This window comes from Oncorhynchus masou, chromosome 21, assembly GCF_036934945.1.
Source record: "Oncorhynchus masou masou isolate Uvic2021 chromosome 21, UVic_Omas_1.1, whole genome shotgun sequence".
Classification (NCBI taxonomy): domain Eukaryota; kingdom Metazoa; phylum Chordata; class Actinopteri; order Salmoniformes; family Salmonidae; genus Oncorhynchus; species Oncorhynchus masou.
Window position 1 is genome coordinate 3,451,919 of NC_088232.1, and position 72,089 is coordinate 3,524,007.

Here is a 72,089-nt window from a genome sequence, read left to right on the forward strand (position 1 = left end):
GCTATGTGCACAACGATTCTGGAGCTATTATAACTCATTGCAGAGAAGTCTGTTGGTGGCTGTTGCCGGTGGTGACCCTGTTGCTAAGGCATTCATCACCTTAAAACCACAAAATGACCTATGACCTTTCTGCTCCCTTCCCTACACATAGCAGAGGCATACACTCGGATACCCCACACCACCGACTTTAATGGAGGCTTCTCTTTCTATCAGTAAAATAATACATGCCATAAAATTATTTTCTTAGTAATATATTAGCCAATCAAAATAGTTTGACAGCCGATATGAAAGTAAGATATGACAGGCCAAATGTGTCAGAATGTGCGTCATATATTTTGACGCTGCAATGCCTTGATACAACTGTTTTTATTTTGAGTAGTGGTTCTGTAAAAAGACATGCAATATACCGGGTGATCGAATATATTTATCATGTACCAGTGACTCATTCCCAGTCAAAGTCACGTTGTCCAACGTCAGCTAAATAAATCACAGCGTTAACTACGACAGTGGATCTGTTTCATGTTAGCATGTAAATCAACGATATACCCGACGTTATAATCTGGTTATAACAACGTTATCAAACCCTTCTCTCCATCTCCATGTCCACTTCCAAGAGCAACCATACACACACACACACACACACACACACACACACACACACACACACACACACACACACACACACACACACACACACACACACACGTGCATTAGGCATCAATTACACATCGCCCAAATCCAGTTAACCCTATGGTAATAAACCCAAACCCTTGCCCAGGGGCGAGTCAGGTCCCAGAACCACATAGGGGACAGGGTTAAGTGAATTAAAGCAGGGCCAGCAAGGTATCTGGTGAGTGTCAGAGGGCCAGGGGGCCGTCTGGTCCGGCAGCGCTGATTTCACTACACAGTGATTTGGCCCCCCTCTAGTGTTGTTGATAGTGATGGTGATAGCCACTGATATCTCTGATAGCCACTGATATCACTGATATCCTGTCCCGTTCCTGTGTTCCCCCGCCGTTGGCTGGTTGGGGTCAGTTCCATATCAATTCAGTCAGTTCAGAGAATATACTGAACTTCCGATTCTAATTTCAATTTTCCTCAATGTGTCTCTATTAGAAAAATGTGGAATTTGAATTAAAAAGGAACTGACCCCAACACTGCTGGACACAGACGACAGACAGACATACGGACAATGGTCAAATGAGGGTCTGTGTGTTTTTGGCCGGGGTGGAAATGGAAATGGGGTTTGAGAGTCGACTGCACCGAGCAGCACTCTGATTCAATTAGCAGTACACAGCAATCAGTCGTTGGCTCTTTTCTGATTTATAGTTTCCTGTTTCCCCCCTCCCTCTCTCTCTCTCTCTCTCTCTCTCTGTGCCGTCTCTTTCTGTCCTTCACTCTCTCTCTGTGCCCTCTCTCTCTCTCTGTGCCCTTTCTGCATCTCTCACTTTCTCTGCCCTGCCCACTGCCCTCTCTGATACTGTGTAAAGAGGTTTCAGAGTCCAACTGACCAAAACAGTCCTAACCCTCCTTATCAGTCAGCAGCCCAGGGCATCTAGGCTGCTAACCGGCAGGTCATTACTAACTGTATTTATTTAAACATGAGAAACACTTCCTTCAGGGCAATTAGGGAAATCCTCAATGGCTCGTTGAAGAGGACTAAGGCTTTGGAGCTCTTTGCAGGAAAAAGAAAAGGGGATATTTTGCATTTGAAGATGATGAGGGTATATGATACCGTACACTCTGGGCGGACAAGAAAATCATTTATAACTGAGCAGGCGGGAGACGGGGCAGCATAATGGGGGCCTTTGAGCGGCGGCAGTGCCACCCGCAGTCACAGAGGGTTGCCGTGGCCGCCTACATGAAAGCTGGCACGCGGGTAACCTCTGGGTTGCAGAGAGATGCTTCCTCTAATGGCTAATGACTGGTGTATGACCCATATAGAAAAACACAAAGGGGATTCAGAAATAAGTATGGCTATACATGGTGCCGTTTCAATTTCTCTACTGTAGGGACATTCTCTCACACACACACACACACACACACACACACACACACACACACACACACACACACACACACACACACACACACACACACACACACAGACACGCAGACACACACACACACACACATACGCACACACACACACACACATACACACACACACACACACACACACGCACGCACACACGCACTGTAATGGTTCACCAGTCGAATGAAACCTAGAAAGGAGACACAAAGACGACGAGATGGCAAATAAATTTGGAGTTATTAGTGTGTTTCAGTGGGAGTCTGTATTCGATGGAGTGTGCGTGTGTTGTTTTTGTGGGAGTCTGCGCTCGTTGGAGTGTGTATATGTGTTGTTTTTGTGGTAATGTGTGAGTCCACCAAACTACCCACGACCAGGATATCCAGCAAGCATCCTCTTGCAGTGTTCTGGCAAACCTCACTTTACCCTAAGCGCTTTACATGAGCCCTTTAAAACAGCTGATGGTAAATTACTTTGTTGTGCTTTCATTAACAGCACATGGGAATATTCAGAATGTAATACCACTGTGGCAACTAGATTATTTGCAACATAATATATATATATTATTTTTAATTCCCTGCTTTGGATATATGCAGATGATTTAGCAGAAACGTGTTTCATTTCCATAACCTTTCCAGAAAAATAAATGGAATGCAGTAGAAATGTTTTAATCGTAAGTAATGCATACGCAATAAACCATGTGATACTTTCATATGCATTTAACTGGATATTTTCTAGCTGATTATCTTGTGCTTTAGTGAAATCTGAGTCTAACCCTTCTCAAGTTACCTTTGAAAAAGCTCTTCGTGCATTTGCAGCAACATTTACAGTATGTTCATTGCATGAATCCAATTATGAAACGACAAGGGGCCTGTTAGGAAACAGTCATTTCAGACCTCCCTATCAGGAACAGGAACAAGTGCCGGCCAGTCGGTGGTCCAGCTGTGACCCCCTGGGGGCCAGGTCATCCTGACAGTCTTGTTAATGTCCCCCCATCAGGCTGGTCAGGTGTCTAGCAGCTGGTCTATACAGCCACCGGCCCCAACCTGGACTAGTCCACTAAAGCAGCTGATTTAAGGCCGTTTGTGACATCAAGGCTACTGCAGTTACCATTCAGGCTCCTAATCATGTTAGCCCCCCTCGACGACCAGACGCCCCTCCATCCTCCTTTCTCTCTGATGACTAATCAAAGGCCAAGGGGGTGACTGGGACCGCGGTCTGCGCATGGTTGGCCTGGTCCACGTACTGTCGACTCAGGGATGACCGACCGACCGTCTGGTGTGATCACAGTGATCAGATAAGGGAGCATAGCTTCTGATAGCAGCAGGCTCAACGAGCCACAACCTCACAGAACCCAGCCAGCCCAACAGTCACTAAATAGGGCCTGGGTTCAATCAATCAGTCACAAGTGGTGGCTCTTAGTTTTCTGTTATCTTGATATTATCTAGAAATCTCCCCTGTGCGTAATGGTGAAACGATTGGACACTTCACTAATGCTGTAAAATGACTGAGTGAAAGCGAAACCCCGAGTATATCTTGAGACCAAAACTCAGAGGACTTTTATTGTATTCTAAAACACCTGTAAATCATCTTTTTGTAGGCTAATCCTGTAAATATAGTTTGTAGCCTTGTATAACCATCCTGGTAAACGATGTGCATAATTCTAATGAAATGTAACCTTGGAAGATATGCTCCATAATTATCACATTTACACATGTGTAACAGACTTATGTCCCAATAATAACACCCGAGTATAATAAGGCAATTTATGCTGAACATTTCACAATGTTATATAAGACACAACCAGCTGTAGCCTTTACATCCTGTATGTATAAAACCCCTGACAGTAAATATATTGGGTTATTAAGGAGTTATCCCATGACGTAAAATTACAATACAATCAACAGAATGGATCTGTGTACACCCGAACCATGGCAACGCAGTCATATTATAAACCTCTGAGAGCATGATAAATGACAAATGACAAAAACTCTTTAACACACCTCACTCTGAGAGAGACAGGGTCGGAGAAGGTGAAAGGCCTTCCCTCCCATCTCCCCATGGGGAAATACGCCACTGCAGATTCGAGCGTCACACACACACACACACACACACACACACACACTGACCTTTGATATTATTAGAATAATAATCATTGAATTCCGTCGTAGATCACTTTAAACATCAACGTTAGGATACTGTGGGAGTAATGGGGGATCGGACAACACTTTGATATTTAAATATATGAAAAGAATCTCAGGTGAGATGTCTGTTCCCCTGTAAGCTGCTCTGTTCTAGGTTGAATTAAAAGCCTGTCAGACAGACATGGCTGCTTCCTCTCCTTTGGTAGAGAGGATGTCCTACATACAAATAAAATGACTAGAATGGATATTCTCATTCAAATCAAACTGTATTTGCCCCACGTGCCGAATACAACAAGTGTCGACCTTACTGTGAAATGCAAGTCAATATTCCTGTGATGAGGGCCTTTTCTCCTGTTCTAGTAGTTCTATTTCTATAGTGGGCTCAGCTTCGACCCCTCTGCCTGCCTAGTCTGCCTGCCTGTCTGTCTGACTGTCTGTCTCCCTGTCGGTTGGTCTGTCGGCCTGTCTGTCTGCATGTCTGCCTGGCTGCCTATAGCAGGGGTCTGCAACAGGTCTATCGCTAGATACCAGTAGCTCGTAGCCCACCTATGAGTAGCTCTCCAAACAATTTCCGAAAGTATGTGCAATTTTTCACGTGTTCCATCGCAAACTGTCATAAACAAATTTCACAAGTATCAGACACAAGCTCCCAGCTACAATCTAATGAACGCAACCTTGATATTATCCCACCCCTGGTTGGCCCCCATTGGCTTAAAAAAGCCAAACCTAACACGATATCTGCCAATTAATTTCCAGCAATATTATCTGTCTGTGTGGTGTAGGCATTTGTCTATTACTCCACGTGTAGCCAGTTGATGTGATAGCCATCTTGTAGGTTGACAGGAATACTTCTCAATGAAATGTTAACTACAAAGTAGGATTACCTGGCAGAAGTATACCTTGAGTGAGTATATCATTTGTATCTATTACTTGTTATTAGCAAACTTTGCCAAGAAATGAGGAGCAGCAGTACAGAACCATCGCAAGACCTGCACATTAGACGGCACATTCCTCACTCACTAGATGACAATTAAAGGGCCAGATGCGCAATGAATTGATTGGGAGTTACACAAACAAAAATGAATGTTTTCTTCCAGACCTAAAAAAATGGTCTTCTGATGTGATTTAACCATTGACATGGACTCAGAATATCCAATTTTGTTGTTTCTCTATTTTAAAAAAATGTAATTTTGAGAGTGGATAAACTAAAAGATATCTAAAACCAGGAAAAAATCTAACTGAGAAAACATAATTTGTTAAAATATAAACCTTTTTTTTTTTTAATCTGATTTTTTAGGGCCCACCTTAGAGTTGTTTATGAACCATTATTTTACCAGGTATATTGACAGAAAACAGCATACAAGAGAAAGTAGTGCACTAAGGACCAGGGGAAGAGTTGCAAGGGAGAGGAGAAGAGAAGAATATGCCTATTTGAAAGCTAGAAAATGTAAATTTTTTAAAAATAGCTGTCATGCTAGAAAAGGTCTATAGCCTGCTGAAATATAAATGTAATACTCGAGGCACCAGACCTCAGACACACAAATTGGAGAGGTTGGTATCAGCCCCACAGCGGGGAAGAAATGCTGAATAGAGGAAGAAAATTCGACTTTAAATAGTAAGAAAATATAGTAAAAATGAAACACAGGAGGATGGGAAGCAGATACGGTCACAGGAAATTACAAACTCTTAGTTTACACGCATGCAGAGGTGAGGTAAAAAAAAAGGGTCTATTTTGCCATTTTAACAGGCCTGTAAAAGTTGTCTGTCGACTAACAAGGTAGGTTAACGCGCAAAGTACACTCACTCCGTCATGAAGTTCTCTTTATAAGACAGCTCTGTCACATAGCCACTCAGCAAAGAACCACAGTAAACTCTGAATTACATCGTATACCAACATACAGTAGTGCCCGTTAACCCTCATCTTAATGAATGTTTCCGAGGAGGGATACTGTACCACCAAAACACAAGTCCCTCTCTATATATTTAAACAATATATACTGTACATATATAGAAACAATATATACTGTACATATATAGAAACAATATAAACGTAGGTTTACAGACATATAAACCTCTGGATGATTTCTGATGCATGAGGGAGATTCATTTCGATGAAGATGGCAGGGTTGCCGGGAGAACAAATAAACAGAAAAAGGAAAACAGTGTTCCATTGTTTCCTCTTGGCCTCCGACCTCCAAAACAAGGTGCCTTAAAAGATATACAGGCCACAAACAATTAAACCATTGGATGGATTTTAGTTTAGCTAATGAATGAGGTGTGAACTGAGAGAGAGAGAGAGAGAGAGAGAGAGAGAGAGAGAGAACTAGTTTCACCTTATTTTGAATTTCTTCATTTTTGTTTGCTTTTGTCCTACCCTTTCCTCCTGCCCTCATCACAGTTAATCATTTTCCAAATGACTAATGGTCATTATGTAACCAGAACATAAAGCAATGCTTATGCTTTTCTTCACTCAACAGAGATTTTGTTTTCTTCATTTGAGTGTTTTGTATTACATTCTTATTTTGCGCTAAGGTTACTTTAGGTGATGTCTGACAATTCCTCCTTCGGTTTAAGCAGCCATTTTGGAAAAGCCAGCCACAACAGTCCCTGGGCCTCAACAGTAAGATACCCTTAAGCCTCACAACACTTAGCAGGTGCCATCCTCTAGTCTAAGAGGCACTGCCACTGTCCCTACTTTCAACAATAGGTGATTTGTTCTTCTGGCTTGTTTGCCCTGGTTGTGTCTCAGACATGGGGCCCCTGTAGCAGTGTGTGGTGGTCTGTGGTCATTAGTTGTAAGTCACTACCACAGGGGTTTTACACCATAAAGGCTACCCCAGAATATCTCACAAATGACAACACAACATCTTATGAATGGGTGTCTCTGTCTGTCTTCAGTAATGACACTGATTCTTAACAACAAGTATATATACACTATATATACAAAAGTATGTGGATACCCCTTCAAATGAGTGGATTTGGCGTTTTAAGCCACACCCGTAGTTGATGAACACACAGCCATGCAATGTCCACAGGCAAACATTGGCAGTAGAATAGCCTTATTGAAGAGCTCAGTGACTTTCAATGTGGCACCGTCATAGGATGCCACAGTTCCAACAAGTCAGTTCGTCAAATGTCTGCCCTGCTAGAGCTGCCCCGGTCAACTGTAAGCCCTGTTATTGTGAAGTGGAAACGTCTAGGAGCAACCACGTCTCAGCCGCGAAGTGGTAGGCCACAAGCTCACAGAACGGGATTGCCAAGTGCAGACACGTAACATGTAAAAACTGTCTATCCTTGATTGCAACACTCACTACAGAGCTCCAAACTGCCTCTGGAAGCAATGTCAGGTGGAGGAGGAATAATGATCTGGGGCTGTTTTTCATGATTCGGGCTCGGCCCCTTAGTTCCAGTGAAGGGAAATCTTAACACTACAGCATACAAAGACATTCTAGACGATTCTGTGCTTCCAACTTTGTGGCAACAGTTTTGTGGAAGGCCCTTTCCTGTTTCAACATGACAATGCCCCTGTGCACAAAGCGAGGTTCATACAGAAATAGTTTGTCGAGATTGGTGTGGAAGAACTTGACTGGCCTGCACAGAGACCTCAACCCCATCCAAACAGCTTTGGGATGAGTTGGAACGGGAAAACATCCTTTCCGCAGTCCGTTGAGTAAAGTAGTGTTGTTGTTATGAAGAGGCACCACCTACTTGTCCCTGTCACGTAGGCGTCACGCCACGACACACTGACATGAACGCAAACCCCGGCTATCTCAGAACAGTCAATCTCATTCACATATTCACACTAATGCGACACTATTTCAAGTATTTGACAGGGAGTGTAATCGCTGTGACAGGAATGGCGAGGACCGCCGTGACATGGGAAAGTTGCCTGCCCACCCAGGTGCTAACACCATGGGACCTGCTCTGTTCAGTATTGGCCGCTCCTCCACAGCTTTCAACAATGTTGTTAGGCTACTCTGACAACCACGGTTTATGATGATGCAACAACAGAGGATCATGGGAGGTGTAGTTTCATCACGTTTTGTAGTTGGAAACTCAGTCAGGGTTGATTTGTAGTATGACAAGTAAAAAACAAACAACTTAATTCTCCTTATTTGATTTGATTCCGCAAATATTAGTGTATGTGTTGTCCTTATGGTCAAACAATGCATATTTTGGGGCCAACATTTGTTTGTTTTTAAATGCAAGACTCCCAAACACTCAAGGCGGTTGTGGCTTATGCTTCTATTGGATTTTGCGACTGGAGCTGTGAAGAAGGAGGATGAAATGCTAGGCTCTCTCTTGCTGTGGCTGAGTGATGAAGGAGGGCAAGCATCTGTTAAGTCTCACGCTATGCCACCGCTAACCCAGAGGGACGTGAGGGAGGCCCGTGATTTGCCGCTGGCATCCTGTTGCTCTGAGGTCATACCGGGTCTGACCCCTGTATCTATGGTAATGACCCGTTTCTATGGTAGCCAGCTCGAAGGAGGAAGGGGTGTGTGGTAGTGGTACATGGGCGGCCATTTTGGAGAGAGTAACTGATCAGGACGGGTGGAGATAAAGGGTTCGGTTTTACGTCAACGTCTCTAGCTTTCCCTCTCGCTCTTTCTTTCTTTCTTTCTTTCTTTCTTTCTCTCTCTCTTTCTCTCTCTCTCTCTCTCTCTCTCTGGTACAGACAGGGCAACCCAAGCCGATTGTCTCCAAAAAAAACGAATGAACAGCGGAAAAGTGGATTAAGATCTCCCCTTCTATGTTGCTTTGAAGCCTTTGTCTTTACGGGGAATGAAAAACAAGACTTCTGCCTTATAAGTGCCCTTTTTCAGTCTCATTTCTACTATTTCTAACTTAAATTGAAACTGGATACTCGCTCATCCATTCACATCAGCAGGCAAGGCAAGCACCTAGTAAAAATGGAGTATGGGACTCGGGACTCCTAGGATTTACAACGCATCGAGCCACCCCTGAGGGAAGAAGGCCATTATCCAACTCTTAACTTCCATTGCTGAAATGGATTCCCAGCTAGCTACTAGCCTACCCCGGCCCCTCAACCCCCTCAGCCCAGCCCCAACCTAGGCCATAAAAGCAGGCCCCAGCCCTGGCTCTCCCTGGCTGTTGGTGGTCCCACTGCAGCCCCTTTAAACTAGGAAGGGGGCCCAATTTGATTGTGTCTTTCCACTGAAGGGCCCATCTGAGAGGGAGAAACTTCAAACGGCTACATAATCCAGGTACAGGCCCTCCACTTTTAGCTTCTCCGGCCCCGCATGTCTGTAGCAGCCGTAAAACTGTGGCCACTGAAAGCGGAGGATGATTGATTTTATACAGAGCTTGATTAGAATGGGGGTTCCAGTTCTGTAGCTGACTGTATCAATATAATTTAATGATTAAAAAAAATCAAGATCTTTAATGAGGGAAATGTCTAACTAATAGATTACTCGGAGTGTAATCAAAATGCGCGTCATGTTGTAGTATCCTTCCGTCGGTTTATAATTGAATGAATCTTTTGCAAGATTACCTGATTCCCGCCATTGTTTTGTGTATCTAATGTTACTTTGACTACACCATCTGTAGTGTTCAATGGATAGTGTTTTCCATGCTGTGTGCGGAGTGCAACCCTCTTACCATGCGTCTCCCTTGTCAGTCAGGCAACAAATATCCAGACATGTCTCTGTCTGGCATGGACTAGGTTGTCCAGGCTGGCTTTGGGGTTGACTAGGCGTCAGTCAGTTTGGGGTTGAGGAGGAACAACGTGTGGAGGAATGTGGGGAAAGTGCACAGTGTTTCTGGACGGTCTGAGCCAGAGGACTGAGTGTATGCCAACAGCTGTGAGTAAAGGCCTGGAGCCGGGGGCATTCCTGGCAGTCCAGGCCAGCCTTACGACCCGCGGCCACCCACATGGCCACGCAGGCGGTCAGAGCGGGCGAGAGGGGCACCCTGGGTCACCTCGGGCCCCATGGGGTCAGAGAAAGAGAGAGAGACAATGTTAACATATGCTTCCCATGCCAATAAAGCCCATTGAATTGAATTGAGAGAGAGAGAGAGAGAGAGAGAGAGAGAGAGAGAGAGAGAGAGAGAGAGAGAGAGAGAGAGAGAGAGAGATTGTTTGATGTGACTGGCTGCACTCACCATTCTCGAGAGAAGAGATGGGGAGAGTGAAAGAAAGATGAGAGACTGGTAGAGCAGCCAAGAGAGGCAGAGAGAGAGAGAGAGACTCAAGAGCACAACAGTGGGGATGAGAACTCTCTCCCCCACTGTTCAGCTAGATGCTGCCATGTTTAGATGGGATACAGTTTATGTCAAATTGACGTCAAAAGTAGATTTGTTTTGTCTTTTAGCTAACCCTAACCTGCCACGTAAAATCCTAACCTGCTACGTAAATTCTTCTAACCTGCTATGAAAAGTAAACTTTGACATAAACTGTAAGCTTTCTAGTCACTAGTCCCAGGTCTTGATGGATGGTTGATATCCCACTGGGCACAGACAACTTATTTTCATTGAAATGACATGGAAATGGCTGGAATAGGCCTGCAAGTCAACTACAGAGCATGAACTCATGTTCTAGAGAAAAACAGTAATTGATGTTGTTTGTTAGGTTGTGTTCTTTCTGAATGCTGCTTACACTTGGACATGTTTTTGTTTTGGTTGTTTCGACTGAGGCGAAAGATTGGCAGGTTTCTCTGAAACCACGTTGTGTTTTAGTGGGGGTTTCTATCGCCACCTAGTGATCCTGGACAATGCCTTGGCGAAGAGAGAGAGAGAATGTGGTCTACCTTACGGGTAGCAATGTTGGTTTTTCCCCATTCGATGAGAAGATGGTCGACTTCAGAAGAAAAAAAGTCCCAGGAGTGATTCTATCATTTTCGCATAAACGAAACGTATACACTCTTTAAAAAAATCCGAATAGAACCAAAAACGGTTATATTGCTTGCTTCATACAAGGCGCCAAATAGAACCCTTAAGAGGTGCCCTTATATGACGCAACCCGATAAGCATTTTTGGATCTATCTGAAACTTTTTTTTTCTAAGAGTGTATATGGTTCGTTTATGCGAAAGTGATGCAATCACTACTGGGACTGTTTTCGAAGTGTAGGCCAATTTTACGTGAATGGATTTCTTATTTGACTTATTATTTGGTCTAAAATCGTTGTGACCAGCTCTTGTAATGTGTCCTTGATGCATCGAAGGATAGAACAGCATATAGCGTAGAGCATCAATATTGTGTGCAGATTTGCTGTTCGTGAATTGAATTCATATGTCAGGCAAGTGTATAATGAAAACATCTGAAAACGAAACACAAAAAATAGTGGAGAGAAATTCATGCTCTCGTTGAAGAAAGGCTTTTTTTAATGCAATACCAAATGTGATCAGGAATTAATTAAGTTGTTCTTTCTGCCTGTTTTGTGTCAAAATGCCTTGCTCGTGGTGTGTAGGATTTCCCTTCGCATAGAAATATGAGATATATAGAGTAAAATATACTACATTCAATTATTTTCTAAATGAATCAGCCTACCGTTTTTATTTTATCCTAGTGAAAGAAATGTGTCGTTCATTTATTAAAAATAATAACATGATTCATTATTCGGCCTATAACATAATTTAAACAGCGATGTGGCATGCATACGTCATCTTATAAGAGCACAACTCGAAGCAATGTATAAAGTTCTAGGAATGTTATTGTGTATGATGTATTCTAGTAGTGTAGTGCCTTTGATTTGTCTCGCCGTATTGCCAAGTTAAATAAGGGAATATAAACAACCTAAACTGCATACAATTCGCCCACTAACCCTTAATGCAACTGTAAAATATGTTAATCTTATTGTTGAACCCATCATTGTTGTCTATGTGAATTTATTCCTCAGTGTCGTTATTTTGAAAGGATGATTTTTTCACTTTCAATTCTTAATGGACCTATTCACTATCGAATGATTGTGAATCGTTTAATATTCATTTGAATAGTTTATTCGTGACGATTTCGTGACGATGTAATCCTTGTTTGAAAAGAATGCCATGGGACTCATGGTCACTTTGAATCAAATAATTAGCTATTTCTGGCTATGTAAAGAGGATGCTTGACTGGCCTATATAGCCGATTACTCCTCCTCCAACAACGGGGGGAAGAGTCTGCATTGCACGGATGATTGCGAAGGGACACCTCAATCTTCAATATACGATAGGCCTATAGATGTTCTATGATAGGAAATGTACAGCATATACATTACACACACACACACGGAAACTGATACATTCATTCAATCTCTAATAAACTGTATCTAAAAAAAACGCCTTAAAAAATGCCTTAATTCCAACGTTTGTTACCCATATTTTTTTTTTTCACGCACTATATTTCTTTCCAACAGTCGACCCAAATATATAACGTTCTTGATTTTGACCTACTCAATATGTAAGAAAGATTTAGCAAAATCTACTTAAGTAGGCCTAGCCCAGGTAAATGAATATGTTTGCTTTGAAGTGAAACGCAATAAGGCTATGTATATATATTGTAATGAAACAGGCAGGGAGCAGGTCTCGAACCCTAGACCTTGTAGCCCAAGGTCCGGCGCACTATCGAATGTGCCGCAAAAGCATGCTCGTGCGGCAGAGTCGATTTCCGCGCTTATTAACACTGGGTCGTTACAATATATATATATATATATATGCACACGTGTCGCATTAATCATTACAAAGAAGTCGCTCTGGATAAGAGCGTCTGCTAAATGACTTAAATGTAAATGTAAGAATAACTGGGTAAATGTCACCTTGTTTAAAAAAAATCTGGCCTAGATTTTAGTTCCAATGTAGTCTACAATATCAATAAAGCCTTATTGCATTGCATTTCAAAGCAAACGTTCATTTACCGAGGCAAGGCCTACTTAAGTAGAGTTTGCCATATTTTTCTTGTTGAGTGGGTCAAAATCAAGGATGTTTTCATTTCTACGTAAAGGACATAATGATAAACCAGGCGGTAAAATGTTCCTCTAGGCTTTCTTAAAGCACTAATTCATCCCCTCAATGTGATTATTTACCTCTGATTAAGATAATTATGATTAAACGAATCGATTACAAATCAAAAACCCGTTACAAATCATTCTGAAAAACAAACATAATCGGTTGTCATAGTAATTATAATTATGTCTCACCGCTTTGATGGCTCGGGATTACAAATGTGTGTGTTTTATAATTACACAGCGCTCACCTCTGCCTTTTATTAACGCACCTTGACTTTTTACAATGTAGTAATGTGTGAAAACAAGGACGTCAATAAAGCAAATCACTCTGCAGTCCGGCGCCGATAAGAGGGAAAATTACCCTGGTAATTGCACGATTAATCACGCGCCATTTTATGTTTTTCAGTCGGCAGACACCGAGGCACTATACCACCAGTGCTCATAGGCACAGGAGCAAAACATGGTACATAAGCGACGCTGGACTTGTACAAATCACAAACAAGCAAAACGTCCATGCTTCATTAAGCTATAATGAAGAGGCGGCATGCAGGCACAACACAGAGCAGCTATAGGCCTACAGAAATTAGATCATTTGAATGATCTTAAAACCCCACGTATATAACGGATAGCTTACATTAAAAACTAGAGCTGAATAATTACTTCACATATAAAAAAGAAAAATGCCAGATTGATTTATAAGCAACACATCTTGAACACATGCCCATAGTATTTATTTCTTACTAAAAGTGTATAAACATAATGCATGATTATCTGTCTGTGTGTGTGTCTCTATACGTGTAAACCTGCACCGTTGTGTGTGTAGTATGCCTCGCATGTCCCAGTCTGTGATGAAGGTGGATACCTCCAAACAATAGGCGCTAGGTAGAATACAAAAATACATCTCTTCGGCCTCTCCCCTTTCTCTCCTGATACGTTTCTCTCAGCAATATTACCCTCAGAGATCAAACAGCTTGACATTGGCGAAATGTGCGCTGTTTAGAAGCCTATAGAAGCCCTGCCCTGATTGGTTGGCTGGCAACGGCTGTGGTAATGTTATGACCAGGTAATTGCAGACCTTGGACAGATGCATTAACCAGGCTCAGTGACTGGAGCCACTGGATATTATTTTAGCCTGAGGGCCAAAGGAACCTGGAAGAACTGGGCCCTTAGAGAGGCTGAGGGCTGGACCTCGGAGGCTCCAGAAGGGCCCGGTACCCTGGCTCTGGTGCCCTCCATACCCACAGAGGGCTGCTCCCAACCGAGGATCTCGTTGGATCTCTGGGTCTCCCTCCTGGTGCTTTGAAGCAGGGGGCATTGGAGTTGATGAGCTCTTGTGGAGAGAGTGGGGACATTGGCACCCACCCTACTACAACTAACGCCATTCATAACAACTCTCACAACATGTGGTTGACCACTCTGTTGGTCTGTGTTTGACTGTGCCACCCCATCTGTGTATTGGATGTACACACCTTATGGTAGCTTTCCCACCCTTGCTTTAATATGCCAGGGTACTCTGCCTTTATACTGCATACTTTGGACAATTAATGAAGGTCATATCCCCCCTTTCCCCCCAACCTATTGCCTCTTCATTCAGTACAGAAACTTGCCCCTCGCGAGGCCAGAAAACAGCGTTAACCGAAGATTGTGTTTCAGTGGTTTCCATCACATTTCCTGTCGGATCTTTTAGAGGAACCCCTAGCTGGAAACCAGCCCAGCAGATCCTGTTTAGATTTGACGCGTGATACAATGTAACTCTTATGGAATTCACTGGTTTGCGTCCCAAATGTCACCCTATTTCCTACACAGTGTGCTACTTTTATCCAGAGCCCTATGGGTCCTGGTCAAAAGTAGTGCACTATGTAGGGAATAGGATACATTTTAAGACATAGACACTGAGGTGAGAAACAAGCGGGCTTTCTGTAAATTAAACCTTTATGGGTTATTATATAGATTACGCTCCTATGCCTTGTGGGCTTTTAATGTTCAATAGCATAGCCAGTAAAGCCTGGGCCACACTTCCTGAGATGCACTCAGGATCTAATAACACTGTCATAGTGCTGCTGAATGGCCTGGTGTTGTACAGCAGTATGTCAGAAGAGAGCCTTTGAATAAGTTGACCCTCGCCATCCGGAAAGGAACTTCCTCCTTCCATAAAAGCTTATTGCCAAATTTACAGCAGAGTTCATTTCCAAATGTTGGAAATGTACTCCAGTGTGTTATAATGTGTGGGCTATGTTGGACAAATGAGTGAATATTTTGGTGTATTATTTTCTATCCCATTCTATCCAATTCTATTCCATTCCAGCCCATTCTATTCTATATCTCTCAGTGCCAATCTAGTAACAGTAGCAGCGCAGCGATTGCGATATGATGGGGATGTATAAGCAGATAGATTAAAGCAGTAGTTCCACCCAACAGCTCAACAGCCTATAGACTGATCACTGATCTCCCCTCCTTGTAATCTGACAAGTGTCAGACACCCCAGCCTGTCATGTCTAGGCAGGGCGGCTCTCCCTAGTATATCTTTATGTCGTTTGGGGGAGGGGAGGCAGTAATGTAATGTAAGTTGTCAGAGAGATATGGTCTCAGGACAAAAACATCCCATAAAACATATCCCCACCACTTACATCACCTAACGGCTTATTCAGGATTCGCCTTAGAATCAGGAACTCACCTTTAGGTATTCGACTCAGAAACGAGAACCATAAGGAGAGAGAACGGACTGCAACAGTAAACTAGGTTATGTACATGGCTATGCCAGCACTGTCCTGGTGCTGAAAATGATTGTCATGTCATATTCGCAGCCATATTCCTTCCCAATGAATCCCAATGTACCGTCGAGTGCCAGACCGAGGTTTTGAAAAGTACTCTTTCCAATAGGATATGAAGTTTCCTTTCTTCTTCCCTGTATGAAACAGAAGACAACTGTTCCCTAACTCCCCTTCATCAGAGCATAGCCATGACAGGACAGGTATAGAGAATCAGCCTATGAGCCGTGTCTGTGATGGGATGTCTATGATAGGTATAGAGACTTGGTCACTGATCGCTCCCCACAGCTGGACAACAGCTGGCCAGAGCTGTTGGATGTCCAGAAGACTCTCTGTCCACTTCAGAAAATAAGGGACACTTTAGGCTGCAGGATAGGAGACACAGAGAGAGAAAGAGAGAGTGTGTGTGTGTGTGTGTGTGTGTGTGTGTGTGTGTGTGTGTGTGTGTGTGTGTGTGTGTGTGTGTGTGTACGGGGATATGGAGAGAATGACCCTGTTTGCAGATGGGGCTATGTTTAGGGTGTATATACTTATGGTATATACTGGACTTATATTATACAATTAGTTGCTTCACTGGCTTGGCTTCATAGCCAGTATAGTGTACAGAGGCTACACCTGGACATATTGTAATTCATTATGAGAACATACATGTATTTACATTATAATTAGAAGATTTCAGATTTTTGCTAAATTTTTAAACCATTTTGTTTTTGGGATGGACTGTGACATTAGTATCAACTGCAACCAACTTGCTGCTGCTCTGTCAGGTCAGAAAAAGGGTAGGATATTGTTTTAATCTTCCCCACCCAACAACAATATGTATCCATGTAACCATATAGCAAATGTTGGATTCGTTCATTTATATAAATAAACATTCAGTGGGCTACAATACTCCTCCATCTTCTTTGAAAGGACTTCCCATGCTTGACATAACGGCCATAAAAATCAAGTCCTTGTGCGTCTTTCATTTGTTACCTTAAGTACAAAATAAGGCAGCCCATTTTCAATTAGAAGGCCACCTGGAGATGACAAAACTAAAGTCCGTTATCTCCTTGTACAGTTTCTTGATCACATCAAATGTGACATTTAAGCGGACTAACAAGCAATTATATCAGGTAATCATATCAGTATAATATTGTGTCATGATTATTTATGATATGGCCAATAAGGCTACTTGATACGTGCTAGGGGAAATATTGTTTGTGATAATGTTTCTGCTTTTAATTTATTTACGTGAACTGACGTATTTCACGAGGATAATAGAATGTATTTCTGAAATATTTTCATCATAGAAAATGATGTTGAAAGAATGATCATAAGGACATCTCGTTATATATCCCGTAAATTGCTTTATTCCCTACAACCAATATACTTTGTTGAAGTATTGAGAACTTATTAGATACATCTTATAACGATGCTATTGCAAATAATTATATTATTATCATGCTATGTAACTCCCTAAAATAATCGCAATTCGATGCTTTTTCGATAGGAAATAGAGTTCTCAAGAGCACTAAAGAAGTCCCGGAGACAGAGGGCAGCTACAAGCACCATCATTGCGAGACTACCGATGGGTAATTAATTTCTTTCAAAGGACTACCCCTAGTTAACGTGTTTTCTTGAAATTATCTTCATCATCATTTTCAAGTGTATTCATACGCTTTTAAAACCTCTGACACATCCCCTTGTGCGCAGGGTTGTTATGGGGCCGAGTGGATCCAACCAAAACTTCCGTAACGTAATCAGTGCACGTTTGCAGTCAGATGGAGTTATTGGCATGCTTTTGAAACAAACTGCAGACAATATAGGCCTATACTCATGGATCAAATCGGTAAACAAAACAAACACTCAAAACTCCTGCCTTTCTATAACTGCTGTCTGTTGACATCACAATATTTCAATGTCACATTGATTGAGATCTATTTTAGGACATAAAAAAGAGCAGAAAATCATTAAAAACCCAATAATCCTAAACCATAAATTGTAAAATTACACCAAAAAAGAAAAAAGGCTATGGGAACCGAATTTCCAATTTCCAAGAGCGTTGGGTTTGGGCTTTGAATTGGGAGGTGCGGTTTCAGATTGTTAAGAACATCCCCAACTTTGGCATCTGCTTGACATTTGGACCCGAGGAAGCCTTGCGTGAGAGTAACGCCAATAATAAAGATGCCAAAGCACATTTAAAACTTTGGGTAGAAAACATTATTGGTGGTTGCATACCAAAATAATGAAAGGAGATGCATGCGGTGCCATTTCCCCCCTCTTGCCTCTTTTCAAACTGTGATGTCATGGATAGTATTGCAAAAATGCCGGTTGCTGTGTTTCGGATGAACACAATTAGACCGGCATGATCACGTTTAGAGTTTGATGGTCAGTTCGCCAAAGTGTACGAGAACATTGAAAGTAGGCCCATCATGCTGGCGTCAACTAGACGAAATAGTCGATAGGCCTATTTCCAGAATCTAAATATTCGTATCCTTCCCTATTCTTCTTCTTTACATTTCTTGTTGTTGTTTTTTTTTTTTGGGGGGGGGGGGGGTCCTATTAGACTATAGTAATGACAATGATATTTTATATTACTTTTATTATACCTGTGCAGTATATGCCTGGCTTCTTTCAGATTAGCATCCGTTTTTGATTTACATGACCAAAAGTCTGGTAACTGGAACTCCACATTCGCCGTAACCTATCCAGAAAGATATTATACGTTTGCTAAAAGAAAATCGTAAACTTAGGTAGAGTTTATCTTGAACTCTCAAACTGCATTTTGTATATGGCCTATTCTGAAGGTTAAATTTAGAATAGGCCTACTGTTCCTCAATAATATACAATATGAATGTTGGTAAATGTTATATTACAATTATTATTATTAGTAAGTAAGTAAGTACAGCGTAGTTTTATAATGTAGGCTAGGCTAAGGGTTCGAAGCCTACTCACATCTCCCCGGGTTTCATCCAGAGACTGCGCGTCCCAGCAGCGACAGCGTGGCGTCCCGCTCCCTCAGCAGGTAGTTGTGTTGACAAACTGCAGAATATGGAGAGCCGTAAGGACTTCATCAATCATTCCAAATGAAAGGCAACCTTGGTGTCAGCCACACCGAAAAAAATGTTACCTGTATAAACAGCATCAACTATCGGAAACCCTGATTAGGCTATGGGAACAGAGTAGAATCAAATACAGCCTGTTCATTGGAAGGTAGAAAAAAACATATAATTTCATCATACATTTCAGTTTCAAATACACCTAGACTAAATTAAATGAACGGTATGGCCCAATAAATGAACATGTATGAGCTAGGCTAATAAATTGCGTAATAAATAAAAGTAAAAAATAGTGCAGAATAATAAACAATCACAATTTCCATTTAATGTTGCAAATGACTACAAAGTGCATAAAGAATAATAATAAGACACCTACATATTAATGTTGCATGTACAATTTTATGGTCAGTGTCAGTCCTTATTTTCATATCTTTTGTCCCATCCTTCCTCCCTATGCGCGTAAGTCGATTGTTTGGCACACATCTTCACCGACTGATTTACAGGGTCAACTCGTGCGTTATCGCTTTACTCAAGTTAAGAATCTGCCTTATCAGAAAGTAATTTATGTTAGTCAATTAAACACGACGATTCCTATGAAATAATGTAACTTGTATGTAGGATTTTATTAAATAGTATTGCTTTTATATAATAAGAGTAATGGAAGGCGCTTGGAGCTCCTTTTGGCACAGCTGTAGATTTAGGTCCTCAATGTAGAATAACCCCATGGTTGTTGCAACAATGAAAGGTAGGCTATTAATCATATCTTAATTAGTACGAACATGTGTTTTACTGAAAAAGCTGGTACTAAATGAATGATTAAGCCAATGGATCGTATCATCTAAAGTAGGTTACCAACCAGTCAATCATGAACCAGTTCTCCATCCAATTTAGCATTGCTATGTTTTTTTCATAGGCCCTGAATTGAGTCTGAGGAAGTCAGATACAGTTGAGTTATATATTCTCCCTCCTTGACATGGTCCCTTGTCTCCCCGCGCTATGGAGAGCTAAAAAGGGGTCAGGGTACACATTGCATCACCACTCTCTAAACCTTCTCAGATTGACCCCTCTCCCATGCAGCTCCAAGGGCCCTGTATCTCTCTGCTGAGGGCCCCTGTGATGCTCGCTCTTTTCATTTACAGCACATTAAGCACACTCTGCTAGAGGTCGAGGGTCATGTTGTGTCTGGAGTCGATTTACTCCAGTCTATCTATACACTGACAGGCTCAGATGAACTCTATGGTTAATATATACACTATGGATCGGGGATTTGAAATGTCGTTTGGTAGTTTTGAGAGCAGTGTTTGAGAGGTGTATATAGGGGACTTAATTCGTAAATATAGGGTACATAGTCAAAGGGTGAATCCGTAATGGTCACGATCTTGAATATCAAAACATTATGATCACTGTAGAAATAGTCACAGCTCAACACAAGGGGAATATTTTCTCAGTTTTATTTGTATACAATCTAGACATGTTTTATTTTCAGTGTTGTCATTCAGCAACCTATCTCAGATGTAAATGATTTTTGTTAGGCTGTTGAAACAGGAATCGTCTATAAAAATCTCAATCCATAAATCCACACCGGAAACTAAAATGTACATGGAATTGAAGAAAAGGAAAAGTCTGTACTGTCATTTGCTGCTGTTAAACTAAGTGTAATTAACATTTCATAAATATTACAATAATAATCTCAAATCACTTAAATTTAAATTCATCATGGAAGTGGAAAACATTAACTGTGCAAAGACTCAGTTTTCTGCATGCAGTCCAGTGCTCATACAAAATGTCAGTGCAAAAACAGGTCTACTTATGCAATATTTTTTTGTTTTGTTAAAATACATAAAAATAAAATATTTTTTTAAATATAAATCTCTATACATGTGCAAATAAAATAAAATCTGGGTTTTAATCAATTGTATGCAATAATTTACCACAGTAGTTATTCTGCTCAGGTTCATATGCCAGTTTGGTTGGCATTTTCAACATTTTGTTTATTGGCACTATAACTAATAATAAAGACTGCATGGCTAAGACAACAGATAGAAAACAAACAGTCCTTCAGATATGTGAGAACTAAAGTGTGATATATATATATATATGGGATTCAGAAGACAGCAGTGTGGAGAGAAAACACCCCCTGGTTAAAGTGCTCACTCGTTAGTAATCATTAAAAAGAAACAATCTTGTAGTCCTGGGTCACATGCAATCTACTGAACACTGCATATAGAAAAATCACAAATAGAGGGGACATGATTCCTTATTCTACATGTCAGAGACGTATGTCTGATCTAGATGACATATTTCTGGACATTTGAAGCAAATAGAATCAAGCCCTTAGAGTCACTGGGGAGAGTTAGGGAGAGAAAGAGTGAGAGGTTGCAGTCATAGAAGAGAGATTGACAGGAAGATTTAAAACATGATAGAGGCATCAGTCCAGAGTCACACACACAAAACAAATCACAAGATAAATGTAGTCCACAAAGGATGGTGGGAAAGATTAACGTTCATATCTGTGGTTTCACTTAGGCTGTTTACATAGGCAGCCCAATTCTAATCTTTTTTTCCCTACACTAATTGGTCTTTTGACAAATCAGATCTAGATGTGAATAGATCGGATTTGATTGGTCCAAAGACCAATAAGTGGAAGAAAATGTAATCAGAATTGGGCTGCCTGTGTCAACACAGGCATCGGTGCTAGAGTCAGTGCCTGAATGTGTCCCAAATGCCACCCTATTCCCTATACAGTGCACTGCTTATGACCCAAGCCTTATGGGCCTTGTTCAACTGTAGTGCAACACATCGGCAATAGGATGACATTTGATATCCAGCCTGTTTTGAAGGGGTAGAATGCCTGTCAACACAAAAGGATAAAGTAACAGATACACTAACAACTTCATTTATCAACATTACCTATCCCAGCTTGGGCCGAGGTAAAAACTCACTGAACAATTGTCCTCAACTCTGAAACCTATTTTTCCATCAGCAATCAAGAGCTGTATTACCAGTGTTGTGTTCATTAGGCGCCAAATAGAAGAAAATGGATTGCAACATTGAGAAACTAATTGGACTTGTCCAATAAGAAACATTTGTCTTCCGTAGGCGAAAAACGTTTTCAATTTTGCACACTAATTAATACGACCCAGCTGAGATGCATGTAGATGAGTTCACATTACAAACTCAAAATTGGACTCTCTGAGATTCCCATGGACATTCGAGTCATCCACACACATCAATTCAGAGTATGACCCTTGGCAATTACTTTACAGCTCATAAAATACTTTGGAATGGACGCAAATAGTCCTTTGAAGTTCACTACTAAAAATAAAAGGATTCCATGTTGTAAATGTGGTTGGATTAATTGTTGTTGTGCCTCTTGGAAATTCATATTCATTCCATCCAATTTAATCCAGCTCACAAAATTAAGGACAAAAATACAGTGGAGTTTCTACCAGCCCATTAGTCATTATTTAAGTTCCTCTAATCGTAAAAAAACATTCCAACAAAAACAACATTCATTTAAAAAAAGAAAACCAGAATATTAAACTCAAAACTCATAGTTAGAGTAATTCACAAAACATAATGTGAACCACAACTGCTAATTGTTGTTGTAATAATATTCAGTTCTTGTTCATAGCATATGTTTAACTTCTTCCTGACTTCGTTAACATACTGGAGCTACACTTTTGCGTGGTTAAGCTGGAAGTAGTTGGTTATATGTTCGTATGCTACTTGTGTGCTGGATATACGTCTAGCCTGTTTTAGGCCTCGTCACTTCAGGTGGGCGGGCCAAATCTCTATGCTACTTGGTCTCCATTGGCTCTACAGCCGGAGAACAGATCGCCTCCCACCCAGTATGGAAACAAGCATCATTGCTAGCAGTACAGGAACCTATATTTAGAATGACCAGCAACAACTATTGTCCAAAGTAGTATCCTATATCAGTGCAATCACTGGTTCGTGTATTCACCGACTTCCACTCCTCATCACTTCCCGGTTAGGCCGCCACGTGGCCGATGAGATAGATGTTGTCGTAAAGATGGCCGACAAAGTCCTCGCTGATGTTCTGGGCAGCGTGGCGCGTGTTGCGGATGAACTCGCGTTTGGACATCTTGTTCTTGACGTGCGGGCTGGTCAAGTCTATAGACAGCAGGATGAGCGAGTAGCAGAGCACATACACCGCATCTGGAGAGGAGAGATGGACAGAATGTGAGACAGGTCAAACAAGTCCCAGCATCCAAAGATAAAGTTGTATATCGAGCTTTGGGGGTGGCAGCTAGCCTAGCAGTTAAGAGCATTGGGCCAGTAAAAATAAATAAATATAAATAAAAGTGATGGTGTTCACCTAAAAAACTAGTTTAGACTTAAGATCAATAATGGTGATGGGGCACACACGCCAACAAAATAGATATTTTTTTTATCTTGCTTAGTAATATACATGTATTCAATATATTAGCCAGCCCCAATGTTTTAGTTGATGTCTTTCTCAGTCCAACAATACTTTCTCTGTTCATTGTGTGGTCATCACTTGGCCGAGAGGGTGGGTGGGAGTTTAAGAATAAACGACAGGGAGACAGAGCGAAGGGATGACCAGAAAAGAGCATCAGAACAAGAGAAGGGCTGATAGAAAAATAGTTTCATAATGACGTGTCTTCAGAAAAAAAGAAGAAGCATATTCTGAAGTGTGAATAGTAGTCCTTTAAGACAAGACGCATAACAGGGAAGGAAAGAGACATGTCTACTCATATTCTCAGACCTTACAGTGTGGGTATCAACCCTGGTTCTGGGCAGACTAAGAGGGATTGAACAGGGGGTCTCTTTAGAGTGGGAGAGAGCGAGAGAAAGTGTGAGAGCGTACAATCGCCGCTCCTCCTTTACTGCTCTGCCAATTCTATCGCCAGTAAGTTTATAATAAATCAGCCGGCTTCTCCTCCAGGACGACCGAGAACCACGCCAGATGTTATCACAACGCCGTCCTGTGATTGGCTGGAGCGCTGCCCTCACTCTCCTAACACTTTAAGCCTGTGGGATTATTGTGGCTTTAGGGACCAATGACAGTGTTAGTACAAAGATTTCTCACACATTTGATTCATTCAACAAGGACTGGACAACTTGGGTCAAGTGCAACACCAGAGCCCTTAGTAAATTAGAGACATTGTGAGGAGATCAACAGATGAGAGAAGACCTAAAGCCTGTGGGATTTGTTGAGCATGGACCCAGAGTTGGGAGTTGTTCGACTGTGGCAGAAACTGGCAGGTGGTTGCAAGCGCTGTCAACAGAACAGGCCAGACAGACAGACACAGATGCATGATGTCAGGTGTTTACAGTGAAATCACCGATTCCTTTTATCTCCTAGTGAAGTAAAGGGCCTTTTACAGTACTTGTGTCTTCTTGGGCTTGGTCCTCTAAAGCGGACCTACGTCTTGACTGGTTGAATCCATCTGTTGCCAGTACTACAACATTCACTTACCATGGCCGCGGGAATTATCAGGTGCTGAAGCACCCCCTGATCAATCTGAATTAATATATAGTACCAGTAAAAAGTTTGGACACACCTTCTCATTCAAGCGTTTTTCTTTATTTTTACTATTTTCTACATTGTAGAATGATAGTGAGGACATCAAAACTATGAAATAACACACATGGAATCACGTAGTAACCAAAAAAAATCGAAATATATTTTAGATTCTTCAAAGCCTTTGCCTTGATGACAGCTTTGCATTCTCAACCAGCTTCATGAGGTAGTCACCTGGAATGCTTTTCCAAGAGTCTTGAAGGAGTTTCCACATATGCTGAGCACTCGTTGGCTGCTTTTCCTTCACTCTGCGGTCCAACTCATCCCAAACCAACTCACTTGGGTTGAGGTCGGGCGATTGTGGAGGCCAGGTCATCTGATGCGGCACTCCATCACTCTCCTGCTTGGTCAAATAGCCCTTACAAAGCATGGAGGTGTGTTTTGGGTCATTGTCCTGTTGAAAAACAAATGATAGTCCCACTAAGCCCAAACCAGATGGGATGGCGTATCGCTGCAGAATGCTGTGGTAGCCATGCTGGTTAAGTGGTGTCCTTTAGTATTGGTTTCTTTGCAGCGATTCGACCATGAAGGCTTGATTGACGCAGTCTCCTCTGAACAGTTGATGTTGAGATGTGTCTGTTACTTGAACTCTGAAGAATTTATTTAGGCTACAATTTCTGAGGCTGATAACTCTAATGAACTTTATTCTCTGCAGCAGAGGTAATTTTGGGTCCTCATGAAAGCCAGTTTCATCATTGCGCTTGATGGTGTTTGCAACTGCACTTGAAGAAACTTTAAAAGTTCTTGACATTTTCCAGAATTGACTGACCTTCAGGTCTTAAAATTCTTGCCATAATATGGACTTGGTTGTTTCCAGTGGTCTTCCGGGCCTTTTGGTGTTCCTGAGCTCACCAATGTGTTCTTTCTTTTTAAGAATGTACTAAATAGTTGATTTGGCCACATCTAATGTTTCTCTCTGATGGGTTTGTTTTGGTTTTTCAGTCTTCCTGCACTGGCAGTGACAGCTCTTTTGGACTTCATATTGAGGGTTAAGGAGCAACCGATTCCAAATGCAAATGTCACACTTGAAATCAACTCTAGACCTTTTATCTGCTAACCTGTAAATGAACTAATGGTGGAATAACACACACCTGGCCATGGAACAGCTGAGCAGCCAAAATGGAGGGACCATATATAAAAAGTCCTGTAATTCCTACACCGTTCACCCACTTTGGATGTAAATACCCTCAAATTAAAGCTCATATTCATTCTTTAATTTCAACTCCAATATGCTGTTGTAGACAGCTAAAATTATAATAACATGGTCAATGTCCAAATATTTATCGACTGGACTGTATATATTTTTGTATTTTACACCCTTTTTCTCCCCAATTACAATCTTGTCTCGTCGCTGCAACTAGCCAATGGGCGTGGGGAGGCGAAGGTCGAGTCATGTGTCCTCCGAAAAATGACCCAACTAACCGCACTTCTTAACACATGCCCCCTTAACCTGGAAGCCAGCCGCACCAATGTGTCGGAGGAAACACTGTTCAACTGACGACCGAGGTCAACCTGCAGGCGCCTGGCCCGCCACAAGGAGTCGCTAGAGTGCGATGAGCCAATTAAAGCCCCCCACCCCCGGCCAAACTCCCCTAACCCGGACGACACTGGGACAATTGTGTGCCGTTCTATGGGACTCCCGATCACGGCCGGTTGTGATACAGCCCGGGATCAAACACGGGTCTATAGTGACATCTCTAGCGCTCCTTGTGACCCAGCTCTAGCGCTGTGCCACTCAGGAGGCCCATATATTTTTATATAAAAATATACATTTCTCTTACAAAAGTAGTGCGCTGGGCCTTTACTAGTCCTGTATTAGCAGGGCAGACGGCTAGATCATCGGCAAAAAAACAAAACAAAAACCCAGCACCCATTGCAGCACCCACACACATCTTGCCTCCAATTCAACACCTGTCAGGACTACAATTCCCATGAATTAATGTATTACTACAATTCCCTCCACTAAACTAAACATCCTGTAGAACTACAACTCCCTCCGCTCACATAGGCTGAATTAACATAACATGCACCAGAACTACAATCCCCTCCACTCATCCGACTTCCCTAAACACCCTGCAGATTAGAACTGCAACTCCCTGCAGTGCACTGACCTGGGCTGAGACCCACATCCCGGACCAGGACAGGGTTGCAGGCGCAGAAGCGGTGGGAGAACTTGGTGATGAGTGTCTCCAGATATTCTCCCCTCTCCTCTGGGGCGTGGATGTGTCTGAAGAAGTCCCTCAGTGCGTTGGGCAGGAACTGGTTACTGAAGTTGTGCAGCGTGACCAGCTCGTCCAACACATCTCTCCTGCAATGAGAGACAATCCAATAAGAATTTGAAAAAAGCCCAGTGAGAATTCGATGAAGAAAACCCACCTCTCATCTAGGTATACCCTCAGCATCTTCCAGTTGAGCGTGCGAGTGCAGAAGATGAACTTGGCCAGCTCCTTGGGGTGGTCCACCAGTATGCCTTTGGACATGAAGTAATTGATACCCTATTGGAGAGAGAGAGAGAGTGGATCAACATGAAACATACACAGAGAAAGAGGGATTAGAGGGGGAGAGTAGAGAGAAGAGACTCAGACAGCACCATCTCAGTCCATCACACAGTGGGGCTATCACATGCCCTTTAAGTGGCTGGCCATAGTCAGCCTAATCCACTTAGCGATACAGACAGACCAAATAACGCCACTAGGAATGTTCCACAGATTCTAGGGAACCAGGCTTTGACCTGCAGTGACCTCCAAGGCTGTGATGTCTTTCAGAATGCATGCATCAGCAGTAAACAAGTCATTTAGCTGGTAGTCATTTGTCTTCAAGGTGGGCTAAAGTGTGGTGGGTGTGATGTGTACTTACTATTTCTAAAATCATAATTGTTTGGTGGTTTTCATATACTGATGAAGGCTGATCTATGCAGAATCAATAACATACAGTGAAAAAAAGCTAATTGGCCAGTATACATCTAGCCAAATCTTATATATAAGGAACTATTTCCCGGAAACAGATTAAGCCGGGAAGTGGTGCTTTAAAAAGGAGAACGAGGTATTGGGGATAAAAAAGAGATGACTTACCTCCTGATGGTTAGCGTTGAACGTCAGACTGCCTTCATCTAGCATCATGTAGAGTCTTCTATATGAGAAGCCATAGGGAAGCCTTCTATTGTAGATGGAACAGTGACCCCATGTGGACTTACACAAACTAGGGCACAGCCAGAGAGAGACAGAGAGCGAGCAAGTCAGGGAACAAGCGAGCGACAGAGAAAAAGGGAGGACTTGCAATTAGAAACACGATCCCACAGAACCTGGTAAATGGTATACCTACTAGTGGCAAGCACCATTTGAATGATTTGTGGACAATTAAAAACATAGATGAATCTGTAATGGCATATCAGGTCCTGTAGCGCACTTCTCATTGGCCGCATTCACACAGGGAGCCCAATTCTGATATTTTGTCCAATAATTTGTCTTTTGACCAATAACATCAGAACTTTTCACATTTTTTAAAGATGATCTTATTTGGTCAAAATACCAATTAGTGACATTATTTTTGAATAATTCATTCTGAACGCCCTCCAACTATACTCACCCCTGCCTCCCTTCCACAGACCCAGTCAGTCTACTACTCACCCCTGCCTCCCTTCCACAGACCCAGTCAGTCTACTACTCACCCCTGCCTCCCTTCCACAGACCCAGTCAGTCTACTACTCACCCCTGCCTCCCTTCCACAGACCCAGTCAGTCTACTACTCACCCCTGCCTCCCTTCCACAGACCCTGTCAGTCTACTACTCACCCCTGCCTCCCTTCCACAGACCCAGTCAGTCTACTACTCACCCCTGCCTCCCTTCCACAGACCCTGTCAGTCTACTACTCACCCCTGCCTCCCTTCCACAGACCCTGTCAGTCTACTACTCACCCCTGCCTCCCTTCCACAGACCCTGTCAGTCTACTACTCACCCCTGCCAGAGGTACTCGTCGTGGCCCAGGTCCTGCCACACACAGGATGCCAGACAGAGGTCTGTAGCGTTCAGGTAGGACAGGATGGTGATGCTGAGCTCTGGAGGAAGCATCTCCAGGTCTATGAAACCCTGCTGCTCCTTCCCCTGGCGGGCACGCAGCAGCTGGTAGATGTCTGCCCCTTGGCAGTGCTGGGGGTGGCGCCGCGGGTGGGGGTGAGGTGGCAGGTCGCCCACCACGGGGGAGGGGGGAGCCTGGCCTGGGTTAGCCTCCATCTCCATATCCTGGGGATCTCCGTCAAGGCCAGGTCCAGCGTCCCAGTGCTCTCCGTACTCCTGCTGCAGCTGCTGGTTCCTGGCCACCCTCCACAGCCCCTGACCCATCTGCAGGATCTGGTGTATAGGCAAGACAACACAGGCAGCACAGTCTGCATGCGTCACATAGGGAATAGGTTCCCTCAGGAGGAATATCAAACAGAAGTAGCTCAGTGATCTACTTACTAGGCATAAAATTGGGAAATTCCTGGCTATCCAATCTGGCCTTAAATAGCCATGCACTCTTATAATCTCCACCCGGCACAGCCAGAAGAGGATTGGCCACCACTCAGAGCCTGATTCCTCTCTAGGTTTCTTCCTAGGTTCCTGCCTTTCTAGGGAGTTTTTCCTGTGCACACCTGTATTGCTTGCTGTTTGGGGTTTTAGGCTGGGTTTCTGTATAGCCCTCTGTGACATCTGCTAATGTAAATTACATTTGATTGAGCCAAAGTCCTATTTTAACAATCCAATATAAAAACGGAGGCCATCGTGCTACCTTGTTTAAATGTTTGGGAAACTGGATTACTTCCTGGTTACTTTTGTCACTGGCATGGCAACAGCTGATGGTAGGCATATCTATCTTGGAGTTACCCTGCTATGCTGAGTCACTGAAGAGCTCAGCGGTTGTCACAAAATAGAGAAACATCCGTGACGGGTCAATTTAACCTCTATTCAGACCCTAGCTGTTTGTCCGCAGAAACATTTCAATGATTGCCTCTGCTTTCATGTGTCATCTCGCATACATTAGCCCAATCAAATTAAAGCAATTGCTTCCTGAAAGTGCACTCTGGAACAGTCTCTGTAAGGGGTCGAGGCAGATTCTAATGTGTCTTTGCACAACAAGCTATTTCAAAATATACTGAACAAAAATATAAAATGCAACAATTAACGATTTTACTGAGTTACAGTTCATAATGAAATTAGTAAAATTTAATAAATAAATTAGGCCCTAATCTATGGATTTCACATGATTGGGCAGCAGTGCAGCCATGGGTGAGCACAGGCCCACCCACTGGGGAGCCAGACCAGGCCAATCAGAATATGTTTTCCCCCACAAAAGGGCTTTATTACAGACAGAAATACTCCTAAGTTTCTATCCCGCAGGTGAAGAAGCCTGGATGTGGAGGTCCTGGGCTGGCGTGGTTACACGTGGTCTGTGGTTGTACGTACTGCCAAATTCTCAAACAACGTTGGAGGTACAGAAAATAACATTAAATTCTCTGACAACAACTCTGGTGGATATTCCTGCAGTCAGCATGCCAATTGCACGCTCCCTCAAAACTTGAGACATCTGTGTTATTGTGATGTGACAAAAAAGGCATTTATAAAATGTGCAGTTATTGTCCCAAACACAAGGTGCACCTGTGTAATGATCATGCTGTTTAATCATATTCTTGACATGCCACATCTGTCAGGTGGATTAATTATCTTGGCAAAGGATAAATGCTCACTAACAGGGATGTAAACACATTTGTGCACAAAATGTCAAATAAATAAGCTTTTGTGCGTATGGAAAATGTCTGGGATCTACCTGTGTGGCTCAGTCGGTAGAGCATGGCGCTTGCAACGCCAAGCGTCGTGGGTTCAATTCCCACTGGGGCCACCCATATGTAAAAGTAGTGGCCCCAGCCGACTTGTAAGTCGCTTTGGACAAAAGCGTCTGCTAAATGGGATATATTATTATATTATATATATCTTGTATTTCAGCTCATGGAACATGGGACCAACAATTTACATGTTGCGTTTATATTTTGGTTCAGTGTAGTCACTATATGCATCAAGCCTGCTCTCTCCATCTTTACCCTTATAATCCTTTGGCCAGGAACAACTATCTTACCCCTTCCATTTATAGCCATCTAAACCTTTACCCCATCAGACAGGGGACAGTGCAACTGAGGCAAGGCCTAAACCATTTAGCCTGCTATCACTTACCCTCCATCATGCCAGCTATGGCCCTGTTTTTTCTCCAGGAAAAACCCCCCCATCCACAACACAGTATGATGTGGTATTATATTATAAACCAGCCTCAGTTAACCCGCTAGGTGATATGCATTCAACTCTCTCCGACTCTCCTGTCAGTCAGTGGTAGTGAATGGGTTTGTAGCTTAATTTCTAATTCTTGTGTTTTTGTCACGTTTGTTTCCCCTTTTTTTCTCATTTAACTTGCATTGTTCGGAAAGAGCTTGTGAGTAAGCATTTCACTACACCTAGTCGGCATGTGACAAATAACATGTCAGACAGTTTACACTACAGACACTCTTCTCTCTTGTAATAGCATCTTAGAATGGTTCAGAGCTGAATCATAGCCTGGCCCCAGATTTGTTTGTGCCATCTTGCCAATTCCTGTGGTGATTGTTAAGACAGCCCAAACACATCTGGGATCAGGCTAGAATCTTCCATCCCTGTCACTACAGCTGAATCTCAATTCCAGCCTATTTAGCCTAAACACTGCTCGGAATTCCTCACATGTTCTCAATTCTCTGTTTCCCATGTGATGTGGGCATGCTCCTAGGCTGCTTGTCGCTCCATTGCTGCAATGCCATTGCACTTGTTATTCAGAATTCCCTGCTTGCTGCTGGAGCATTATGACTGTAGGCTGCTCAAAAAACACACTGGGGAATGTCTTAATGCTACAATATGTAACTTTTTGGGCAAGCTGACCAAATCCAAAGAAATGTGTGTTCTAGATATGTCAGTCTCATTGAAAGCAAGTCTAAAAAGTGGTAGGTATGTTCTCTGTAAGCTATGTCCATTATTCCCGTTATGTTTATTTTTTTTGCATCTTTTACTTTTGTACACAAGCTTCAAACGGCTGAAAACACACTATTTTTGGATATGGAAAACATATTTCACAGTGGTTTAGATGGTACAATGATTCTCTACACAGATGGATTATTTTGTCACAAACTGAAATTAGGCACACTATTAGAATTCTAGAAACCAGGAAAAGGCAGAGCTATTTCTGCATGTTGCATCTTTAAAGTTGACACGAGTCTACTGGTTATATGGTGAGAGGGTTACTGTAGGTCATAGATGTTTCTAGACATGTAGGTTAAGACTAGGTCTAGATATATAGCCTAAACTGTTTGGATTAGTTCAACTGACCTAAGGGTGTATTTGTTCAAATGTGGATTGATGTCTTACTGTCATACTTATGACAGCCTAGCTTGCTAGTCAATTATTTTAAGCAAATAATTCAGTAGAAAAAAAAGAAGAAAAAACTTGCACTCATTTCAAAGGAGAGAAAGCACAGTGCAATGGTGTGATCACATTGGCTGAATTGATGTATTGCGAATGCACAGGACAGGCATATGGTTGGTCTACATTGGTAGTTGGTTCATGGGGTGGGGCATTCAAATTAGGTGGGTTTGGGGGTGTTTTAACTGAATCTGGTGATCGCAAAATGAGCAACTACCTACAGTGGGTTTTGACTCCTTCGTGATGGAAAAACCGGTGGTAGTCTACCTGTACGGAGAATGTTGTACCCAATGGTCTGTGTATAGTCAATACAGTGACGCACAATACAGATTCTGAGAAATCATTCTGATCAGCTGCCTACTGAATGTACAATCTTTAACAAACTAATGCAAACGTTTCGCTAGTGAGAAGGACATTAATGCATACTAATGCATATTAATGTAGTCATGTAATAAGAAGTCTCTTGGTAAACAGAGGGACCATACTCTGTCAAGCACTAGAGTTATGTGCCCAATCGTCTGTTGACGTTTGTCTAATTCAGTAATTGGATAAACTGTCAAACAAAGTCAGACAGCAGTGGGCTGGAAACACGTTCAGCGTCTTGCTGGAAACAACATCAAACTTGAAGTTATGTTCAGCAATTGATAGATAATGCCACTATCAAGCTAGATTGACCTAAAGCCCTCGCCTTTATTCAATATAATTATACAAGCCAACCAGCCATTGGGGAGGCTCGTCTTGTCAATGACAGACCATCCTAACCAGCGCCACCTACCTGAATTGTATGGAAAATTGTACCGCCGCCGCGACGTATACACAGTCCAGAACGTAAACAACTTCGGTGGGAATAGTTGTGGGTCTTCTACCTGTAACCAGATGCTCCCATCTCCGTTAAATGCTGGCCAAAAACACCCACTCTCGTCGCTGTTGTAGAGAAAAACTGCTCTCAAAGTGACAACAGGCCTAATCTGCCCCTATCACTCAATATAGGGCTTCTTCAACTCCTCATTTCGCCCTCCTCTTTTTACACGCACTGTTGTCTGATTTGACGTTTCGCGTGTTGTTGGTGGAAATGACGTAGCTGTAACGGAGTAAATCCATCTAACGATTGTGATTGGTACTTAACTATGATAGTGTAACGACCCAAGAGCATGCTTTTGCGGCACAGTCGATAGCGCGCCGGACCTGGGGCTCGAAGGACGAGACCTGCTTCCTGCTGATACATTACAATATTTCATTTTTTGTTTGTTTAAAAAACTATTATTCTAGTAAAAAAAGTCGGCCTACACAGAGCAGTCTAACGAATCTAATGAAAACCATTTGACTTTTATTTTTACAAAAAAATCTGCAGTGCATTGCTTTGTTTCTTCTAACACATTAACGGTAGCTAACCAGAATTGTTTTGCTTTCAAATACAGACAGTAAAGACGACGTTTTTACATGGATTTAGTTAGTTCAGCTTGTTTCATAAGTCGTCGTCAGTTTACCATCGACATTAAAACCAGAAGTCTACAAACAAAACTTTTACCGCCATCTAGCTACGAATGTGCTCTTATGAATCTTCCTTCTAGTTTTTCTGATTCACTTATCATGGCAACCAATCGCGGCAATTATGTTATTTACCCGGGCAAAACAAACTAAATACACAGCTAGCTAGCCAATTTGGCTAGCACTTCTACTCAAATATAAGGTAATTTATATTTTGTGCGTGGTATGTTTCAGTAACTGCAACAACGAGTCACCTCAACAAAATTTAACGTTCGCCTATAACATAGCAAGTAACTTGCTGGCAAGCTGTGTTGGTAGCTAGCCAACATGTAACGTTACATAGCTACATTGTTTGTTAGTTAGCTAGATTGTGTTTTATCCATTCGTTGTAAAAGAGTTAATGGAAGAATTGTTGTGGTAACGTTACCTGTGTCATTTGCATCTTCAAGGTCCGCAATGATGTCAACCGGTGATTTGAAAGGATGTCTTCGGAAGCTGGATTCTCAACTACGGGCATTGAAGTACCCAAGAGAGGTCGACTATAATGGGTATGTTAGCTAGGTCATGGATAAAAAAAAAAGTGTGCCCGTGCTAACTAAACAATTGTGCCACGTTCCCAAACTTTTTGAGAGAAGGAGCCAGTTTATACAATCTGTCGGCACCTGTGTTGTGTTGGTTCAGTTGATGGCCACATGATGGCTCCACTATTCAGTCTTAGTTGCAGTGCAGGAGCTGTATGAACATTGGTGTCACTTTTACTTGCTTACGTTGGAGATATACATCCCCGTTGGAGATATACATCCCCATATACATACATGGATTTGAAATTATACAATGATGGAGTTTAAAGTGCAGACTGTCAGCTTTAATTTGAGTTTAGAAATGACCACACTTTTTGTACATAGGCCCTCCATTTTTGCTATCATTATTAGATAGATCTGAATGAATTGTGAATAATGATGTGAGAAAGTTAGATGCACAAATATCATACACCCCCAAAATGCTAATCTCCCCTGTTATTCTAATGGGAGAGGTTAGTATGTCTTGGGGGATGATATTTGTGAGAAACTTTGTCACTCATCATTATTTACAATTCATTCAGGACGATCTGTAATCATTGTAGCATCCACATGAATGTATGTGTTTTTAGAAGCATATTATATTCTTACTTACAGTAAAATTTACTCAAATGACACACTACATTATTTACCATTAATTTCTATTGGGCACAAAATAATCTGAAACACAACCAAAACAAACAGCAAATGCATCCAACAAGTTTGTAGAGTCACAAGCTTGACGTAATCATTGCACGCTAGGAATATGGGATCAAATACTAAACTTTTGACTACTTTAATACACACAAGTTAATTTGTCTAAAATACTTTTGTTCCCCTGAAATGGGGGGTCTATATGAAATTACCCTCAAATTAAAGCTAAGTCTGCATTTATAACTTCCTAGTCAAATCCTAAGTATTGGAGTACAGTGCCAAAACAACAACAAATGTGTCACTGTCCCAATACTATACCAAACATTAAGAACACCTTCTTAATACTGAGTTGCCCTCAGAGCCTCAATTCATCGGGACATGACTCTACAAGGTGTCAAGTGTTTCACAGGGATGCTGGCCCATGTTGACTCCAATGCTTCCCACAGTTTTTTTTCAAGTTGACCTGTCTTGATACAAACAGGAAACTGTTGAGTGTGAAAAACCCAGCAGTGTTGCAGTCAGCAGTGTTGCAGTCCTTAACAAAAACTGGTGCGCCACGCACCTACTAACATACCCCGTTAAAAGGAACTGAAATATGTTTGATTGGTGGAGTGCTGCAGAGATGGTTGTCCTTCTGGAAGGTTCTCCCATCTGTCAGTGACCATCGGGTTCTTGGTCACCTCCCTAACCAAGGCCCTTCTCCACAGATTGCTCTGTTTGGCTTGGCGGCCAGCTCTAGAAAGAGTCTTGGTGATTACAAACTTTATCAATTTAAGAATGATGGAGGCCATTGTATTCTTGTGGACCTTAAATGCTGCAGACATTTTTTTGGTACCCTTCTCCAGATCTGTGCCTCGACACAATCCTGTCTCGGCTTTCTAAGGAAAATCTCTTTGACCTCATTGCTTCGTTGTTGCTCTGACATGGACTGTCAACTGTGGGACCGTATATAGACAGGTGTGTGCCTTTCCAAAGCATGTCCAATCAATTGAATTTACCACAGGTGGACTCCAATCAAGTTGTAGAATCATCAAGGATGATCGATGGAAACAGGATGCACCTGAGCTCAATTTCAAGTCTCATAGCAAAGGGTCTGAATACTTACAGTATGTAAATAAGGTATTTCTGTTATTTATTTTGAATAAATTCGCAAACATTTCTACATTTTTCTTTGTCATTATGGGGTATTGTATGTAGATTTCTGAAGAAAATGTTTTATTTAATCCATTTTGGAATAAGGCTGTAACGTAACAATGTGGAAAAAGTCAAGGGGTCTGAATACTTTCCGAAGGCACCGTACATACTCACTCACCGGGCAGTTTTAGCTACACCCGTCTAGTACTGGGTCGGACCCCCTTTTGCCTCCAGAATACACTGAATTCTTCGGGGCATGGATTCTACAAGTCGGAAACGTTACACATTACGATGGCGTCATGCTGTTGCTGCAGATTGTACGGCGGTACACCACTGCAACCAGCCTGTGCTGTTGACATCAGGCAGGGTACATAGACTCTGCCATCAGTATGATGCAACATCCCATCTGGTTTGGGCTTAGTGGGACTATCATTTGTTTTCAACAGGACAATAACCCAAAACACCTCCAGGCTGTGTAAGGGCTATTTGACAAAGTAGAGTGATGGAACACTGCATCAGTTGACTTGTCCTCCACAATCACCTGACCTCAACCCAAATGAGATGGTTTGGGATGAGTTGGACCGCAGAGTGAAGGAAAAGCAGCCAACAAGTGCTCAGCATATGTGGGAACTCCTTCAAGACTGTTGGAAATGTATTTCAGGTGAAGCTGGTTGAGAGAATGCTAAGAGTGTGCAAAGCTGTCCTCAAGGCAAAGGGTGGCTACTTTGAAGAATCTCAAATATAAGAAATATTTTGATTTGTTTCACACTGTTTTGGTTACTACATGATTCCATATGTGTTATGTCATAGTTTTGATTTCTTCACTATTATTCTACAAATATTCTAAATATTAACCATCCATGCATTATCTAATAATGTTTTGGGCAGACGAGACCTTGAAGGAGAGGCAGGTGTGTATATGGTAGCATTTCTCATGATTTAACATTTTGTTCCACCATGAGCCTAATTTCCGATGATCCCGTTGTTATGATGAGCATATCTGACCGGGTCTTTATCCAGGTTGTGGGGTCACGGATTTCTATGGCCTTTGCCCATTACACTGTATTTGGCTTCAAAGTGCCAACACATTGCAAGTGTGATGACATATGGAACTTGTGATGAATTAAGAATGACAATTTAAGCTAGAATGAATATTATCAACAGTCTGTATGATGTTCTTGTGTGCTATAGGCAAACCTGCTCTGTAGTGTAGGATAAGGTAACGAGACTGAATGTGTCCCATATGGGACCCTATTCCCCAGATAGTGTACTACTCTTGCGTGCTATTGGCTCCGTTTAAAAAATAAAATAAAAAAAGGGAAAAAAAGTGCACTATATAGGGTGCTATTTGTGACAGACTAAATGATTTGGCTGGAAGACAGACTAAACATATGTAGTCCTATAAACATCCAGATTGGGGCTGTAGTCACGGGTACAGTTCATGGTCTGGGTTTGTTTTGAAGTCTCCGACAGGCGGCAGAGGGGGTTGTACGGAGCCCTGCTCGACGATAACTCGGTTTGTAAACATGCTTTACATTAACCAGCCGTGGGTCCCCCTCTGACGAGGACCCCCAGTCTGCACACCTGATGAGCAGGGAAGCAGTGATTCATTTTGAAGTGAAGAGCATCAAACACAATATGCTTGTGGGCAATTTTAAAAATTATGTGGCTCAAATACAATTTTCTGTGGATGTGAGACAATTTAAATCAGGAGACAAAGGTTGGCCTTTTAAAACATTTTTTTTTATCGAACTCGTTTGGGTTCCATTGATATCAAAATGTGTGTTGGGCTGAGTTTAGACAGGCAGCTCAATTCTCATATTTTTTTCCACTAATTGGTCTTGACCAATCACATCAGATCTTTATCAGAGCTGATCTGATTGGTCAAAAGCCTATTTTCTTTTGTTGGAAAATTGGTCTACCTGTCTGAACAAAGCATTATTGTCGTATATTTTTAAGCCTAAATGATACTAATACATATGAAAACAGTAGTACACATTGTAAAACACAATCTATGCTCTATCTCTACAGCTTGGCCAAAGGGGATCCTTCTGCCTTTCTCCCCATAGTGAGTTATGCATTCATCTCCTATTCACCACACCTTGCTGAACACCTGGTGCGCTTCGGAGTGGAACTCACTGGGAAGAACGACCTACGTTTTATCGAATGCATCTACAAGGTAAATCCACACATTGATTCTATTGTGTTCTTTAAACATTTTTTATATATTAAGGGTAATCATGTACAGTACCTGTCAAAAGTTTGGACACATACTCATTCAAGGGTGTTCTTTATTTGGACTATTTTCCACAATATAGAATAATAGTGAAGACATCCAAACTATGAAATAACACACATGGAATAATGTAGTAACCAAAAGAGTGTTAAACAAATCAAATTATATTTTAGATTCTTCAAAGTAGCCTGGACTCGAACCCAGAATCTCTAGTGGCATAGCTAGCACTGCGATGCACTGCCTTAAACCACTGCGCAACTCGGGAGGCCCACGGCTGGTAAACTCTAATGAACTTATCCTCTGCAGCAGAGGTAATTCTGGGTCTTCCTTTCCTGTGTCGGTCCTCCTGAGAGCCAGTTTCATCATAGTGCTTGATTGTTTTTGCGACTCCACTTGAAGAAACGTTCAAAGTTCTTCAATTTTTCCAGATTGACTGACCTTCATGTCTTAAAGTAATGATGGACTGTCATTTCTCTTTGCCTATTTGAGCTGTTATTGCCATAATATGGACTCGGCTTTTTATCAAATAGGGTTATCTTCTGTATACCAACCCTATCTTGTCACAACACTACTGATTGGCTCAAACGCATGCCAAGAGTGTGCAAAGCTGTCATTAAGGCAGGGTAGCTACTTTGAAAAATTTCAAATTTTAAATCTACATTGGTTACTACATGACTCCATATGTGTTATTTCATAGTTTTTGATGTCTTGACTATTATTCTACATTGTGGAAAATAGTAAAAACTAAGAAAAACCCTTGAATGACTAGGTGTGTCCAAACTTTTGATTGGTACTGTAGGTTAACATGTTTCTGTGACATAGCCTTAGCATTTAAGGATCATCACGCACAGTGGAGGGATTTTACTCCATAGGTCTCCATTAGTACGGTAGGAAGAAGACGCTGAGCGTAATACTAGAACACTGTGTTTTAAACAAACATCTTTTGTGATGAAATCATGTTTTTGAATGTATCCCCGCCCCCCCCTGCAGCAATCCCACATCCTGACCTAGACCTACCCGTTTGAGAAACACATTGGCATCACTCCCCAGTTGACTGTATCTCCCAGGCTCGTTCCTTCATGCCCTCCCCATGATTTAACGCTCTGTTCATTCACTGAGTGCTGGGATCTTTCCTGGGTCCTACTTTTCCCCACCACCGCTCTCCCCATGTGGCCCCATGCAGTGTCGTCTCCCTAACACGGAACAGTTTCTCCCAATAGCAGGGACTCCCCTCTAGATCCCCTCTCTCATACATCACAGTTATCGTCGTAATGGTTCAAAATGGCAAAGTGTTTCCAGTTGTTTCCTCACAGGCACTCGCACACTGTGACTTCAGTTTATTCCTTGGGGTCTCCTGAGGCCAACGGCTGTCTACCCAGACACTCTGCTGTGGTTTAACCCCTTCAAGCTTGAGCTGAACCGCAATATCTCCCCCTAATACACACACATGGAAGACATTGGCATTGCATCACTCACTACCAATAAAGTCCTTTTGAAACAGTGCAGGATTTCCCCTGTAGAAGTGAAAGGTAGGCTGCATGTGGGATTCCTTTTCATTCATGTGGTGCTCAAATGACATGAATGCAGTCTTAAAGTAGTCTAGGAATTCCATTAATTCTTATCTATGGGAAATGGTATTGGCCTTCACTGTCGGAATTCCTTTTTTCATGATATTGTGCTTGGTCAGGTCAAGGCTAAGCCATTTCCTTCATCTCACGTTCTAATATTACAGCTCCTCTCTCATCACAACCAACCGAGGACTTGGAAGGAATGACTTGTGTAAATGGATCAGGGGTTTTCCAGTCTTTTTGTTGAGGCTGTAGTATAGCCTCTGTTAACCCTTCTGGTTCTGATAGCAGGGTTTTCACTGAGCGGGCCCAGATCTGCAGCATCTTTATTTAAAAACACTCTGGTGTTTCCTTCCAGCTGGCAACCAGTGGTCGGCAGCACAGCGTCCTTGAGCAATTGTTTTATAAAGTGTTACATGAAATCCTGATTCCTGCGGTGAACACAGGAACTCCATGTTGGTCCAAGTTCTCATCTCGGATCAGAATCCCCTCTTCTGTTCTCTGAGCGCTGAGGCCGCAGGCCAGCTATCTGCCTCTCACAGCATCGGTTCATTTTCGCGAGAGAGGAGAGGGAGACCGAAAAGGACAAGGAAGAGCGAGACCCTCTGTGCGATGGCTGGCGCCCAGTCACTGCTTCGCCTGGCTGGCACACACACACACACTGACACCCGCTCCATACACACACACACACACAAAAATATGGGAGACAGATTGGGCCGACACCAGCAGCATTTCATACAGAAGAAATGCAGAAAGGAGACAAGCCATTTGCTCTGCGTTATAGTGGGTGACCTCCTGTCATACCTACTGCCATCTTTCCCTGAACTCATGTCAACTATAGTGAGTTTTACAATTATCAGTAGAATGTTTGGATTTGTGATGTTTTCCAGCTCCTATTATTCCCTTTTCGTGTGAATGAAGTGTATCGAGGCAAGGGATACACGTCATATTTAGGAAGGGAAAACAAACTCCTTATACATTTAAAGTGATTACAAACAATTGGAAACTGTGTAGAAAATATCATGGATCTACATTTATACTGTTTCTTGACTGTGTCCAGCTTACTAATAATCATTCAAATGAAACCTAGACAGTCAGGTAGCATCAAATTGCAAAAGCATTGGATTACAGGACAATTTCTTTGCACGTTTTGATGGTGAAGAAATGAACACATTTTCAGTGTGACCCTCTGGACCTTCTTGAAGAACGAATGTGTCCCCCGGCGTAAAATGAGGTTAAAACCCCTGTACCAGATACTTTGCAATGTGATCTTCAATGACAATTCAATGAGTATTGTTTTGATCTTTGCATTTTTTACTGTTTGAATGAAGAAAACATGGTGTATTTTAGATTTGACACAATTTTTCAGCAGGGACAATTCAGCCGTGTGTGTGTGTCATACTGTCTATTGTTCACCCACATCTAGGTACTGCGGGATCTCTTCCACTACAAACCTGTCCTGACCAAGCAGCAGTTCCTCCAGTTTGGCTATGCAGAAAGAAAGACCTGCATCCTCTGTGATGTCATCGCCTTCGCCCTGCAGAAACACAAAGAGCTCAGCAAAGGCAACAAGGTCAGTCAGTCTCCCTCAGCTTTGACGAGCCTCGAGAAAAGCGTGTCATCAACGACATGATAATGATGATACGGTATTCACGTTTCAATTAACTATTGCACCCTCTTGATCAGAACATGTCTGTATTGTAGTAGAGAATGTGTTCTCAGTAGCCTACCTGGTAAAAGAAAACGTTCATGTATTGCATCTGTGTGTGTTGCAGCCAAAGCCGAGGCCGCATTTTCAGGCCTTGTGTTCAGACTCCAAAAGTGAGGCTCTCCCATTTCAGGCTGAAACAATGAACCCCATGGCCACCAAAGTAAGTCTTTGCCAAGGACATGACAGTGTAGACCAACAGACCTGTTCAGCTCTCTACACTTTATCAAAGAGGCCTGAGCTAGCCTAGTTAAGTAAAGGTTAAAGAAAACATTTTAAAATGATAAAATAGACCATTGTGACGCTGCATGAGTACATGGCCCGGCCTTAACATGACGAGGTGAGATGGTTCTTTCCCACAGTTGTCCCTAAGCAGGCCACTAGTGGAGAGACACATTGGTGGTGACTCCTGGCTCTCCTCTCGTAGAACCTCAGATATTGAAGAGTCTGAGGAAGAGGAGGAGGAGGAGGGGCTGGGACTGGAGGAGGTCCAGAACCAAGCACCTACAGTCCCTCAAACAGTGAGTACCAGCATACTTCTCCACAATATAAGCACAGACACACACACAGCCTTTCTCTCTGTAACACACATCACTAAAGTGACACACACACACACAGACTGGATTGTGACCACCCTTCCAGGACCTGGTGGTGGAGGGGAGGCTGGCAGTGCTGGAGGCCCAGCTGTTGCAGGTCCAGACCCGACTGGGGGGGCTCTCGGCCCTGGAGCAGAGGCTGGAGCTTCTAGAGAAGGCCTCGGCCGGGAGGATCACTATAGACAAGCACCAGTGGGAGAACCTGGAGAGCAGAGTGCTACTGCTGGAGACCAAACTGACCCTCTCCACAGCCACGGCCCAGGTAGGCTCTTTGTGTGTGTGTCCCTATCCACTGCAAATTGATTCTTGGATACTGTGTGTCAGCCAAGGCCCAGGTAGGAAGGGATCTCTACACCACATCTGTCCGATCTGGAGACTCTTCTAGAGAACTCTCCCTACCTCTATCCAATGACAAGTAGAAGCAGATGTTGAACTAATGATGTCAGTCCATTCCAGAATGTCTACTGTATCTCTGTTTGCTGATTAAAGATGGAAAAATGTACAGCTTTCAAGGTTGTTTTTTTCCCCTCTAGGAGTCATCGTCACTTATCAATGGAGGTTGGAGTCATCACGTGGCGGATAATGCTACAGAAGTCACGGGTTAGAACTGATTTTGACAATAAAAGTATCTTAGATATTTATGAGGCCATCGTATACAACAACTGAAATACAGTAATAGAAAGATCAAATTCCCAGTGTGATAGAAGTTCAACTGATGCTCACATACCCTTACAGAGTCAAGACCCAGTCTTCCAGAGAGCCTCCTACACAACTCTGGCTGTGAGCGTCCTCAGTCCTCCACCACTTCCGCAAGCTATCCCATCACCCCCTGTGTGACAACGGCACCCCCAGAGGTAATGGCAGATATTACAAGTGTGTGTGTATATATCTATATCTATATCAGTGCCTTGCGAAAGTATTCGGCCCCCTTGAACTTTGCGACCTTTTGCCACATTTCAGGCTTCAAACATAAAGATATAAAACTGTATTTTTTTGTGAAGAATCAACAAGTGGGACACAATCATGAAGTGGAACGACATTTATTGGATATTTCAAAAGAAATTAACAAATCAAAAACTAAAAATTGGGCGTGCAAAATGATTCAGCCCCCTTAAGTTAATACTTTGTAGCGCCACCTTTTGCTGCGACTGCAGCTGTAAGTCGCTTGGGGTATGTCTATCAGTTTTGCACATCGAGAGACTGAAATTTTTTCCCATTCCTCCTTGCAAAACAGCTCGAGCTCAGTGAGGTTGGATGGAGAGCATTTGTGAACAGCAGTTTTCCAGTTCTTTCCACAGATTCTCGATTGGATTCAGGTCTGGACTTTGACTTGGCCATTCTAACACCTGGATATGTTTATTTTTGAACAATTCCATTGTAGATTTTGCTTTATGTTTTGGATCATTGTCTTGTTGGAAGACAAATCTCTGTCCCTGTCTCAGGTCTTTTGCAGACTCCATCAGGTTTTCTTCCAGAATGGTCCTGTATTTGGCTCCATCCATCTTCCCATCAATTTTAACCATCTTCCCTGTCCCTGCTGAAGAAAAGCAGGCCCAAACCATGATGCTGCCACCACCATGTTTGACAGTGGGAATGGTGTGTTCAGGGTGATGCGCTGTGTTGCTTTTACGCCAAACATAACGTTTTGCATTGTTGCCAAAAAGTTCAATTTTGGTTTCATCTGACCAGAGCACCTTCTTCCACATGTTTGGTGTGTCTCCCAGGTGGCTTGTGGCAAACTTTAAACGGCACTTTTTATGGATATCTTTAAGAAATGGCTTTCTTCTTGCCACTCTTCCATAAAGGCCAGATTTGTGCAATATACGACTGATTGTTGTCCTATGGACAGAGTCTCCCACCTCAGCTGTAGATCTCTGCAGTTCATCCAGAGTGATCATGGGCCTCTTGGCTGCATCTCTGATCAGTCTTCTCCTTGTATGAGCTGAAAGTTTAGAGGGACGGCCAGGTCTTGGTAGATTTGCAGTGGTCTGATACTCCTTCCATTTCAATATTATCGCTTGCACAGTGCTCCTTGGGATGTTTAAAGCTTGGGAAATCTTTTTGTATCCAAATCCGGCTTTAAACTTCTTCACAACAGTATCTCGGACCTGCCTGGTGTGTTCCTTGTTCTTCATGATGCTCTCTGCGCTTTTAACGGACCTCTGAGACTATCACAGTGCAGGTGCATTTATACAGAAACTTGATTACACACATGTGGATTGTATTTATCATCATTAGTCATTTAGGTCAACATTGGATCATTCAGAGATCCTCACTGAACTTCTGGAGAGAGTTTGCTGCACTGAAAGTAAAGGGGCTGAATAATTTTGCATGCCCAATTTTTGATTTGTTAAAAAAGTTTGAAATATCCAATAAATGTCGTTCCACTTCATGATTGTGTCCCACTTGTTGATTCTTCACAAAAAAATACAGTTTTATATCTTTGTTTGAAGCCTGAAATGTGGCAAAAGGTCGCAAAGTTCAAGGGGGCCGAATACTTTCGCAAGGCACTGTATATATACATATATATACTGCTCAAAAAAATAAAGGGAACACTTAAACAACACAATGTAACTCCAAGTCAATCACACTTCTGTGAAATCAAACTGTCTACTGAGGAAGCAACACTGATTGACAATAAATTTCACATGCTGTTGTGCAAATGGAATAGACAGGTGGAAATTATAGGCAATTAGCAAGACACCCCCAATAAAGGAGTGGTTCTGCTGGTGGTGACCACAGACCACTTCTCAGTTCCTATGCTTCCTGGCAGATGTTTTGGTCACTTTTGAATGCTGGCGGTGCTTTCACTCTAGTGGTAGCATGAGACGGAGTCTACAACCCACACAAGTGGCTCAGGTAGTACAGCTCATCCAGGATGGCACATCAATGCGAGCTGTGGCAAGAAGGTTTGCTGTGTCTGTCAGCGTAGTGTCCAGAGCATGGAGGCGCTACCAGAAGACAGGCTAGTACATCAGGAGACTTGGAGGAGGCCGTAGGAGGGCAACAACCCAGCAGCAGGACCGCTACCTTCGACTTTGTGCAAGGAGGAGCATTGCCAGAGCCCTGCAAAATGACTTCCAGCAGGCCACAAATGTGCATGTGTCTGCTCAAACAGGTTAGGGTTCCTCCTAATGCAAGACAATGCTAGACATCATGTGGCTGGAGTGTGTCAGCAGTTCCTGCAAGAGGAAGGCATTGATGCTATGGACTGGCCCGCCCATTCCCCAGACCTGAATCCAATTGAGTACATCTGGGACATCATGTCTCGCTCCATCCACCAACGCCACGTTGCACCACAGACTGTCCAGGAGTTGGCGGATGCTTTAGTCCAGGTCTGGGAGGAGATCCCTCAGGAGACCATCCGCCACATCATCAGGTGCATGCCCAGGCATTGTAGGGAGGTCATACAGGCATGTGGAGGCCACACACACTACTGAGCCTCATTTTGACTTGTTTTAAGGACATTACATCAAAGTTGGATCAGATCGGCGGGGGCGTATGCCTTATGGCTAACGAGACATGGTGTGATGAAAGAAACATACAGGAACTCAAATCCTTCTGTTCACCTGATTTAGAATTCCTCACAATCAAATGTAGACCGCATTATCTACCAAGAGAATTCTCTTCGATTATAATCACAGCCGTATATATCCCCCCCCCAAGCAGACACATCGATGGCTCTGAACAAACTTTATTTAACTCTTTGCAAACTGGAAACCATTTATCCGGAGGCTGCATTCATTGTTGCTGGGGATTTTAACAAGGCTAATCTGAAAACAAGACTCCCTAAATTTTACCAGCATATCGATTGCGCAACCAGGGGTGGAAAAACCTTGGATCATTGTTACTCCAACTTCTGCAACGCATATAAGGCCCTGCCCCGCCCCCCTTTCGGAAAAGCTGACCACGACTCCATTTTGCTGATCCCTACCTACAGACAGAAACTAAAACTAGAGGCTCCCACGCTGAGGTCTGTCCAACGCTGGTCCGACCAAGCTGACTCCACACTCCAAGACTGCTTCCATCACGTGGACTGGGACATGTTTCGTATTGCGTCAGATAACAACATTGACGAATACGCTGATTCGGTGTGCGAGTTCATTAGAACGTGCGTTGAAGATGTCGTTCCCATAGCAACGATTAAAACATTCCCTAACCAGAAACCGTGGATTGATGGCAGCATTCGCGTGAAACTGAAAGCGCGAACCACTGCTTTTAATCAGGGCAAGGTGTTTGGTAACATGACCGAATACAAACAGTGCAGCTATTCCCTCCGCAAGGCTATCAAACAAGCTAAGCGTCAGTACAGAGACAAAGTATAATCTCAATTCAACGGCTCAGACACGAGGCATGTGGCAGGGTCTACAGTCAATCACGGACTACAGGAAGAAATCCAGTCACGGACCAGGATGTCTTGCTCCCAGACTTTTTTGCCCGCTTTGAGGACAATACAGTGCCACTGACACGGCCTGCAACGAAAACATGCGGTCTTTCCTTCACTGCAGCCGAGGTGAGTAAGACATTTAAACGTGTTAACCCTCGCAAGGCTGCAGGCCCAGACGGCATCCCCAGCCGCGCCCTCAGAGCATGCACAGACCAGCTGGCCGGTGTGTTTACGGACATATTCAATCAATCCCTATACCAGTCTGCTGTTCCCACATGCGTCAAGAGGGCCACCATTGTTCCTGTTCCCAAGAAAGCTAAGGTAACTGAGCTAAACGACTACCGCCCCGTAGCACTCACTTCCGTCATCATGAAGTGCTTTGAGAGACTAGTCAAGGACCATATCATCTCCACCCTACCTGACACCCTAGACCCACTCCAATTTGCTTACCGCCCAAATAGGTCCACAGACGATGCAATCTCAACCACACTGCACACTGCCCTAACCCATCTGGACAAGAGGAATACCAATGTGAGAATGCTGTTCATCGACTACAGCTCGGCATTCAACACCATAGTACCCTCCAAGCTCGTCATCAAGCTCGAGACCCTGGGTCTCGACCCCGCCCTGTGCAACTGGGTACTGGACTTCCTGACGGGCCGCCCCAGGTGGTGAGGGTAGGTAACAACATCTCCTCTCCGCTGATCCTCAACACTGGGGCCCCACAAGGGTGCGTTCTGAGCCCTCTCCTGTACTCCCTGTTCACCCACGACTGCGTGGCCACGCACGCCTCCAACTCAATCATCAAGTTTGCGGACGACACAACAGTGGTAGGCTTGATTACCAACAACGACGAGACGGCCTACAGGGAGGAGGTGAGGGCCCTCGGAGTGTGGCGTCAGGAAAATAACCTCACACTCAACGTCAACAAAACTAAGGAGATGATTGTGGACTTCAGGAAACAGCAGAGGGAACACCCCCCTATCCACATCGATGGAACAGTAGTGGAGAGGGTAGTAAGTTTTAAGTTCATCGGCATACACATCACAGACAAACTGAATTGGTCCACTCACACAGACAGCATCGTGAAGAAGGCGCAGCAGCGCCTCTTCTACCTCAGGAGGCTGAAGAAATTCGGCTTGTCACCAAAAGCACTCACAAACTTCTACAGATGCACAATCGAGAGCATCCTGGCGGACTGTATCACCGCCTGGTACGGCAACTGCTCCGCCCTCAACCGTAAGGCTCTCCAGAGGGTAGTGAGGTCTGCACAACGCATCACCGGGGGCAAACTACCTGCCCTCCAGGACACCTACACCACCCGATGTTACAGGAAGGCCATAAAGATCATCAAGGACATCAACCACCTGAGCCACTGCCTGTTCACCCGCTATCATCCAGAAGGCGAGGTCAGTACAGGTGCATCAAAGCTGGAACCGAGAGACTGAAAAACAGCTTCTATCTCAAGGCCATCAGACTGTTAAACAGCCACCACTAACATTGAGTGGCTGCTGCCAACACACTGACACTGACTCAACTCCAGCCACTTTAATAATGGGAATTGATGGGAAATGATGTAAATATATCACTAGCCACTTTAAACAATGCTACCTTATATAATGTTACTTACCCTACATTATTCATCTCATATGCATACGTATATACTGTACTCTATATCATCGACTGCATCCTTATGTAAAACATGTATCACTAGCCACTTTAACCATGCCACTTTGTCTACATACTCATCTCATATGTATATACTGTACTCGATACCATCTACTGTATCTTACCTATGCTGCTCTGTACCATCACTCATTCATATATCCTTATGTACATATTCTTTATCCCCTTACACTGTGTATGAGACAGTAGTTAGGAATTGTTAGTTAGATTACTTGTTGGTTATTACTGCATTGTCGGAACTAGAAGCACAAGCATTTCGCTACACTCGCATTAACATCTGCTAACCATGTGTATGTGACAAATAAAATTTGATTTGATTTGAGCCTGTAATGTGGTTTTCCACTTTCATTTTGAGTGTGACTCCAAATCCAGACCTCCATGGGTTGATAAATTTGATTTCCATTGATAATTTTTGTGTGATTTTGTTTTCAGCACATTCAACTATGTAAAGAAAAAAGTATTTAATATGAATATTCCATTCATTCAGATCTAGGATGTGTTATTTTAGTGTTCCCTTTATTTTTTTTGAGCAGTGTATTTTTATATTAGGGCTGGATTCAATCAGTAGCATCGTGAAAGATCCACCTTAGAGGTCGATTGAAATTTTAAATGCAATGTTTGAGGAGACTTCGTTCATGGTAAACTCTGCATGTGCCGAAATGACCTTAGAATTTTTACGTGGATCTTCCACAATACGGATTAAATCAATCCCTTTGTTTTTCATTCATTCTTGACTCATTTTCTATAGGAGAATATGAAAGAGAGATTGGAAAGGATAGCCAACATGTAAGTAATGTAGATCTATGTTGTGCTCCCTCTGTTAACCAAGGCCAATACACCATCTACTGTATATAAAATAATACTGCATTTATGTTTAACTTCATTACGTTTTGTTCTTCTCCTTTGTTTTAGGATGAAAGACACTTCCAGCCTTTTAAGAAGTATAGAACCCTCAATGTAAATTCAGACTTAATATGTATTTTTGTAATTGATCTCTGGATTAGTATGCGAGTGATGAATAAAGGAATCATGGAAAAATATCGACTTGTGTTCACAATCCATTATATAGAGTACCAGTCAAAAGGTTGGACACATACTCATTAAAGGGTTTTTCTTAGTTTTGACTATTTTCTACATTGTAGAATAATAGTGAAGACATCAAGACTATGAAATAACACATGGAATCATGTAGTAACCAAAAAAGTGTTCAACAAATCAAAATATTTTAGATTCAAAGTAGCCACCCTGGCTTTATCCCAACCAGCTTCATGAGGTCGTCACCTGGAATGCATTTCAATTAACAGGTGTACCTTGTTAAGTTCTTGTGAAATTTCTTTCCTTAATACTGCGTTTGAGCCAATCAGTTGTGTTGTGACAAGGTAGGGGTGGTATACAGAAGATAACCCTATTTGATAAAAGGCCAAGTCCATATTATGGCAAGAACCGCTCAAATAAGCAAGGAGAAATGACAGTCCATCATTACTTTGACTGACCTTCATGTCTTAATCTGGAAAAGTGCAGTCGTAAAAACCATCAAGCGCTACAATGAAACTGGCTCTCATGAGGACCACCACAGGAAAGGAAGACCCAGAGTTACCTCTGCTGCAGAGGAGAAGTTCATTATAGAGTTACCAGCCTCAGAAATTGCAGCCCAAATAAATACTTCAGTGTTCAAGTAACAGACACATCTCAACAACTGTTCAGAGGAGACTGCGTGAATCAGGCCTTCATGGTCGAATTGCTGAAAAGAAACCACTACTAAAGCACACCAATAAGAAGACGAGACTTGCTTGGGCCAAGAAACACGACCAATGGACATTAAACCGGTGTAAATCTGTCACTTGGTCTGATGAGTCAAAATGTGAAATATTTGGTTCCAACCTCCATGTCTTTGTGAGATGCAGAGTTGGTGAACGGATGATCGCCGAATGTGTGGTTCCCACCGTGAAGCATGGAGGAGGTGTGATGGTGTGGCAGGTAGCCTAGTGGTTAGACTGGTATTGTAATTCTGTATTTTATTTGCACAAACAATTTTACGTACAATGCCCGGTCTTGTGTAACCTTACTTTCAATCAGGGTGGCGTGTCGGAATACCTGTCAACTGAGGGCTCTATTCAATCCGTATAGCGCAAGTTCAGCATGTGAAATTATAAGCAATGTTCCCGTGTAAATGGACACTACATTCACGGTAAACGCTGGATGTCAGCTTAATTGGAAATAACATTTTACATTTCTGTCAGGCAATCTGTAATTCTTCAGCAATGCACATTGAATTAAGCCTCACGGTGTGTTGATGTCTACTTTGCAGTTGTGCCTAAACTGACATCCACTTGCTTGTATTTCCCTGGCCACTGTGAACTATGGACCTGACCAGTAGAGGTCAGTAAACAGACCTCTCTGAGCCATCTTCTCCAGCTATACTGGACTATACTCCAGCTCCTGTTCAATCATCCTTCCTCCTCATAGTAGAGCTCTCCTAGGCCCTGTACGAACTGCAATGTATGAAGAGCAATTGCGTTTTGAAAAGAAGGCTAGGAGAAAGGACACAAGGAATGAATAATTTGAGTCTAATTCTGCTCAAAGTTTTCCTCAATTCACACCCTCTTCAATTTGTCAACTATACCGAACAAAAATATATATGCAACAATTTCAGTGATTGTTACTGAGTTTTACAGTTCATACAAGGAAATCAGTTAATTGAAATAAATAAATTAGGCCCTAATCTATGGATTTCAAATGAGTGGGCAGGAGCGCAGTCAGGGGTGAGCCTGGGTGGGAAAAGGCCCACCCACTGGGGAGCCAGGCCCAGCCAATCAGAATGAGTTTTTCCTCACAAAAGGTCTTATATAAATACCCTCCAGTTTCATTAGCTGTCAGGGTGGCTGGTCTCAGGCAATCCCGCAGGTGAAGTAGCCAGATGTGGAGGTCCTAGGCTGGCGTGGTTACACATGGTCTGCGGTTGTGAGGCTGGTTGGGCATACTGCCAAACTCTCTAAAACTATGCTGGAGGTGGCTTATGGTAATTTAATGTTCATTTCTCTATCTGGCAACAGGTCTTTTGGGCATTCCTACAATCAGCATGCCAATCGCACGATCCCTCAACTTGAGAACTGCACATTTTAGAGTTACCTTTTGTCCCCCAGCACAAGGTGCACCTGTGTAATGATGCTATTTAATCAGCTTCTTGATATGCTTATATACATATGCAGCGTTGTACTGTGAATGTGGTCTTTGCTGACAAAGTGCTCTTAAATTGAATCCTGGCCTAAAATATCATAGAAATGCATCATAAAAAATAAAAAACAATGACCAAGGAGAGTTGTGGATCCAAAGAAATGGACAACCCAGTGTGCTGGAGCATGGTGCTTGCAACACAGGAGATTTGGCTTTGATTCCTGTAAGCGCCACATAAGCTGTGGTGTAATCGAGGATTGGCCACAGTACAAACACTCAAGAGGCAGGTTAAAGGCAAAATATAGACTTTTAATGACAAACTTAGGTGGGGACTGGGATCAAAAGCCAGGACCTCCCTGGGGCTGATCAACCACCAAATCGGTCGCCAGAGGGATGTTCACCTTCTGAGGCTTAGAACCATGGTTCTGAGTGGCCCACAACATGATCAAACTCTAATTCAAAAATGCCTAGCTCTGTCAGAGCATATCTTACCTAATCAAACTGAACCAAAGACCTTCATTCAAACAAAGGTCCATGGAGCTTGGACAGTCTTCAGCAGCTCTTGTTGCTCTAAGTGGCAAACCCCCCAATCAGTGGTGTAAAGTACTTTAAGTAAAAATCGTTTTTTGGGGTATCTGTACTTTACATTACTATTTATATTTTTGACAACTTCTGCTTTTAGTTCACTACATTCTTAAAGAAAATAATGTACTTTTTACTCTATACAGTTTCTCTGATACCCAAAAGTGCTAGTTACATTTGTAATGCTGAGCAGGACAGGAAGATGGTCCAATTCACACACTTATCAAGAGAACATCTGACAGACTCCATAAACGCACATGCTTAATTTGTAAATTATGTCTGAGTGTTGGAGTGTGCCCCTGGCTATTAGTAAAAAAATACATATAATGGTGCCGTCTGGTTTGCTTAATATAAGTCATTTGAAATGATTTATACCTTTTACTTTTGATACTTAAGTATATTTAAAACCAAATACTTTTAGACTTTTACTCAAGTAGTATTTTACTGGAGTACTTTCACTTTTACTCAAGTCATGTTCTACTAAGGTATCTTTACAGTTGGGTACTTATTCCACCACTGCCCCCAAAAGCATCTTCTTCGATGAAGGCATCCAATAAATGTTGCATTACCAAATGTATTAACAGAGTCAAAAAACAAATGTGTTCGATGTGTTCAAATGCCTCTTGATTTTCATGCTTGTATATTTCACATACAAAATCTTTATATTTCACCAATTAAGCACATAGAAAAATGCAGTGCTTTTGCTGATCCTTCATTTCCCTGACCACAGTGTGATGTATGGATTTGACCACTAGAGTTCACTAACAGACAGTATATTCCAGCTGACATGATTAATTCATGCTTCATAGTTGCCCTCTAGTGGTCATTCTATGTATAAGAGAACAATACATCTGTCTTATCCTTCACTGCTACTTTGAATATTTGCAAAGTGCTCTGTGAGATGGAATGTTTCCTGAGCAAATTGCCACTCTAAATCTGAATGGTCATTCCTAGAGGGTCCATTCATTGACCCCTTATTCTAGAGACAGCAAGTTAGAACAGAGCTAGCCTAACATCTCAGACCTTTCTCCCTCCGTCTCTCCTTCCCTCTTACCTGTTGTTTAGCTCAGCTCCCAGGCCTCTAGCTGGCTGAAGCTGTTGGAGAGGTGAAACATCCAGGTCATGTGTCTGGACCTGTCTGGAAGGATGTACACATTAGTATTCTGGAACAGAGTCTGCTATTGCAAATCCAAGGCACTGTTCCTGAACATTGTTATTGACTTTCAGTGTGAGTCAGGAGTAAGTGTGACGCAGCTCAGCAAAAACATGGGTAGATCAGAGGTGAGCCCTGACAGTGGAGGTGGTGTGTGTCTCTAGTTGTTTATGAATGTGTACATGTTTCCCTCTGCTTGTTTGTTTGTGTGTGTGTTGTGGTGTGTGTGTGTGTCTGCTTGTGTGTGTGTGTGTGTGTGTGTGTGTGTGTGTGTGTGGAGCAGCTTTCTGTGATGATGGGAGCTCAGCAGGGGGTGCCAGCTGGCAGAGCGAGACCACACAGTCTCTGTCGTAAAGTCTGATCATAGACCTACAGAGCGAGAACCAAAAGTAGCAGATCCACACATTCCTCCTTTTCGACTCCACAAACAGCATGTAACTCCTTTTAACAACACCCCCACGTCCCTCCTTTCCTCCCGCAAATCCAACAGGAGACCCTGGACCACCCCTAACCCTCACCCATACTGAAACACCCAGTCTGGGTTACTACAGGACTGCTGCGGCCTGACTGTGAGACCTGCCCTACCCAGATGTGGCTAAGCCGGGGGAGAAGTCCTTAATCACTTCTTCTCCACTGGTATGTTTCCTCAAGATTGTTCCCTAAGCCCTGCTTGTTTTTACTGGCTGTGTGTGAGGGTTTTAATTTGATGTTCTGCACTGTGCATTCTGTGTTTTCTGTGTGTGTTGACTGTTGTTGGGATTATGTGGTTGTGTCTTGCTGTATGTAGTCTATCAAGAGAAATTCCTCTCCCAAGAAAAAGAATGTTCTATGAATTGTATACAACACACGACTAAAGAGTACAATGAAGCACTGTTGTGATCTCCTGCCTGCACAAACACACCTCTTGCATTGTGTGGAGTTGAAGAGAGCCGCTCCATTTCAGCTTAAAGTAATTACCCGGAGCTGTAGGGCTTTTGGAAGGGGAGGAAGTGTATTCACTAGAAACATACACCCTCCCTCCCTAATGTTGATATGTATTGAATAAAGGGAAGCCCTCCAAGGCATGTTGAATGAAGCCCATTGATTCCATCAATCTTTTTCTTTGCAATTGTCTTCTCAGTCATCAGTTTAGTTCAATATGAAGTGCAGTAAAACAGTCAATCCTCCAAGGCATTGGATTTAATTATTATATACATTTTATATACATATATTTTAGACATTTTTCTGTCATCATTTGAATGTTTTCTTGTTTTATGGACTAGACATTGAACCGACATGCTTCTTCAACCCTAAAGGAATGTGTCTTTTACAGCAGAAAGGCCTACAAGTGTCCAACAAGAAATAAACAAACTATGCCACCTGTTCACTCCAAAGTGTATTTCTGATAAAAGGCTCTAGTATTACGTCTGTGTTGTCTTATTGCTACAACATACCTACTATACCGTAAGTCAAACACCATCTGCACAAGTAGCTGTTTCAATAGAAAATCCCTTCCCTCCATATATACAAAAATATAAGCACAACATGCAACAATTTCAATGATTTTACTGAGTTGCATTTCACACAAGGAAATCAGTCAATTGGAATAAATTCCTTAGGCCCTAATTTATGGGTTTCACATGACTGTGAATACAGATATGCATCTGTTGGTCACAGACCAAATAAGGGTAGGGGCGTGGATCAGAGAACCAGTCAGTAACTGGTAACCACCATTTGCCTCGTGCAGCGCGACACATATCCTTCACATAGAGTTGATCAGGCTGTTGACTGGCCTGTTGAATGTTGTGTCGCGCTGCAATGGCTTTGCGAAATTGCTGGTTATTGGCGGGAACTGGAACACGCTGTCGTGCAAGTCGATCCAGAGCATCCCAAACATGCTCAATGAGTGACATGTCTGGTGAGTCAGCAGGCCATGGAAGAACTGGGACATTTTCAGCTTCCAGGAATTGTGTACAGATCCTTGAGATGTGGGGCGTTGCATTATCAGGCTGAAACATGAGGTGGTGGCAGTGGATGAATGCCACGAAAATGGGCCCCAGGATCTCGTCACATTATCTCTGTGCATTCAAATTGCCATCAATAAAATTTGAATGTGTTGGTTGTCCATAGCTTCTTCAGTTGTGCAAACCCTCAGTTTCATCCGCTCTGGCAACAGCTCTGGTGGACATTCGTGCAGTAAGCATGCCTATTGCCCTCAAAGCTTAAGACATATGTGGCATTGTGTTGTGTGACAAAACTGCACATTTTAGAGTGTCTTTTATTGTCCCCAGCACAAGGTGCACCTGTGTAATGATCATGTTTAATCAGTTTCTTGATATGATACATCTGTCAGCTGGATGGATTAACTTGGCAAAGGAGAAATGCTCACTAACAGGGATGTAAACAGATTTGAGGGAAGTTAGCTTTGTGTACGTATTAAACATTTCTTGGATCTTTTATTTCAGCTCATGAAACACTTTACATGTTGCGTTTATATTTTTGTTCAGTATCTATGCCATTCAGCATATCCAAACCATCTTAGTCATACATTTTATATATGGGTGGTCCCGGGCATCAAACCCACTGTCCTGGTTTTGTAAGCACCATGCTCTACCATTCAAGCTACAGTTTTTAACTGAAAGCCAGAAACCGTCAGAGTCCCAATTCACTCTGCTCTAAAACGAATACGCTAGCCACCACTATGATTCATGATGTAATCACAATGTGCCTCAAGACTAAGAGCCCCAGAGGCTGATATTAAGACAGAGCGAGAGAGAGGAAAAGAAGTTCATAGTGAATGTGTCATTATCTTTTGTTGATTAGCCTTGCCTGGAACACATGGCTCTGTCGCTCCCCACATCTACCTTAATCTACATCTCCACTCCAGCCTTCATCAGTCTCAACAGTATTGAGAAAACAGACAGAACGAGAGAAAGAAAGAGAGAGGGAAGAAGGAGGGATAATCTAAGAGGGAGCTGGCACTCGGCACATTCCTTCAAAGTCCTGTGTGTGTGTGTGTGTGTGCTATATGCCTCTGTGTGTGCCCCGCCACTCCTCCCTCCTCTCACACCAGTCCACATTCAAGTTCACCCCCCCTTAATTAGATGGATCTCAAGCGTGCCCATGAACTCTTTACCTTTTTGATTGGTTAGCCCCACAGCAGACAGACATGGCAGGCACCATGCTAGGCTAATTGGAGTAATCAGTCATTGTAATGACCGCTGCGGGTATAGATGACTGAAATGTATGGGCCCAAACCGGGCAGTGAAGTGTCTTTAGACACACGCCTGTGATCAAATGTGACACTTAGCTTATAGCGGATTCCCCCCATGACTGTCCACAGTAAGTGGTAGTTATTGTTTGTCAGCTCCTTCCTGGGCTCATGAGGAAAGTGACTTTGATGTTTCCGTTATCTGCCTATACGCAGACTATGCGCTGCAGGTAGGGCCCCACGGTCGCTAGGGGGACTATTTGGGGGGGGGGACCTCAGTTCTCAACTTACTGTTGAAAAATAGCATAGAAGAATACACCACGCGCAATTTAGACATTTGGTAGCTAGTGCATCAGCAGTTTTTCTTCTGTTATGTCAGAAAGTCGAAAGTCGAAAGATTGCTCTGTAAGTTAGTCTAGCCAGCTATCTAAACCTTCATGGCTGAACCATATCCTGCTTAGGGCCCATGTGTAAGAACATCCAGTCATTGTTGATTTGATTCACATTAAGATTCCGTTATTATCTTACCCAACATTTGTCGGTTCCAAGCCGGTCATCCTGCGAACAATTGACCTACTTCAGGCCCCCTAGGATTGTTTTTCTAACACTCCAATTTAACTCCACTATTTCTCCTCATTGTTTTGTTCCGAAAATAATTTCCTCAGCTAGATCTAATGATTGATTGCAAATGTACTCTTATTTCTCACTCTCTCGGCCAATAGAAGCCAAGTTGTTATAGTTGGACCCGGGCCAAAAGCCCTTTGGGTTGCCAATCAAAACAGTTTCCACAGGGCTATGGGAAGTCCTACAATAACATCTTATCATTGTGAGCGAGCACACTAGGTGAGCTGTGGAGGTCACTCGGACATGGGGTTGAAAAATAAACACTGCGACTCTATCTCACACTGTGAATGTGCTGCTGAGGTCACTGCCCTAGCAGACGCTACAAACTGACAGTGAACTGTTGGCAGGACCTGCATCAGAGTCTGGGTAAAGAAGGCTATAGAACCGAAAGAGGCACATTGGTCCACTACACACCACAAATCAGTGGTGAAAACATAATTTTGAAGTCGGAGGTTTATATACACCTTAGCCAAATACATTTAAACTCAGTTTTTCACAATTCCTGACATTTAATCCTAGTAAAAATGCCATGTCTTAGGTCAGTTAGGTTCACCACTTCATTTTAAGAATGTGAAATGTCAGAATAATAGCAGAGAGAATGATTAATTTCAGCTTTTATTTCTTTCATCACATTCCCAGTGGGTCAGAAGTTTACATACATTCAATTAGTATTTGGTAGCGTTGCCTTTAAATTGTTAAACTAAGGTCAAACGTTTTGGGTAGCCTTCCACAAGCTACAGTAAGTTGGGTGGATTTTTGGCCCATTCCTCCTGACAGAGCTGGTGTAACTGAGTCAGGTTTGTAGCGTGCTCTCACATGCTTTTTCAGTTTTGCCCACAAATGTTCTATGGATTGAGGTCAGGGCTTTGTGATGGCCACTCCAATACCTTGACTTTGTTGTCCTTAAGCCATTTTGCCACAACTTTGGAAGTATGCTTGGCGTCATTGTCCATTTGGAAGACCCAAGCTTTAACTTCCTGACTGATGTCTTGTGATGTTGCTTCAATATATCCACATAATTTTCTTTCCTCATGATGCCATCTATTTTGTGAAGAGCACCAGTCCCTCCTGCAGCAAAGCACCCCCACAACATGATGCTGCCACCCCTGTGCTTCACGGTTGGGATGGTGTTATTCGGCTTGCAAGCGTTCCCCTTTTTCCTCCAAACATAACGATGGTCATTATGGCCAAACAGTTCTATTTTTGTTTCATCAGACCAGAGGACATTTCTCCAAAAAGTATGATCTTTGTACCCAGTTGCAAAACGTAGTCTGGCTTTCTTTATTGCGGTTTTGGAGCAGTGGCTTCTTCCTTGCTGTCGATATCGGACTCGTTTTACTGTGGAACGAGATACTTTTGTACCTGTTTCCTCCAGCATCTTCACAAGGTCCTTTGCTGTTGTTCTGGAATTGATTTGCTCTTTTCGCACCAAAGTACGTTAATCTCTAGGAGACAGAACGCGTCTCCTTCCTGAGCGGTAGGACGGCTGCGTGGTCCCATGGTGTTTATACTTGCGTACTATTGTTTGTACAGATGAATGTGGTACCTTCAGGTGTTTGTAAATTGCTCCCAAGGATGATCCATACTTGTGTAGGTCTACAATTTTTTTTTTCTGAGGTCTTGGCTGATTTCTTTTGATTTTCCCATGATGTTAAGCAAAGAGGCACTGAGTTTGAAGGTAGGCCTTGAAATACATCCACAGGTACGCCTCCAATTGACTCAAATGATGTAAATGAATTAGCCTATCAGAAGCTTCTAAAGCCATGACATAATTTTCTGGAATTTTCCAAGCTATTTAAAGGCACAGTCGACTTAGTGTATGTAAACTTCTGACCCACTGGAATTGTGATACAGTGAATTTATAAGTGAAATAATCTGTCTGTAAACAATTGTTGGAAAAATAACTTGTGTCGTGCACAAAGTAGATGTCCTAACCGACTTGCCAAAACTATAGTTTGTTAACAAGTCATTTTTGGAGTGGTTGAAAAACAAGTTTTAATGACTCCAACCTGAGTGTATGTAAACCTCCGACTTACTTCAACTGTATTTGTCCACGAAAAAATTAATCCAATATATCTGTTCTATCATGACCGTGTAAAACAGAAACAGCATCTGCTGCAAAGGCCTGCCAGATTGTCAGACCTTGTGGCAACAGGCCAGTCATCATGGTTTAAAAACACGGCTGAGATGAAGGCTGTTTAGAGAATAAATAACACAAGACTATCTTGCCGAGCAAAGTGTTTGTAGAGATTTTTCATAGAATGCTGAACCAATGTAAGCCCTTCTGCCTCTGTTTACATTGAAGATATCTCAACCCGAGCAACACTGGGAGTTGGCAGGGAGTTGTACTCACTCTCTCTCGTTCCCACCATAGTTTGTAAAGAACATATTAACTAACCTTTTGTAGTTCTTATCTTAAATCGGTTCCGAACCCCTCCAAAACAATAACTACACCCTGTGGTCGATAACCAATCGACCACGGCAGAGGATAGGACGAGGTCACACACGTTTCCGTAAACATCTAGACATTTCTGAAGCAAGGCGTCATGTAATGCAGCTTAAATGATAAACAGAGGGTAAAGGAGTAAACTTCCATGAACAAATGAGAATGTCTTTCAATCTTTTTCTAAGGGGTCGCCAGCAATTAGAGTCTAAGGGTATTTTCAATGCATGCGTGTTCTTTTAAATTGGGCCGTTATTTTTGAGTGACTAATTTTATCCCTGGCTGTCAATCATCATTGCTACATGTGCTCCATGTTGTCATATCATTCTTGCAAAAGCAACAATGCTGGGAAAGTTGACGGCTCGACTTATAGACATACATACTCATATTGTTTCTCTATGACCTTTGACCTTTTGGTTGCTTTTCAGTTCTCTAAAGCAGAGGCACTAATACCACACCATCCCCGGAGTCAACTTAATTACTATGCAACAGGAATTTGATAATTATCTGCTTTACACGCTCCATAGGAATACTGACAACATATTGTGTTGGCTTATATGGTTTAAAAGGGTGTTCTATTCAGACCGTGAAGGGAGTTTGTTGACTGACTGGTTCTGTTGACGTTTGCCAATCAGATTAAATTGCAGCCAGTCAGTGACCTTTTCATCTGGTAGGTATTGTCTGTGTAACCTTCTCACACAGGCACCATCCGTCCACCAACAATTAGTAGCCAATCTTACAGAGCACAAGGCAACAGTTTGCTTCATGAGTTTGGTGTAGTCATGCTGATATCGATAACTTATGTGTAAATCACTTTTTATTTTTGAAGACATGCTGCCAGAACATGCTGCTTTGACCTTACAGTAACAGTAGTTGGTTGAAATGAAGAGAATCATCATCGTCAAAAATAGAATAGGGAAATCAATTTTGGCAGCGGTGACTCAAGTCATTTCCACTGTGCCATTTTCTCCTCAGACAACATAAGCAATGAGTCACAGGAGTTCACGAGAACCTTACGGGAGAGTAAGTCCCCATGTTGTCATGTGCTCGTTCTATGTGTCCAGAAGAGCGGGATCCAACTGGGCACACACTGGTTGAACCAACGTTGTTTTCACGTCATTTAAACTAAATTACGTTGAACCAATGTGAATAGACATGGAATTGACATCTGTGCCCAGTGGGATCCCACTTTTCCTCAATTTTCATACTTGAATGAAAGTAAATATACCTTCATAGAAAATTACTCAAGTAAAAGTGAAAGTCACCCAGTAAAATACTACTTGAGTAAAAGTCTAAAAGTATTTGGTTTTAAATATACTTAAGTATCAAACATAAATGTAATTTCTCATACTTAAGCACACATGTAAACGTGTAAATGATTCCACATTTCTTGTATTAAGCAAACCAGACAGCACCATTTTAGCCAGGGGCACATGACCCGGGATGTTCTCTTGATAAATGTGTGAATTGGACAAATTTCCTGTCATGCTTTTGGGTGTCAAGGAAAATTAATGGAGTAAAAAGTACATTTTCTTCTTGAGGAATGTACAGAAGTAAATGTAAAAGTTGTCAAAAAATATGAAAGTAAAGTACATACGCCCCAAAACGACTTAGTAGTACTTAAAGTATTTTTTACTTAGGTACTTTACACCACTGATTTTCCTAGTGTGTTCTACCCATCTGTCTCAGTACTGGCTAGTCACAGTACTTTACACAAGGTCAAGCTGATGCACCTATTTAACAGTAATACAACAAACACACACACACACACACACACACACACACACTGCATTACAAAGCCTAGCCATTAAAAGATCGTATCACTAAATGTGCAGACAAAATGTTTTAATAAATCATGTGTTGAACTGCCAGTGACACTACTGTAAAGTAATCATCATAGTGCTTACACAAGACTAACATACTGCTAAAGTTGACATAAGCATTATGCATTTTGTTTATGCGGACATTGTGTTGTGTGACACAATATTGAAAGAAACACTATGGCTAAATGTATGACGGGTGGTTGAATGGTTTTTGGTCTTTCTTACTGCCTATTATCAAATGTATTGATTACTGTATTCTCTGGCATGTTGTGGGATTACCCTACAAGATGGCAGTCATTGTGTCACTGGTTTTTCACCAGGATTCCCTAGATGAAACTAGATGTCTGATCCTCAAGGGGTTGACCCATAGAGAATGATAGATGCCTCTAGTGGCCAAAAGGCCAATTTAGCATGGGGGCTTTCACCATTTTTTTGTTAACATTTTAAGTAGTCGGTGTAGTCAACTGGGTGGCGATTCTTATGGGTTGTAGCCTCAATGGCACTGCCCATGCTGTCACAGATTCTATTAATGGCACAGGCATAAAGATGAGACCTCTATCTAGATCTATGGGTTTACCCTTCCCATGGGTTTCTTCATAGACAGTAGTCATCTTGTTGCTCAATATTTGTAGATGAACCAGATCTAAAAAAAGCATTTCCAGAGTATAAAAAGTCAACACGAGTCACTGTAAGAATAACATAGAGTCTATGGGTAAACAAGAACTTAAAACTCAGGTAAAGAGGCTTGGTTCTTCATGTGATGATAAGTCTTCGCTGTGGATCCATGCAGGTGCAGGTGTAGAGGCCTAGTGAAGATCACTAGAGGGCTGTGTATCCTACTTCCTACAATGGGCGCGTTCCTCTGCCCAGGCGTTGTTGACGCATGCCAGATCTTACAACGCCTGGAAAGGAATTTTATGTATCAGCTAAACACATCATGTGTTATAGCAATATGGTGTCCGACTGCACAGTTGATTACATGGCACTAGGCCATCGGAGGATGCATGCAACGTCTGAGCAGGGGAACGTGACCAGTATCACTGTGTGGCTTTAGCTCTTTCTGCATGGACTAAAAGGCCTGTCCTCTCTCCTCATTCATTTCACTGATCTGAAAGAACCGACCAGAGGGGTACACTATAATGCTGGATCAATGAGTTAGCCAGCTAACCTTGATAAACAACCAGAAATAACAATTTCTTTTCTGGTTCATTTAACTTGGTTGTTGGTTGTTGAGTCAATTAGACCATGTCAATTTCAAGTTTTATTTTAAAATTAAAATAATTTTAAAGAAGATTTAGGCAAATTAGCTAGTTGGCTTACTCATTGCTGCTTTATAGCATGTCCTTCTGGTGAAAGCCAGCCTAACAATGGGCTTCCACCATTTTGTTCACACACCATTTTGTTTACACTGTCAAGACTTTTCCAATCAGTGTATCTGAGTAAACTGAGGTGGAGCTTTTGCTTTCATCTGCCCAATTGTCTTGCCAACCTTCAAAAACGGTCCTGTCTGGTTCAGTGGGTATGAGTGGGAAGCTACCAACAACAACACTGTGAGTTCAATTCCCACTGGTGCATGTAGAAAGGGCCATATTGGAAAGAAACCTCTCTCTAAATATCTAATAAATCATTGAGCCATACTTCTCAAAAGCCCTGTTTATACCTGGTTCTAACCTTTGTCCTGATCTTGTCCACATTCTGACTGTGCCCACAGTTGTAGACGATTAAGATTGTGATCAGATCTTTCGACCACCTCCAGAGGTAGTCAGGGACCCATTGTGTCTGGATATCTTACAAGTGTAGACGGATCTGCACAGTGAAATCATCATTATATCGGCCTCTAAAATCATTGACAGGTGGCAAAATTGACTTATGGCGTCAATGTGTTTGTTAAAATAGATAATTAAATATTATTTTGAAAGAATATCTGTCAAATAATGTGCATAAAGACACTTTTGTCTTTTATCAGAAGGTGGATAAGTTCAGGACAAAGGACGCATGTTTTTACCTGGGACAGAGCGAGGCAATGGTATTTGAACAAACCCTTTCACCAGGAGCATTCTTTAAACACCTGAAGGTGTATGCATTTCTCGAAGCAGGTCGGGAAATTCAGCTTTTACACCTTTTACCTTGAGCCAACAGTTAATGATATTTCCAATAAATCACTGTTCTTATTTAATGAACATAACTCCAAAATATATTTTGAATAATTTACTTCCCTGAGCCTCCGTTGACACTTGAAATGCTCAGTTTGATCTTGTGGGCATTAGGAAACAACATAAACATATATTTACACACACATCCCTGATTGGCTGATAGGATGGTCTAGAACCCACCCCCTTAACCAGATGAGCTGTCATTGGTTTTTTATAATCATGATGTGGGCCAAATGTTCCATCCCACCTTAACAGGCTGAAATTTCAGGCATTTATTTCAAACAGGTCTTACACAAAAACGGTATTAACATCATTTTCACAATTTCAGAGTGTTATTTTTACCTCATAGTGTGGAAGCATCATAAAGAAATGTGTTTTTAACTGAACTGCCCCTTTAAGCTGTGGTTGTGGCTGTGCGTGACATTGCACACCATCACAAAAGGAAACATCATGGACCATATTAGGATATGTAACCTTCTCTTGTACAAATTCATTCAACACCCTGATACACAGAAATACCATATTATCACATGCACTTTAGTCATTGTATAGTTTGTATTTAACAGTGTGATGAATGCATCATGTGTACACGCCATTCTGAGTAAACAGCTTGTGCTTCAATTGATCACAATGTGAGTTTTGAACAGGAGAGAGAACATCCTGTCTAATTCACAGCGGTTGGGTGGTAAATGCAAATATAGGTTTATGACCGGTGGTGTTAACTTAATGATATGATTTCAACTATAAAGTTCACACCCAGCTCCTAGTCAATGTACCCGCCCTATCATTACATATGGCCTAGAAGCCCAACAAGAAAGAACATTCACATACACACACACACACTCACACATTCCATCACTATACAATTCCACCCATCTCTCCATTTAATAAGGACCTATGACATAATTAGGCAGACACATTATCGTACTTAGCATGGGTGTGTTGTATTGTATCACATTGTATAAGTAGTCTTGCACGAGCCTTGGCTTGTGCATGCCAAAACTGCTCATAGGAGCAGGAGTCTCTCTTCTGTTCTGTGAGGCAGGTTGATGGACAAGTACACCCCCTGGACAGGACTCTAGTCTATCGCAGGGCCTTACCACCAATCTATCTTTTTAAAGCTGCAATATGTCCCTTTTTGGGAAACCTGACCACATTCACTAGAAATGTGAGTTATAGATCTGTCATTCTCACTGAAAGGAAGTCTAAGTAGTGGTAGATATGTTCTATGTGCGTTATTTCTGTGTTTCCATTCCTAACTTTCGTTCTTGCATCTTTTACTTTCAGTTTTGTACACCAGCTCCATAAGTACAACCAGAGTGGACACTTTGGCCATGTGGATCCTGGCCGTAGAGAGCTCCATAAGTACAACCAGAGTGGACACTTTGGCCATGTGGATCCTGGCTGTGGAGAGCTCCATAAGTACAACCAGAGTGGACACTTTGGCCATGTGGATCCTGGCCGTAGAGAGCCTCATAAGCACAACCAGAGTGGACACTTTGGCCATGTGGATCCTGGCCGTAGAGAGCCTCATAAGCACAACCAGAGTGGACACTTTGGCCATGTGGATCCTGGCCGTAGAGAGCCTCATAAGCACAACCAGAGTGGACACTTTGGCCATGTGGATCCTGGGCGTGGAGAGCTCCAGAAGTACAATTTCTTTAAATGTTAGCAGCCATTGTTGCAATGGTAACTGATGAGGTGGAATCCAACCTTTGTACAATCATTTTCTTAGCAGCTGTGGTTCACAAAGCAACATCTAATGGCAGTATTTGATCTATAAGTACAGAGATGACATCATTGAATATCCCCCAGAATTCAACCACCCCCTAGCATTTCCACAGCACATGCTGAAAACTACAAAGGTCCCATGTGGTGCAGAACACACATATTGGCAACAGACTCATACCCGTGTGATGTCTTGAGGTGATAGATAGGTTCATGGCAAATTCTTTAATGAATTAATTGGTGATTGGGGTTTCTAGATGATACAAATATATTCCTCCATACAGTCTCCCAATTGATTTGTCTGTCAGCAAGTGAAACATCCTTTTCCCCACACAGTTGATAGAGTTAATTTTACATTTACATTTAAGTCATTTAGCAGACGTTTTTTGTGCTGCTCAAATGGATTGACTATAGATATCAGAAACAACTCCTTTCGAGGGGTGTCTGTCCGTTAGAAGTTTGACCAATTGGTGTACTGCTAATTCTGCTCCCCAGGGGACCCCATAGGCTTGCATGGATGGGCGTCTTTGAAGGTAATGACAAAATGATGAACCTGGGACATTAAAACACTAGCGGATTTCCCGGAAACTGAGGAGTCCATTCATATTGAATATGTCTTTGAAAGTATAAATACCTTTCTTAGACCAATAATCTGTTATAAATGATTTCTTACACACTAAGAATTCTTTATTACGACATACTGGAGAGTATAAATGCCATTTAAGATTAGATCTCATATACTTCTCTGTAGTTTCCACACATTTTCAGAGTATGCTATAATGGGTCCAAACAATCATGCACAGTTTTTAGTAGTCAATCCAGAAAATTATAAATATTGTAATCTAATTGTTGAAACCATTGACTCTTCTATGTTGCATATTTAATCTGTGGTCTCTTTCTCCCCCAAATTAACTTCTTTAAGACAGAGTCAAGTTTAGACCAATAGTCCAAAGGAGGAAGCAGTGGTGACATGGAACTCATGAAATTGATCCGAGGGAGGACATTGATTTTAATAATTGAGATTCTAGAGAAATTGCTTGTTCAGTTTGTTTGATTTTGATATGTGAGGAAGCAAAATTTTGATGTATGTTTTGTACCAGCGGTTCAAGAGAGAGAGAGCAAATAGCATGGGGAGTTGGGACAACCCTTTTTACTTTTACCCATTTTCTCTCCCCAATTGGTAGTTACAGTCTTGTCCCATCGCTGCAACTCGGGAGAGGCGAAGGTCAAGATCCATGCCTCTTCCGAAACACGACCCTGCCAAGCCGCACTGCTTCTTGACACACTGCTCACTTAACCCAGAAGCCAGCTGGACCAATGTGTCAGAGGTGTCACGCCCTGGCCGAAGAGAGGCTTTTATTCTCTATCTTGATTAGGCCAGGCATTCTAGGTTCTTTATTTCTATGTTTTCTATTTCTTTGTTTTTGGCCAAGTGTGGTTCCCAATCAGAGGCAGCTGTCTATCGTTGTCTCTGATTGGGAATCATACTTAGGCAGCCTTTTTCCCACCTGTGTTTTATGGGTAGTTGATTTACCTTACAGAACTGTTTGTTTGTTCCCTTTGTTATTTTTGTTCAAGAGTTTTTGAGTAATAAAGAATCATGAACACTTAAACCACTGCGTTTTGGTCCGATCCTCATTCTGACGAGAGACGTAACACCATCCAACTGATGACGGAAATCAGAGTGCAGTTGCCCGGCCCAAGGAGTCCCTAGAGCACAATGGGACAAAGAAATCCCGGCCGCGAAACCCTCCCCTAACCTGGACAACGCTGGGCCAATTGTGCGCTGCATCATGGGTCTGGGATCAAAGGACTGTAGTGACGCCTCAAGCACTGTGATGCAGTGCCTTAGACCACTGCGCCACTCGAGAGGCCTCTCCTTTGGTATTTTGGGTTATTTTATTAGGATCCCCAATAGCTGTTGCAAAAGCAGCAGCTACTCTTCCTAGGGCCACAGAAAACATAAAACCAGATTTTATTCATTAGGATACTCGTTAGTCAATGCCAATGGCTGCAGCTAGTCTTACTGGGGTCCGACATATAACAAAGAAGACATTACAGACAAAATACTTTGCAATTTACATATATTTAAAAACATTAACATATCGTGTGTTTATCAGTTACACCTACTGTACATGTCAGTACATACACACATAAAGTAGGGGGAGAGGGGCTGTGCCATGAGGTGTTGCTATATTTTTATTTTTTAAACCAGGTGTGTTGTTTACTTGTTCTATATTAAGATGGAAGGGAGTTCCATGCACTCATGGCTGTGTATAATACTATATGTTCACTTTAATTTATTCTGGACCTGGGGATTGTGAAAAGACCCCTGGTGGCATGTCTGGTGAAGTAAGTGTGTATCAGTGCTGCGTGTAAGTTGACTATGCAAACAATTTGGAATTTTCAACACATAAATGTTTCTTATTAAAAGAAGAAGTGATGCAGTCAGTCTCTCCTCAACTCTTAGCCAAGAGAGACTGGCAGCATAGTATTTATATCAGCCCTCGGATTACAATGAAGAGCAAGATGTGCCGCTCTGTTCTGGGTCAGCTGCAGCTTAACTAGGTCTTTCCTTGCAGCACTTGACCACACGACTGGACAATAATCAAGATCAGACCAAACTAGATCCTGCAGGACTTGCTTTTTGAAATGTGGTGTCAAAAAATCTGAGCATCGCTTTATTATGGACAGACCGCTCCCCATTTTAACAACCATTGAATCTATATATTTTGACTATGACAGTTTCTAATCTAATGTAACACCAAGTAATTTAGTCTCCTCCCTATAGGCTGTCTCATCGTTGTCAAGTGATCAGTCCTACCACTGTTGTTTCGTCAGCAAACTTAATGATGGTGTTGGAGTCGTGTTTGGCCACGCAGTCATGGGTGAACAGGGAGTACAGGAGGGGACTAAGTACACACCCCTGAGGGGCCCCAGTGTTGAGGATCAGCGTGGCAGGTGTGTTGTTGCCTACCCTTACCACCTGGGGGCGGCCCGACAGGGAGTACAGGAGGAGACTAAGTACACACCCCTGAGGGGCCACAGTGTTGAGGATCAGCGTGGCAGGTGTGTTGTTGCCTACCCTTACCACCTGGGGGCGGCCCGAACAGGGAGTACAGGAGGAGACTAAGTACACACCCCTGAGGGGCCCCAGTGTTGAGGATCAGCGTGGCAGGTGTGTTGTTGCCTACCCTTACCACCTGGGGGCGGCCCAACAGGGAGTACAGGAGGAGACTAAGTACACACCCCTGAGGGGCCCCAGTGTTGAGGATCAGCGTGGCAGGTGTGTTGTTGCCTACCCTTACCACCTGGGGGCGGCCCAACAGGGAGTACAGGAGGAGACTAAGTACACACCCCTGAGGGGCCACAGTGTTGAGGATCAGCGTGGCAGGTGTGTTGTTGCCTACCCTTACCAACTGGGGGCGGCCCGAACAGGGAGTACAGGAGGAGACTAAGTACACACCCCTGAGGGGCCCCAGTGTTGAGGATCAGCGTGGCAGGTGTGTTGTTGCCTACCCTTACCACCTGGGGGCGGCCCGACAGGGAGTACAGGATCCAGTTGCGGAGGAAGGTGTTTAGTCCCAGGTTCCTTAGCTTAGTGATGAGCTTCATGGACACTATGGTGTTAAATGCTGAGCTGTAGTCAATGAACAGCATTCAGGGGCTGCTCTGTGGAAAGAAACCTCTCTCTTAATATCTAATCAATCACTGAGCCATACTTCTCAAAAGCCCTGTTTATACATGATTCTAACCTTTGTCCTGATCCTGTCCACATTCTGACAGTGCCCACAGTTGTAGACGATTAAAAGCTTGTGATCAGATCTTCCGACCACCTCCAGATGTAGTCAGGGACCCTGACGCATTGTGATCAGGAAATCTTGTCACAATGCGAACACAATAGATGGATAAAAGATATTTGTCTTTTATCACAATGTGGATAAGATCAGGACAAAGGACGCATGTTTGTACATGGGACAGAACAAACCCTTTCACCAGGAGCATTCTTTAAACACCTGGAGGTGTATGCATTTCTCAAAGCAGGTTGGGTAATTCAGCTTTTACACCTTTGACTCTGAGCCAACATGTAATGTCATGTGTTTAAAGCCCCCATGCAGTCTTTGTAATTATGTTTTTAAATAATCACTTAATATCTAATAAATGACTGTGTGTGTGTATTTAGTGAAAATAATTATTTCCCTGAATCACCTTTGACACTTGAAATGCTCAGTCTGAACGTGTGGGCATCAGGAAACAAATGCAAATATATTTACATACATAGCCCTGATTGGCTGATAGGATGGTCTAGAACCCACCCCTTTAACCAGATGAACAGTCATTATAATCATGATATGGGCCAAAAGTTAGGTCTCACCTGAACAGGTTGAAATTCCAGGCATTGTTTCCAAAAAGCTCTTACACAAAAATGGCATTAATCATAATTTTCACAATTTCAGAGTGTAATTTTTACCTCACAGTGTGGAAATATAATACAAAAACATAAAATATGTTTTTACTGAACTGCCCCTTTAAGGCGTGGTTGTGGCGGTGCGTGACATTGCACACCATCACAAACGGAAACATCATGGACCATATAAGGATATGTAACCTTCTTCTTGAACAAACTCATTCAACACCCTGATACACGGAAATACCATATTATCACATGCACTTTAGTCATTGTATAGTTTGCACTCAACAGTGTGATGAATACATCATGCGTACACGCCATTCTGAGTAAACAGCTACGTGCGTCAATTGATCACAATGTGAGTTTTGAACAGGAGAGAGAACATCCTGTCTAATTCACAGTGGTTGGGAGATAGATGTAAATAAAGGGTTATGACCGGTGGAGTTAACTTAATGATATGATTTCAACTATAAAGTTCGTACCCAGCTCCTAGTCAATGTACCCGCCCTATCATTACATATGGCCTAGAAGCCCAACAACAGCAGAGAGAACAGAGAGAACACACACACACACACACACACACACACACACACACACACACACACACACACACACACACACACACACACACACACACACACACACACACACACACACACACACACACACACATTCCATCACTATACCATTCCACCCATCTCTCCAATCAATAAGGACCTATGACATAATTAGGCAGACACATTATTGTACTTAGCATGGGTGTGTTGGATTGTATCTGAGGCCATCACCCCCCCCCCCCCCCTCCGCTCAGCATCAGCCACAGGACGTAGGCATTGGTGGGAAGACTCAGGATGAGGTTTATTGAGTCACCAGCAGTGTATAGTCGACACTGGACATTAAGCAGGGGTTGGGTGGAGAGGAGAGTAGAATTGCTGTCTACGGAATTGTTAATCCTTTCACAGTTGTTGGGGTCTGTGAATATACGGGACAAGAATGGCCTCAGAGGGATATTGTAACAATTGTAAACGTCACCAGGTTACAGCTTATTAGATAAACGGTCAGATATTACAAATAAACCCTGACTAGTGCTGTCATACGGCAACTTGAATCCTAAACAAATTGTAGAGTATATGCTGAAATATGTCAAGTCTATGTTAATAGCAGACTACAATGAAGAACAGTCAACTATACTGTATGCAACACAATGACATGCCACACAACACAATTACAGACCACTCAATGATATTAGAAAATGTACAGCTTAATTTAAACTTCTAACCTGTATAGTTGGAGAGGTATTCCCTCTGGTAAGGTTGTAATGGCAGTGGAGAGTGTCCGAATTTTGCATAAATACAGTAGGTAAAGTCTGTCTGAATTATGCACATTAGTAGGTAACGTTAGCGGTCGATGGTCCTTCCTTGGTCATACGTGGGCTCTATCCCAAAATGGCACACCCTATTCCCTACATAGTGCAGTACTTTTGACCAAGGCCCATAGGTTAATGCACTATATAGGGAATAGGGTTCCATTTGGGACTCAACCTTATAATGCACGTCTGAATTTGCATGATCAGCTACATTTGCATTTGGGAGTTATGTTTCAGAACCATGATGTAGCTAGACAAATCTATATTACCATTCAAAAGTTTGGGGTCACTTAAAAATGTCTTTGTTTTTGAAAGAAAAGCAAAACATTTTGTCCATTAAAATAACATCAAATTGATCAGAAATACATTGTAGACATTGCTAATGTTGTAAATGACTATTGTAGCTGGACGCGGCTGATTTTTAATGGAATATCAACATAGGTGTACAGAGGCCCATTATAAGGCCAGCATCACGGAGTCGCCTCTTCACTGTTGACGTTGAGACTGGTGTTTTGTGGGTAATGTTTAATGAAGCTGCCAGTTGAGGATTTGTGAGGTGTCTGTTTCTCAAACTAGACACTCTAATGCACTTGTCCTCTTGTTCAGTTGTGCTCCAGCGCCTTCCACTCCTCTTTTTATTCTGGTTAGAGCCAGTTTGCGCTGTTCTGTGAAGGGAGTAATACACAGCATTGTACGAGATCTTCAGTTTCTTGGCAATTTCTCACATGGAATAGCCTTCATTTCGAGAACAAGCATAGACTGACGAGTTTCAGAAGAAAGTTCTTCGTTTCTGGAGATTTTGAGCCTGTAATCGAACCCATAAATGCTGATGCTCCAGATACTCAACTAGTCTAAAGACCAGTTTTATTGCTTCTTTAATCAGAACAACAGTTTTCAGCTGTGCTAACATAATAGCAAAAGGGTTTTCTAATGATCAATTAGCCTTTTAAAATTATAAACTTGGATTAGCTAACACAACGTGCCATTGGAATACGAGTGATGGTTGCTGATAAAGGGCCTCTGTACGCCTATGTAGATATTCCATAAAAAATCAGCTGTTTCCAGCTACAGTAGGCATTTACAACATTAACAATGTCTACACTGTATTTCTGATCAATATGATGTTATTTTAATGGATACAAAAATTGCATTTCTTTCAAAAACAAGGGCATTTCTAAGTGACCCCGAACTTTGAACGGCAGTGTAGATATGTACCAGTCAAAAGTTTGGACTCACCTACTTATTCAAGGGTTTTCTTAAATTCGTTAAATTATAAAATAATAGTGAAGACATCAAAACTATGAAATAACACATATGGAATCATGTATTAACCAAGTGTTAAATCAAAATATTTTTTATATTTGAGAGTAGCCATCCTTTGCCTTGATGACAGCTTTGCACACGCTTGGCATTCTCTCAACCAGCTTCATGAGGTAGTCACCTGGAATGTATTTAAATTAACA

General features: G+C 42.4%; 2 protein-coding genes across 2 annotated transcripts; one reads left to right on the forward strand and one right to left on the reverse strand.

The window, feature by feature from the left end:
- Positions 1 to 20,361: 20,361 nt before the first annotated feature.
- LOC135507591 (F-box only protein 8-like) lies at positions 20,362 to 33,017 on the reverse strand. Its single transcript, XM_064927131.1, has 6 exons — positions 32,741 to 33,017; positions 28,454 to 28,845; positions 27,571 to 27,697; positions 26,876 to 26,994; positions 26,611 to 26,807; positions 20,362 to 23,109 (listed from the first exon to the last, which is right to left on the reverse strand). Exons 2-6 carry the CDS (start codon positions 28,834 to 28,836, stop codon positions 22,922 to 22,924), a joined length of 1,014 nt encoding a protein of 337 aa, XP_064783203.1. The 5' UTR covers positions 28,837 to 28,845; positions 32,741 to 33,017; the 3' UTR covers positions 20,362 to 22,921.
- Positions 33,018 to 33,118: 101 nt separating this feature from the next.
- LOC135507592 (centrosomal protein of 44 kDa-like) lies at positions 33,119 to 49,011 on the forward strand. The gene is made up of 11 exons (XM_064927132.1): positions 33,119 to 33,655; positions 33,903 to 34,001; positions 37,830 to 37,977; positions 41,029 to 41,175; positions 41,378 to 41,473; positions 41,673 to 41,831; positions 41,953 to 42,168; positions 42,440 to 42,506; positions 42,642 to 42,760; positions 48,728 to 48,765; positions 48,892 to 49,011. Exons 2-11 carry the CDS (start codon positions 33,910 to 33,912, stop codon positions 48,938 to 48,940), a joined length of 1,131 nt encoding a protein of 376 aa, XP_064783204.1. The 5' UTR covers positions 33,119 to 33,655; positions 33,903 to 33,909; the 3' UTR covers positions 48,941 to 49,011.
- The last annotated feature ends 23,078 nt before the right edge of the window (positions 49,012 to 72,089 follow it).

Excerpts from the sequence above, each read along its gene's own strand:
- LOC135507591 (XM_064927131.1), bottom strand. The coding sequence starts at position 28,836 with ATGGGTCAGGGGCTGTGGAGGGTGGCCAGGAACCAGCAGCTGCAGCAG. Across the intron at positions 27,698-28,453 it reads GACGAGTACCTCTGGCAGGG|TTTGTGTAAGTCCACATGGG; the intron begins GTGAGTAGTAGA and ends GCTGTGCCCTAG. Across the intron at positions 23,110-26,610 it reads GGATGTGGGTCTCAGCCCAG|ATGCGGTGTATGTGCTCTGC; the intron begins GTCAGTGCACTG and ends TCTCCTCTCCAG.
- LOC135507592 (XM_064927132.1), top strand. The coding sequence starts at position 33,910 with ATGATGTCAACCGGTGATTTGAAAGGATGTCTTCGGAAGCTGGATTCT. Across the intron at positions 41,474-41,672 it reads TGAACCCCATGGCCACCAAA|TTGTCCCTAAGCAGGCCACT; the intron begins GTAAGTCTTTGC and ends TCTTTCCCACAG. Across the intron at positions 41,832-41,952 it reads CACCTACAGTCCCTCAAACA|GACCTGGTGGTGGAGGGGAG; the intron begins GTGAGTACCAGC and ends CCACCCTTCCAG.